General features: G+C 44.0%; 1 protein-coding gene across 2 annotated transcripts; it reads right to left on the bottom strand.

The window, feature by feature from the left end:
- Nucleotides 1-37,730: 37,730 nt before the first annotated feature.
- BNIP3L (BCL2 interacting protein 3 like) lies at nt 37,731-69,095 on the bottom strand. 2 transcript variants are annotated; one of them, XM_056119127.1, is made up of 7 exons: nt 68,908-69,095; nt 60,293-60,476; nt 53,015-53,087; nt 43,718-43,821; nt 43,438-43,587; nt 38,321-40,798; nt 37,731-38,137 (listed from the first exon to the last, which is right to left on the bottom strand). In XM_056119127.1, the coding sequence occupies exons 1-6, from the start codon at nt 69,005-69,007 to the stop codon at nt 40,750-40,752; spliced, it is 660 nt and encodes a 219-aa protein (XP_055975102.1). In that variant the 5' UTR covers nt 69,008-69,095; the 3' UTR covers nt 37,731-38,137; nt 38,321-40,749. The 2 variants fall into 2 exon arrangements, with proteins under 2 accessions (XP_055975102.1, XP_055975103.1); XM_056119128.1 differs by lacking the exon at nt 68,908-69,095 and adding an exon at nt 61,678-61,807.
- Between the last annotated feature and the right edge of the window lie 2,994 nt (nt 69,096-72,089).

Raw genomic sequence — 72,089 nt, 5'->3', positions numbered from 1 at the left:
TACTCCTGGATCTGTGCTCACTGGCAGGGTTTGGGGGACCATATGTGGTGTGAGAGATTGAACACAGGTCAACCACGTACAAGCTGGTGTACTATATCTCCCAAATTCTTGCACTTTAATAGTTGATCTCATGACCTATAGCAGTTCCTGACATAGGGTAAACAGTTTCTTTCTTTCTTTTTTTTTAAATTAATATTGGAGTTCTGCTATTTGTTCAGTCATTGATTAAGCTGATTGAATTGGGCATGAACTCCACATTACTTTTTTATTTTATTGTATCACCGTGAGATAGAGTTACAAAGCTTTCATGCTTGAGATTCAGACAATGATGAAACACCCATCCCTCCACCAGTGCACATTTTCCACCACCAATGTCCCAAGTATCACCCCCCTCACATACATACACATTACTGTCCTCACCCTGCCTCTAAGGCAGACAATTTCCCCAATACTCTCTCTCTCTCTCTAATTTTAGGCATTAATTTTTGCTCGAATTTTCCCACCACCATTCAAGCCTACCTGCCAGGGGCAGACACTAGATGATATATTTTCCATAGCTCGTTTAGAATATCATGAGAGCTCACACAGGCATGATTGTAAATGTAAATTTCTAGATTGTAAATGTTTGGGTTCCAGAGGCATCTCTGTATGGCACTAATCCATTTTGGGATTCGATTGGGAGCCTCTGGGCCAGGGCTGTTGGTGCACGAAGATGGTGTCCAAAGGCAAGTTGTGGGCATGACAGCCAGTCTTCTGCGCAGGTGGTGACCCAGGGTGGGATAACCCAGGTCCTCTGCCACCATGTGACCTGGAGATTTAGTCCATAACCCGCCTTGCTTTGAAAGCTCTTGGTCACCGGGATTCCATCTGGAGTAGGTGGGGAGACTGCACCTGCTCCATCTGGGATGCCCCAGTGATATTGACTTGGTATGGGGCCCAGAGAGATCTCTGGTGCTGTGGTGTCATCTGGGACTTGCTGCTGTGTCTCTGGGCCAAACAGTTTCATACAGATGTGAAATTAAGAGTCAAATGAAGGAGTTAATGAATGAAAAAGTGAATACAGCTTGGACACCATATCAACTAGAGTGATGCCAATTGACTTGGGTGTCAGTCTGTGTGTCCTGATGCCACAGTGCTGAGTCAATTAAGAACCGGCCCCGCCTGGTTTGGTACCCTGGCCTCTGATTGTTGCCCAGCTTCTCAGGTCTCTGTATGAGTCACAAGAGACTGAGTCAGCGGGAGGCATAGTTGCGGTTCCTAGGGGAAGGAATCCTTTCCTCAGAAACATCCGAGGAAGCCATCACTACATTCCAGGCCTTCCCACGAAACAACAATCACCTGAGTAGCCAACATGTTTGTGTGCGTCAGATGTGTCAGGAGCTCAGAAGCAGTATCTCACCTAATTGCTAGCTAACCCTGAATTAGGCAGGCTGACTCTTACCCAGGCCTCCAAACAAAAACAGACACCAAGAAGTTCCTCAACTTGACCTTGGTCACCTAGCCGATAATGGCAGAGCTGGGGTTTGAATCCAGGCACTCTGGGCTCCTGTTGGGCAGAGGATAAAGACACTAGTAACTGTTCAGCATGATAGTGGTTTTCAACTATTTATGTTGGTGTTAACATGAACCATTTTGCAATCAAGTTTCCTTATTTTGGTTTTCGGGCCACATCGAGGGGTGCTCAGGGGTTACTCCTGAGCTCTGTGCTCAGGAATCACTCATGGCAATGCTCGAGGGACCATATGGGTTGCCAGGGATTGATCCTGGGTCAGCAAGGCAAATGCCCTGCTTCCTGTACTATCACTCTTGCCCCTGTTTCATTTTTTAAATAATAAATATCTATTAAACACATTTGGAAAATATATTCCTTAAAAATTTAAGTCTTATAAAACCTATCAAAAAAGATAACCAGGGCTGGAGAGATAGCTGAGCTCATGCTTTATATGCAGAAGGTCTAGGTTCAATCCATAATCCAGCATTACTGGAAGTGACCCCTGAGCACAGTACTCAGAGCACAAAAAGACAACCCCTCTTTTGGGGGAAAGTCAAATTTGGGGGCACACCCAGCAGTGCTTAGGGTATACACAGTGCTCAGCACTCAGGGATCACTCCTGGCTGGGCTTGGAGGACTATGTGGAGTACTGGGATTCAAAGGGATTCAAAGTTGGGGGCGGAGGGGTATGGGTGCCACCAGCAGGTCAATCTATACCTGTGAGGCAAGTGCATCAGCAGCCTGATGGCTCCTTGAGACTTCCAGATACCCCAAAATTGCTGCTGTGCCTTTGGCCAGACCCCAAAAACTTGGGGCAAAGTTTACCAAGAAAGTAAACGACCAAAGGTTAGGTATGTGGGAGACACACACACAAACCACCTCAGGCTCAGCTATATAACTGTAGGCATAGCCTCTCTGGTTCCTGATCGAACTGCTTAACGGCCATGATCCCAGAGACTCAGAAACAAATCTCAAAACCCAATGGCTTTTGGCAGAACTGCGTCCAGTCCCTGCAGTAGGTTATCGGCGCCGGGCCACCCCAGGTGGGAATAGGTTTTGTGCTTTGGTCTGTTGCCCCTGGCAGCCTGGTGGCTGCCATCCTCTAGAGGCCACTGGACAGTCAAGTTTGGGCCCTCAGTGATGAGACACGCAGAGCCTCATGGGATGGGGATGGAGCCGGCCCTTTCCTCTCCATCCCAACGAGACCCTGAGTTGCCGCCCACGAAAGATCTCTCTGGCTCCTGATCAAGTTGCTTAATGGCCATGATTCCAGAGACTCAGGAACAAATCTCAGAACCCAGCAGGTTTTGGCAGAAATCCCTTCAAATTTAATTGTTAAAATTTTGGAATTTCAAAATTACTCAGCCACTATTGCAGCTGAGTGACATCATATGTTATTCATAACCAGCAATAGTAAACAAATTGTCTACTGTTGCCTTTTCAGCAGATCTGAGTGTTGGGGTAAAATTCCAAATAATAATGATGGATCTGGTGTCAAAATATTGAATGTAATCAAAGTAGAGACAGAGTAGTGTGAAAATCATCTGCCCCACAGGTAGGGGGAGGGTGTGGGATGGGAGGATACTAGGGTTTTTGGTGGTGGAGAATGGGCACTGGTGAAGGTACAGGTGTTTCATTGTATGACTGAGGCTTAAATCCGAAAGCTTTGTAACTGCTCTCACGATGATCCAACAAATAAAATTATAAAAAAATGAAAAAAATAAGGTGGAGTTCATGCCCAATTCAATCAGCCTAATCAGTGTCTGAATAAATAGTAGTACTCCTACATTAAAAAAAAAAAAGTGGGTAGAGCTGTGTGCATCGCAAGCTCATTATCCCTGGTACTAAAAGATACTCACTTTTATTAGAGTGCTTCTGACTTTTCCTCTATACATAAATGTGTGTGTGCATATATATACACATATGTATATATTTTTAATTTAATTTTATTTTTTGCGGGGTTGGGGGGCAAGTTCTGGACCACATCAGGCATTTCTTAGGGTTTACCCCTCACTGCACACTCAGGAATCACTCCTGGCAGGGCTTGTAAGACCACATGGGATGCCAGGGATCGAATACTGGTCAGCCTCGTGCAAGACCATTGGCCTACCCATTGTACTATCCCTCCGGCCCTTATGCTTTTAACTGAGTCAGTGAGTTCTCATTCTCTTCAGAAAGAGGCATCAGCCCTTCAGCCCTCGGCAGCTCTCAGCCACTCTTCCTTCCTTCCTCTTCCCTACACGTCTCTCACGTTTTCCTGCCAAATGATGCAACAGAAAAAACAGGCGTGTCAGTTCACAACAGGAATGAGGGCAGGTGGTACAGAGCACTCTGCCAGTGGCAGAAACCAAGCTGAGTCAGCACTTGACACACGCTCTCCTGCTGGACTCTCTGCAGCCGGTTAGCTGGGAGCCATTATTACACATTATTTTCTGGGAGACTCCCAAGCAGTGCTCTGTAAAGCTGGGGGCCCCTTATCGTGAAACTTGGCCAACTGGGCTAGGTGGTCCAGTGCCAAGCCAGAGGATGTGGCGCTCCTGGGCCCAAGTGGTGTTAGAGACCACCCTAGCTAACCCCCATGGGCCCAGGGCCACCAGGGTCAGGCATCTAACCAGCATGGGCCCCTGCCCCATGCTCTCTCATGGACACCAGTTGGGAACCATTATTCTGCTCATTTTTCTGAGCAGGAAGCGTTACCAGATTGAAATACACTGCATTTAGAACCCTTTCCTGAATACCCCAGTTCAAGAGCCTTTGACCCAGAAAGGAAAGTGTATACAAAGTGATAGACAGGGGTAGAGGCCGAGGAGTCCCCCTGGCCTCACACCCAGCAGGTGAGGAGGTGACTACCTGTCCCTGAGAGACAAGGGCCGTTTGCTTTGGAGCTATCAGACACTGAGCATAGCTGAGCAGGAGTGCCCTGGTGTGGGGTATCCAAGCCCAAGGAGAGGAGTAAGAGATAGAGAAGCAAAGGCTCATAAAGAAGCAAGAAGAAGCTAGGCCTAGGTTCCAGAATTCCTGGAATTGAGCACAGATACCTGGAATTGAGTCATGATTTTTCCAAAGTGAGATAGCCGTGGGGAGGTCGACTAAGGGTTACCAATCAGATGCAGATAGGGAAGCCCCCCCTATATAACCCTTATGTAACTCTTATGCAACCTTCATGTAACTCCAACTTACAACCAATCAGCAAAGTACAAGTAGTGGAAAGCCCCTCAGAAGTGAGATAGCCACGGTGAGGTCTACTAAGGGTTATCAATCAGATGCAGGTAGGGAAGCCCCTCCTTCCTCAATATAACCTATATATAACTCTTATGCAACCCTTATGTAACTCCAACTTATCATCAATCAACTAAGTACAAGTAGTGGAAAGCCCCTCCGACTTTGGCCAGAAGGGTGGTCCATGGAAAGTCCCTGTTACATACTGTTATGCTGTAAAAGCCCCTCACTTTTGAGACTTGGGGCCACTTGTTCCAAGAAGACTGCCACTGTGTCGATGAGCCAGACGAGGGCCCTAGCTCGAGCTAACCAATAAAGACACTTTGCTTATTGCATCGCAACTTGCCTTCGTGTGATTCCTCTGGGGAGATCTCAGCCTGGTTTAACAGGACAGTAGTCAGGTGGGAAACGAGCTAGTCCAAGGCAGCTGAGATGGCATCACCTGGGAGAGGGTACTGGGGGCAGTGAGGGGCAGGTGACATTAAAAAAGGAAGAAGCCAGCACTGCAGTATTACAGATAAGGAAGCCAGAGTTCTCCCTGTTGGAGATGTGATGAGGAAAATAGAGCCCTGCCCACATTCCAAACAGGCTAACAGCAGAGAATAGGAGCGACCCAGGAGCAGCTGAGTCTGGGTGGCAGGACATAACTAGGAAGAGCATTCAGGATGCCCCAAGATGGGCACAGTATCGCTTTGTAATCTCAGTTACCTGGGAATGCACTGAAAATGTGCCCACTGAAGTGATCTAGCCCCTGAAAAATAAATAACACACCCACAAATTTCTGCTTCTGTACTCTTCCACCAGCTGCCTGCAAAGGATCCTAGCTCCTGTCAGAAATTCTATCAGGCAGACCTCTTGTCTCTGCTTGGAGCATGAACCCAACCGAGTCAGCTAGCATAACAAATGGTGTTCTCCAGCTTCTCACGCTGTGCTGCTGGGTTTTCCTTTGGCTTTTGGTGGGAATTTCTACAATAAAAGAAGTTACAGATAATTTAAGGTAAATAAAATGTATTGATTGAGCTCAGAGCTCTCGCTGGGCAGCCTCCATACGGGCAGAAGACAGAGCTGACAACACAAGGTGGAAACGTGAGAATGTGCCTTCATGTATTTCCCAAGTTCTACCATGGAGAGGCCTGGGGTGGCAGCACCCCAACTGAGCACATCTACCTCCCTGATTTTGGTTTCTAAACCAAGAAGCCAGTGATCCTAGGTCAAATGGTGGGGATAGGATAAGCTGTTCCGAGAAAAGTCTCAGAAGGAGGAAGAATGTGGCCAAAGACGCATGGTGGCATTTCAACAGGACAGAGACACCAGCTGCCAGGGCTTCCACTGACCCAGTGGAAGGCAATTTGAATACCAAAATCACATGTTGTAATTACAGTTATTGAATAAAACAGGAATCTGTGATTCCACACTCATATAAGGAATGCAGAAATGAATTTAATTATGTGATTAAATAAATTAATAAAAAATTGATAAGGAACAAGTACTAAAAGAGTTTTAAAGAAACTCTTCACAAAATATGCAACAATTCCAAAGAAAAATGGATTTGACGCCTTAATCAAATCGTGAACCTCAACATTTTAGTAACAGGATGCACTGAAATCAGGTGTCGCCATGTTAGGCCAAAGCAAGAACAAAGGCGTCGCTTCTTTAATGTTTCTGTCAAAGTTTCATACTATGAACCCAACCATGAAGGAGCAGCAAATCCAAACTGAGAGACATTCTACACCACTGCTGCTGATCCGTGACTCTCAAGCATCAAGGTATATGCGAATCAAGGAAAGAGGGACGAACAGTTCCAGGTTGAAGAAGTGAGAACCAGATTCCAGAGGTGAGCCTGAATCGAAGCCTTTGCTGGGCAGAACTTTATTATGGGCCCAGAGAGATAGTTCAGCAGGTTTGCTCCACTCCTCCCTAGTCTCCCCAAGAAAAGTGGAAGCAAGCCCCAAGCCCTGAGTTGGGACTACCTCCTGACAAGCTCTGCCAAGTGGCCAAATTAAAAACAAAACCAAAAAATCTACCATTATCACAACCTGAAACTTATAAAATATTATATTGCAATGCTATTCAATACATTTTATCAGTTAAAGAAGAAAATAGCTAGCACTGGTGAGATAGTCCAGCAGATAGGGTGCTTGTCTTGCTGACCCGGATTTGATTCCTGATATCCCGTGCGGTTCCCTGAGCACCACAAAGGAAGGAAGAAAGGAAGTGAGGGAAGGAGGGAGGGAAGTAGGGAGGGAGGGAGGGAGGGAAGGAGGGAGGGAGGAAATTGCCTGGATTCTATCCCCAGCAATGCTGGAGGTGTTATCCCTGAGCAAGTTGGCATGAGAAGCCCCTGAGCATCACTGGGTCTGGCTCCCAAATCAAACGTAAGCACTCAAATGCTTCAGCACTGGGTATGATATAACATGAAGCCAACAACTTCCCCTCACAAGACTGGAGAGTGGGCAGAAGGCTTGTTTTACTTGCAACTTTGCTATCAGTTTTAAATGTATTTTCCCCCTAAAATTAGCTTAAATAATACCAGTGTTCAGCTAATTCATTAGACACTGGATTCAAATCCAGGTGTAGAAACCAAGCTCTCTCTCTCTCCATGCTCTGCATTGCTGACTCACTTTTTAGTTAGACAATTCCTGCTAGAACAGGGAGGCAAACGCAGAGTGAGGGCCTCTTAAAACTGCCTTCTCTGTCTTTGAAATGTCACCATCCATCTTTGAGCACTTTCTTTTTATTAGAAGAGATCATTCTAGACCCCCTTGTCTCTCCTAACCCCAACCACTTGCCCTGGGAGCACTGTGGCCTCTTCAGTCAATAGAGTACAATGGGAATGACACTGAGTGACTCCGAGGCCTGGACAATCAAAGGCCTCGCAGCAAGAGGCTTTGCCCTCTCTGAACCCAGCTGTCACACTCAGCATCACTCTGGGTGCTGCAGGAATACAAAAATATATCCGAAGGCATCTCTGCCACCAGGAAACCCACATTCAAGATGAGCTATTGGTCATGCATGTGACATAGAGGCTGGTCGTCATCCTCATTAAGCATGTGAAGTCATTGCAAAAGCTTTTTTAGCTCACAGCATAGGGTGGCCTGGCAGGGAAGGATTGGGACAGAAGTGGAGCCACTCTAGACCTGCAGTATGAGAAGGACTGACTCAAGTGGCAGGGAACATTCCAGGTGTGTGTATGGGGGAGGGGCGGGGACGACTAGCCTGATTACAGGTAGGCAGAGAGAAACTGAGCTTTCTCAGGAAGGCACAGGCAATGCTGAGAACTGGAGGACAGGAAAACAGCCTGGTCAGGATGAAGAGGGGGTTGACTCATTCACTGCTGCCTCTGGAGTTCCTCAGGACTCCGAAAGCCTGGTGTGCGTCCCATTGTGTAAAACTCTGCAAAAGGACCCGGTCCTCCAAAAATGAGCTGGTCACCAAAGCTGGGCCTCCCTGAAGAATGCCGGCTGGGGGCTTGCCCAGGGGGAGGAGGAGTGTTTGGCTGACCAGTTGGCAGGGGAGGAAAGAAGGAGCATGATGGTCACATTTTCAGGGTCAGTCCTGGCTGTTCCATCTTGGATGTTACTCCCTGCTCACAACCTAGTGTTGGGCACAAAGAGAAGCTTCATGTGTTGTGGCCACATCTGGGCTGCTCAGAGACACAGGGCCCTGGCGGAGTCCCGGTGTCCACACCTCTCTCTGTCAAGTCATCTCTCCAGCCTTCTTCCTTTTCAGTTAGATGATTCCTGCTGGCACAGGGAGGCAAACACAGAGTGAAGGCCTCTTAAAACTGCCTTCTCTGTCTGTGAAATGTCACCATCCATCTTTGAGCACTTTCTTTTTATTAGGAGAGATCATTCTACACCCCTTGTCCTAACCCCAACCACTTGCCCTGGGAGCACTGTGGTCTCTTGGCTGAGTAGGGGCCTTCCTGATCCCCTTAGGAAGCAGTTCCTGCAGCTCTGCGTTGCTGTGGAGGAGCTATTTAAGGCTGAACTCGTCCCCTCAGGAACTCCTGAGCCAGAATCCAGATTTCCCATCTTAGAGGTGGAGACTCTGAGTCATGGAAGTGACTTGGATGACCCAGGGAGGTAAAATCTACCAACGAACCCTCAATAGTTCACTCACTCTATCCTGCACAGTGTCACTTGGCGCCAACCCCGCCTGCTGCGGCAAAACTGCCTAGGCCTCTGCTGATCTCTTCTAGTCCTGTTATGTTTTCTCTCACCCATTAACACCACAATCCGGAGACTAACGTCATCCTACTGCGTTACCCATACTCCCTGAGCCAGGAACCATAGTCCCTGAACATTGCTGGGTGTGGCCCCCAAACACACACACACACACACACACACACACACACACACACACACACACACACACCTAGAACCTCACAAATACGAATCAAGCGATTGTGGAGTACAATAGTGTCCATGGTCCTATTTAGGAGATAACAAACATCCAGGGAGTGTCTCTGTGCCGTGTCTGCCCTTTCTAAAGGAGTCAGTAATCGTCCCGCTGTGAAATGCAAGAATCCCAGCTCACAAGGAGCCGGGCCCCGGGAGTAGGGGTGCGCTGGTCCGCAAGGATGAGCATCCGAGACAGGCGGCTAAAGCGGAGCCCGCAGCTGTCTCTTGGACACATAGCCGTCTTCTAGGTTGAATATTCGCTAAGTGTCTAATAACGCTGAAGCTCCTAGGTGAACATCCTTCTTCCAGGAATAAACAGAGTCTGCCTGGCAGAGCACCCCACTTCCCCGCACCGTGAATCCTCCCGGGTGAGACTGTCCCATCTCCGCGGGAGTCCCTCGGCGGCCCGACACGGGCTGGCAAGCGGAAGGCGCCTCCCTGGTGCCGGGAAGGATCCGCCGCGCTCCGGAACTGCCCGGGGACCCACCTCACCCTTCTTTGCAGCAGTCCTTGACCTTGTCAGCCGGCGGCCCTGCAATCTCCGCCAGTGGCACCCACTTTTCCACCCAAGCCCGCTCTCAGAAACCGGACAAGTCCCCCTCCTGATCCCTCGTATTCCAGTTCCACTACCCATCACCCGGGCACCGCACCTAGCAGCAGGTGGGCGCTGCTAGGGCTCTCGGCGCGCCCCATCCGCCTCTCCGCGGTGTCAGGACCCCGAGCCTGACAGGTCCAGCCTCGAGCGAGCTCTCGGCTCCAGCCACCCCCGGAAGGAAAGGGCGGCGCCCGGCAGAACCGCGGGCTGGACTCGAACGCCCCCAAACGTGCAAGGAGCGGAAACGTCCTGGGAGCGGCGACGGCGGCGCGCCAAGGTCGGGGTGGGCTGCGCGGGAGGGGGAGAGGGGCTGTCAACCCTCCGGGGCTCGCTTCCCCCGGAACCCCCACCTCCCCGCAGGACCCCCACCGAGGAGCAGCAAGGATTCGCCAGGGACTCAGTGGAAAGGCGCCCCCTCCCCTCTCTTTGCGCCCCACCCTCGTCCCAGCCCCCCTCCCGCGCACCTCCCCTCCTTCCCCTTTGTATCCTTTGGCGCCCTTCCCGCCCCTCCCCTGCCGCGGCCCCAGCACCCAGCGCTCCCGCAGCGTCACCGCTCGGTCCACCTCCCGGCCAGCCAATGGGCGCGCGGCCCCGCACCCCGCCTTTTCCTCCCGGGGGAGCGCGTGGCGGGAGATGCGGGGCCGGGCGGTGCCCGGAGGCCGGAGCAGCCAGGCCAACCCAGTGGCCCCGAGTGGCCAGCACTGGGTTACAGAAGGGTTTCCGTAAGGACGTCCCTCCGGACAACCCCGCGACAGCAGGTCTGGGTGCTCCTTGGAACGGAGGGGGGAACCTTGAAGCGCTGGCGACGCCAAGTCGTTCCCACGGTCCCGCGCCCAGGGGCGGAGCCCGGGTGCAGCTTGCGGACACCCCGGCTCGGCTCCACCGCGTGTTTCTCAAGGATCCCGGCCCTGGGGGAGGCTGGGCGGACGCTCCCAGGCGGGCGGAGATGCACCTGCTCGCACTGTGGTCGGGTGGGGCTGGAGGGGGCCGTGAAATAGGGCGAGGGCGGTGCCGTGCGCGCCACTTGGCCCGCGGGGTGTGGTCCTGGGAGGATGAGCTGTGCGGGGAGAGTGGGCTGGGGTGGAAGGTGGAGGAAAGGAAAAAGAGCAAAAGAGCGGGAAAGAGAGGTCGAGGTGTCCGGATGGCTCCCGGCCTCTCTGCCTGCAGAAGGCTGTTTGCGTTAACACTTTTCTTTCGAGAGCCCAGGTGCGAGGGGGAGAGATGGAGAAGAGAAGTCTAGGAGAAAGAAAAACCCTGGTCCGCCCGGCCCGAATTCCAGGCCCGTGAAGCTTTTTTTTTTTTTTTCCCAGCGAGCTCCCCCAAACCGCGCATCTGCAGTGCCCGCCCCAGTGACTGCGTCAGAAATGGTGCTGCAAGGACACACCCGAATCAAAGAACAAAATTGGAAAAAAAACCAAGTGAGCCCGAGTCCTCAGGAACGTTCGTCCTTCACCTGGCTGCCACTGCGCCAGCCGTTTCTTCCAGCGCTGTGCGCTCCCGCCTCCACTCAAACAGGGAGGGTCCCTTCAGTTTCCCCGAGCCTCTTCAGCCCTTCGCTGCTACTTTTTCTTAGCTGTTTTTTTGTTGTTGTTCAGTCTCCCTCTTCTTAGCCCTATCAGGATCTAAGAACTGTAGCACTGTCACTGTCCTCCCGTTGTTCATCGATTTGTTCCAGCGGGCCCAGTAACATCTCCAATTGTGAGACTTGTTACTGTGTTTTGCATATGGAATACCTCACGGGTAGCTTGCCAGGCTCTGCCAGGCGGGCAAGATACTCTCGGTACCTTGCCCGGCTCTTGGAGAGGGGCGGAAGAATTGAACCCGGCTTGGCGGGCCGGCCAGGATCTAAGCGGCAGGACAAAATCTAAGACCCCTGCAAATCATCTGGGCTTCTTGCTGTTGTACTGGGACACGCTCTATGTTGTCCCAGGGGGATTTCCAGGTTTCTGTTAAATCCCTACTGTCTTTCTTTCTGAAAATCTGTGGAAGAAAAGTTTAAATAGAAAAAAGATTTCAAATAGTTTCAATTGAGGCACTAGAGAGGTCATACAGTGCAGTGGGTAAGGCTCTTGCCTCTCACATGTATGACCCAGGTTTGATCCCTGGCACCGTGGAGCCTTGCCAGGAGTGATTCCTGAGCACAGAGCCAGGAGTAAACTCTGAGCAGCTCCAGGTGAGGCCCATAAACCAAAAGAAAGTAAAACTGTTGTAATATATCGACAGGAATATATGGGGTTCAGATACATCCTGCAATCCTCAGGGCATACTCCTAGCTCTGTGCTCTGTGCTCAGGAGACTGTATGTGGTGCCAGGGCTCAAACGAGGGTCTGCCACATGCAAGGTCAGTGCTTTAACTCCTGGGCTTTTTTTCCTCCAGCCCCTAGTGTTTATATTTACCTCGCTTCATTTGATTTCTCCATGCACTAGAATTTAAGTTCCAGGAGGGTCAAGATTTGGTCTCATGGGTTTCCTACTACATCCTCAGCACCTAACATATGTCTGGCACAAAAAAGTGAGGCCAGAATGATAGTATAGCAGGAAAGGCACTTGTCTTGCTTGTGGCCGACCTGGGTTCAATCTCCAGCATCCCATATGGTCCCCTGAGCATCAGGAATGATTCCATAGCACAGAGCCAGAAGTAACCCCTGAGCATGGCCGGATGTAGCCCCAGAACAAAATAAGCAAAAACAAAACAAAAAAAAAAAGGAAGGGCGCATGCTTTTTTAGTGAGTGAGCACACACAAAAAGCAAAAATAATAAATATACAAAGTACAATTCAAGGTGGAAACTGCAAATAAAAGATTTATGTTTTTTTCTGCAGGAAAGCAAAGAAAATACTAATCATGCTAACATCTTATTGAGGCATTCCTTTCTGGATCGCCCCATCCCTGCTCAGGCTGTTGAAAGTTCTCTTCATTATGGTTCTCCCTCTCTTTCTCTTTTTCTCCCTCTCTTTTCTTTCTCCCCCTCCCTCTCTCCCTTCCTCCTTATTTCCCACCCCCTCATATTTCAGTTCACTAACAAATACAATAATAAAATTAAAAGTCTTGGAGTCCAGAAGCTGACTCTGTAATTAAAGCATCTGCCTGAAAGCAAGCAGCCAAGAATTAATCCCTGGTCCCGTTGAACGGGATCTTTGCCACTCTGCATTCTGTGATGCCCCATGGCAAAAGCAGTTTCTGGTCACACTGCAGTCACGTGTGTGCAGTCAAGCATCAAAGAAAAAAAGTGTAAGCCCCAGCAAGCGCTGCACCCAGAAATAACGCTCAGGCCCCTTGGCCAGGAGCTCTGTCGGGAAGGGGTGGGGTGGGAACATAAGTAGGCACCACAGCTGAAGAGCAGGAGCCTGGCTAGCAACTAAAAGAGTGTGACTCCCTTGGGGGCTGAGGCTGAGGCACAGCCAAGGTGTGAGCCTGGTGAGCCAACAGGATCTGCAGGTGAATGTGAGGGTCCAACAATGCACTGCTGCTCAGACCCTGGGGCACCTACCCCAGTGACATTTCAGGATCTATACAGTGCCAGGGATCAAACTGGGATAGGATGTATGAGACATGAACCCTAATCTCTGTTTCTGTCTTCCCAATGCCAATTATCCCATCCTTTTTAGAAACTTGAACTCCCCCTTGCTTACAGTTCACAGAGAAAAGGTAAAGGTAAAGGTAAAGGCCCTCCCGTTGATCGTCGATTTGCTCGAGCGGGCCCAGTAACGTCTCCATTGGAGACTTTGTTGTTACTGTGTCTGGCATATCGAATACTCTCGGTAGCTTGCCGGGCTCTCCGAGAGGGGTGGAGGAATCGAACTCAGGTCGGCCATGTTGGCCGCGTGTAAGGCGAACGCCCTACCCGCTGTGCTATCGCTCCAGCCCACAGAGAAAAGTGATGTAGAAAACTTGTAGAGGGGTCGGGGTGATAGTACAGCAGGTAGGGTGTTTGCCTTGCACACGGCCAACCTGGGTTCGATTCCCAGCATCACATGTGGTCTCCTGAGCAATTCCAGAAGTAATTCCTGAGTGCAGAGCCAGGAGTAACCCCTGAGCACTGTCCAGTGTAACCAAAAAAGCAAGATAGCAAGAAAGCAAAAAAAAAAAAAAAGAAACTAAGAAAAAAAGAAAACCTATAGAAAAAGTGACTTGGATCCAAGAGATAGAACAGTGAGAAAGACATATGGAAAAGACACTTGCCTTTCAAGGAGAAAGAGGAGGAGGGGGAGGAGGAAGAGGAGGAAGAAGAGGAGGAGGAGGAGGAGGAAGAGGAAGAAGAAATTGACCATGTGTGTTACAAGCACCTTTACCTCTGAACACACACTCTATCTATCTATCTGTCTGTCTGCCTGTCTGTCTGTCTGTCTATCTATCTATCTATCTATCACTTTCGCTCTGTATTTACTTTTTCACTCTAGTAAATTATACATACCATAAACTCTGGTACACTGTTGGTGGAAATATAAATCAGCACAGCCTCTATAAAAAATAGCATGGAAGTTGGAGAGATAGTACAGTAGTAGGGCACTTGCCATGCATGCAACCAACCCGTATTCAATCCCTGGCATCCCATATGGTTCCTGAGCCCTGCCAGAAGTGATCCCTGAGCACAGAGGCAGGAGTAAACCCTGAGCATTGCCTGATGTTTGAAAAAAAAGAAAACAGTACGGAGATACAGTTAAGAATTAAATTCCATATGATTCCACAACACCATTCCTAAGCATTTCTGTGAAGGGCATGAAAACACTAATTCAAAACAATATTTATCATTCTTTATTTCTACCAGCATTATTCACTATAACCATATTCACAATAATCAAAGCATATCATTAATTTAAATGCCCATCAACATGACTACATAAAGAAGTTGTGGTATATATACTCAATGGAGCTCTACTCTACATCTAATTAAAATAGATGAACTCATGCCTTTGGAACTAAATTGATAGAACTTGAGATGATGACAATGTTAAGTGAAATAGTAAGAAAGTAAAAGGCAACTACAGGATGGGCTCCCAAAAATGTGTAATATGGGAGTAGGGGGGTGGGATATAAGATGAACTGGCAGAAAACAACAAAATTAACTCCTACACTCAGTGAAAACTCTGGTGGTTACCAGAAGGGAAGGAGAGAGAGGGTGGTGGGATAGATGAGTAGACGTTGTTTTGGTGGTGGTGTCATACTGAAAGTTTTGTGGTGGTGAGAGTGACAAGAATTCTACACTTATAAAGGCAGGAAATTCAGTCCCTGGAAATTCACAATGTTGTAAACCAGTGATAAATCGATGACAATTTTTTAAATTTTTTTAAAAGTGTGTTTGATCTGACGGTGGAGCCTAAATATCTGAGTAGGGAGGCTCCTTGTCTGCATCTCCCTGGGATCACAGTCAAATCCACAGAACACAGAAACTACCTGAACCCTGACAAACAAAGCTTTCGCAACAAGGAGAGTGCTCAGATAGAAGGATGAGGTGTCCCCAAGAAAACCCCAGTTACAGAGCAGCAAGCTACAATTTCAGGAGCTTTCTAAATTGTGGAACTCTGCCATGGAAACAGGAGACAGGAGGGTGGCGGGGAGTTGCACCAAACACTAGCACCTTAATCCTGTAATCCTATACTTACAACACTGGAATACGAGGCAAGGAACATCAGTGGCAAACAGGGGTCAGAGTCACCATCATTGTCTTAGTGACCTCAGGCAATCTGGCCGGCAGATGTATTTCTTGTTTGTTTGGGTTCTGTTTTGGAGCCACAGCAGGCTATGCTCAAGACTATTCCTGGCTCTGCATTCAGGGTTTGGGTTTGGGCAACCACATGAGGCTCTGGGGATGGAACCCTGGTCAGTAGCTTGCAAGGCAAGCGCCCTACCCACTCTGACCCCAGCTGGTGGAGATAACATTGGTTCTCAGTTGCTGCAGTCATCAGCACTAGCAGGCTCATTGTGAGTAACCTTTCACAGTACTAGTAGTGGGTGCCATTTTGGATCTCACTTCCATGGTAACTGATAGTCACTGGGAACATTCCTGAGGTGAGCTCCACCTACTCCACCTCTCTGAGATAATAGCTAAACTGAGAGCAGAAAGTCACTACCATGATTGTTTAAGTCTGGTGAACAGACTTAGCCTCTCCCACTCCATAGCTAAGTGCTAGCAACCCTACAGTCAGAATGAGCTCTGTGCATAGAATGATGCACTCATTTGTGAAACATAAAATAACATAATATGAGATTAAAACCCAAGGACAGTAGAGACGAGGGCCAGGAAGATTGCTCCAAGGTTGGAAGCCTGCTTCACAAGCTGGGGGAGAAAGCAGCTGGGATTGAGAAGGGATCACTAAGTCAGTGATGGTTGGTGGGATCGCTTGGGATGGGAAATGTGCGCTGAAAGTAGGTAAAGAACCAAACATAATGGCCTCTCAGTAACTGTAGTGCAAACCATAATGCCCAAAAGTAGAGAGAGAGTAAGAAGGAAATTATCTGCCATAGAGGCAGGGGGTGGGGTGGGGTGGGAGTGGTAGGAGGGATACTGGGGACAATGGTAGTGGAAAGTGTACACCGGTGGAGGGATAGGTGCTCTATAATGTACTCAATTCATGATTGAAACTCAATCATGAAAGCTTTGTAACTCTATCCCATGGTGATTTATTAAAAACATTAAAATAATCACTGTCACTGTCCTCCCGTTGTTCATCAATTTGCTTGAGTGGGCCCAGTAACATTGTGAGACTTGTTACTGTGTTTGGCATATCGAATACGTCATGGGCAGCTATAATAATAATAATAATAATAATAATAATAATAATAATAAACAAAGAATGAGCTCTATGGGCCTCCTAATGCATAGCTAGTGGCCAAGACAGTGCCCACTGCCTACTATGTTCTCAGCCAGTCCTGGACTGCATGCCCTGTGACCCAGGCCTTAATGTCCTTTAGATCCCACCCTCTATACCCATTCCCAACCATGCCTAAGTCTTTGTGACCAAGGCAGCCTGGTGACATCCAGGCCAGTGCCCTTGAATCCCTGGTTTTGATGACCCTTTCAATCATTGTGTACTGGTGCCTCCAGTCACTTGTGATTTTGAGCACTAGGTCACCAACCAGACCTATTTGAATTTGCCACAGAGCCACCAAAGCACCTGTGACTGCATACCTCTGGTTGCCATCTGGGTCTGCGCAAACTTGGTGCCACAGGAATTGCCAAACACTTACTACCTCACCTCACATGATATTGCTCACGTCTCCCCAATGTTGATTCTAAGTTTGCTGCCAGGTGCTCAAACAGCCATGCAGGTCTGTTTGGTACTACAGCTATCTATGGGCACTTGAACACTAACTAGCTCCTCATCTTTGACCTCCTTGAATTTGACCCTTTAGCTGCTGGACACATGTAACTGTGAACTGGAAATCATCATCCAGACCACTCATCCTCAGTACTGTAGCTGTATGGGGCATTCATCAACACAAACTCCCCCCAGTCCGCACAAACTCAAAGTCACAAGCATTACCTGTAACTATTTGTGACCAGGATCCTAGGTGACCTGATTACCACGCAGCCTGCTTGAACATAGATCCTCTCTCCTTGCCCCCAGGAAGCATCATGAATAATGAATAAAGGAATTTGGCTGAATTTATTGGTGAAGACAAAAGCCAAGAAAGACCCAAGTACAATAGAACTTCTGCTCAAACTCCCTGATGAAAACTAAAGCAACAATTTAATGATTCTTGCTGAAGTGAAGAAATCTGTGGGAAAAGATCTTTAATAAAGAAAAAAATAGAAGAGAAGTCCAAACAAATCACTGAGCTAGAGAATACAGTAGCTGAAGTAAAATATATAATAGAGGGACTCAATAACAGAATAACAGAAACAAGGGAAAAAATCAGTAAGTTCAAGGATAAAGTATAAGAAAGTATTGAAAAAAAGACAAAGAATTGTTTAATCAAGAGAACAAAAATGTACCAGATAACATCAAGAGAAACCATGGTCATGTCACAGAGGTTCCAGGAAAATAAGAAAGAGAGAAAGGGGAAGAATTTGTTTTTGGAGAAATGTGAGTGGAAAACTTACCCAGTCTAGAAAGGACATAGAAGCCCAGGGCCAGCGAGCTCAGAAGTTTCTGAACAAATAAACCCAAATAGGTATAAGCTAAAATACATTATAATTAAAATGGAAAGATAAAAAAGATAGAGCATCTAAAAGCATCAGGAGAAAAGCAAAACATCATACACAAGAGAATCCCCATGAGAATCACAGCAGATTTCTCAACTAAAATTCTACAGGAAGCTCCATAATGGTGTAAGGTATTAAAACTGTTGAATAGAAAAAACCTCCTGCCAAGAATATTCTATTAGATAAGGTATCACTTAGATTCCAAGGAGTGAGAAAATTTTTTGAACAAATAGCCAAAGGAATTGCTGATCACTATACCATCTCTACAAGAACTAAAAGGATTCTATAGAATGATAGAGAGCTGGAAGGAGTTCTGTGAAAGTAAAAAAAACTTAACCAGAAATAGTAATATACCTAATAATGATTAAAAAAAATGTGGAAAAGAAAGTAACATTGAGGTGTCTTAGAATGAACTAGAGATTTGGTTAAAATTTAATGAAATGTGGGGCTGGAGTGATAGCACAGCCGGGAGGGCGTTTGTCTTGCACGCAGCTGACCTGGGTTCAATTCCCAGCATCCCATATGGTGCCAGAGCACCGCCAGGAGTAATTCCTGAGTGCAGAGCCAGAAGTAACCCCTATGCATCGCCAGGTGTGACCCAAAAAGAAAAAAAATTAATAAAATCTAAGTTCAAACATTAGATGTAAATTTTGTGTTAACATCAAAACAAAAATATTTAAACAAGAAGAGGCAATGTGGGACAGAGCCATAGTACAGCGGGTTGGGCGTTTGCCTTAAATGTAGCCCACCAGGATTTGATTCCTAGCATCCCATATGGTCCCCTAAGCTCGCCATAAGTAATTTCTGAGTGCAGAGCCAGAAGTACCCTCTGAGCACCAACTAGTGTAATCTCCCCCAAAAGAGGCTATACAACCTGTTCACTACCAAAAGACAAAAGATATATGTGTGTGTGTGAGAGTGTGTGTGTGTGTGTGTGTGTGTGTGTGTGTGTGTGTGTACAAGGAAAGAACTGCCCTCCCGTTGTTCATCGATTTGCTCGAGCGGGCCAAGTAATGTCTCCATTGTGAGACTTCTTGTTACTGTGTTTGGCATATTGAATACTCTTGGTAGCTTGCCAGGCTCTCCAAGATGGGCGGAGGAATCGCAAGGCAAATGCCCTACCACTGTGCTAATGACAAATTGCAAAAACATCCAGAATCCATATATGAATATGGAAATAAGTTATTTCAGATCAATAAAATCCGACTTCAATGGCCTGAACTCACCAATCAAAAGGCACAGAATGACTGGGTCTCAGGAAACCAGTAACATCTCCATTGTGAGACTTGTTGTTACTGTTTTTGGTATATTGAATACACCATGGGGAGCTTCCCAGGCTCTGCCGTGCAGGCGGGATACTCTCGGTAGCTTGTCGGGCTCTCTGAAAAGGATGGAAGAATCAAACCCGGGTCGGCCACATGCAAGGCAAATGCCTTACCCACTGTGTTATCACTCCAGCCCCAGAAACGCTTAGATTTTGACCAAGAAAAGTGAGTGTGGATTGAATGGGTCCAGTGAAATTTAGTGGTATGATATCGGGACTTAGGTGGTGAGTGTGGTAACACTATACCTCTACAATATATAAATATTTAATGGTCTTGAAAACCAATATCACTCAATAACGTGTGGGGTATTTCCCCCACAGGATCAATAGCTTCAGATCTCACTTATTGTACTCTACATATAATATTTACTAATTTTGGTTGAACTTCCAAGTGGTACTCAGGAGAGCTCAGGAGACTCAGGTGCCTCTCCTGGAATACTGAGTCTTGTTGTGTGGGTCTGTGGGTTCAGTGCTGACATGGTTCTGCTCAAACTTGGGGTTCAGAGCATGCAAGGCATATATTTCTAATTTCTTGAGTTATCTTTCTGGTCTAATTATGTTTTTTAAATCATTGTAAGTCAAGTTTTCTATTTTTTTCAATCAAACACATTTCTAATCAATTCAGTGCTAAGTTGTTCAACTTTCTATATCTTCAGTAATATTGTTATCTCCTCTGAGAAGTAGCCCAAACTTTTAGGTAGACTGCTTCTTCCTTCTCGTAAGCATTCATGACCTTGGGCATTTATTTACCTTGGGGTTAAGTCAAATAGTCCTCCGTAGTTATCATGTAATAGTTAGTTGCTAAGATCCTGCAGTTGACTATGAGTCTGATCTTAATCTCTCACAGGTCTCTGCAAGGCTTGCTGAGATCCACAAAATAGAAGCTCCAAAAACACACATCAAATTGGGAATTTCATTCACAGCTCACATCACTGTAGTGTGAATTCCACCCTTTGAAATCTGGAAGACAACAGTTGGCTCAACTCACAAGCTATCTCTACTGGCAGGAAATACTCTGCAATTTCTATAGTCAACTCACCTAGCGGCAGGGTATCAAGAACAAGATGTTAAAAGACAGAGATCAATATTTGAGGACTCCTCTGAGCAAGTATTATCAAGATTTCCCTTTCTACTGCTTTCATGTTTGAGTTAGAGTCTCCCTAGGACCTGCACAGCTGCAGAAATTCTTCATTGGAGGGTTGAGTTTAGAAATGACCAAGGAAGGTCTGAGAAGTCATTCTGAACAATGGCCATGCTCGAAGACTGGATGACAATGAGAAAATCAAACATCAAACACTCTCAAAGTTTGTCACATACACCACAGTGGAGGAAGTAGATGCGGCCATGAGAGTACAGCCTCACAAGGTGAATGGAAGAGTTGTGGAACCAAAGAGGGCTGTCTCAAGAGAACATTCTCAAAGACCTGGTGCCCATTTAACTGTAAAAAGTTTCCCTTCACCCCTGCCACCCTTTTTTTTTTTTTTTGCTGGGTGGGACAACCCAGAGTTGCTCAGGGCTTACTACTGACTCTATGCTCAGGGATTACTCTTGCCAAGCTTGGGGGAACCATTTGGAATCCAGCCAGAAATTGAATCCAGGCCAGCCGCTACCCACTGTACTATTTCTCCACCCCCTGAATAAATGTCTCTTTTTTTTGTAAGGATGAGAAGAAAGGAAGGGCATGTTTGGTGCTATAAGGGAAAATTTTAATATGGAAACTAAGTTTCCCTTGTATATGTATTAAGTGAAAATATAGCCAAAGGGGTGGAAGTAACTCACATCAGTTCAGAACAAAAGCTATCCAATTTGGTGCCATGTCAGAATGTCCTGGGAATTTTGAAATAAGTCAAATATCCAAACTCTATTGTTGATGAGTAGCATTAAATGAGTCTATGCTACATCCACTCTCTCTCCATTCTAATTCTTTTTTTTAATACTTAAAAAAAATTATTAATTGAATCACTGGGAGAAACAGTTTGAGTTTCAGTCATACAATGATCAAACACTCATCCCTTTACCAGTGCACATTTTCCACCACCAAGGTCCCCAGTATCCTCCCTCCTCCCATCTCACTTATTCCCTGCCTCTATGGCAGACAATTTCCCCCATACTCCCTCTCTCTCTACTTTTGGGCATTGTGGTTTGCAATACAGATGCTGAGAGGCTATCACATTTGGTCCTTTATCTGCTTTCACACACATCTCCCATCCAGAACTATCTCCCCAAACATCATTGACTTAGTGATCTTTTCTCTATTCCAGCCGCATTCTCCCCCAGCTCATGAGGCAGGCTTCCAAGCATGGAGCAATATTCCTGACTCTGTCTCTACTGTCCATGGGTGTCAGTTTCATATTATATTATTTTATATTCCACAGGGCTGGAGCGATAGCACAGCGGGTAGGGCGTTCGCCTTACAAGCGGCCAACATGGCCGACCCGAGTTCGATTCCTCCGCCCCTCTCGGAGAGCCCGGCAAGCTACCGAGAGTATTCGATATGCCAGACACAGTAACAACAAAGTCTCCAATGGAGACGTTACTGGGCCCGCTCGAACAAATCGATGATCAACGGGAGGGCCTTTACTTACTTACTTATATTCCACAAATGTCCACTCTAATTCTTAAAATGTCCCTAAGTGATTCTGACATTCAACTAATGATGAAAAACACTTAGTGAGAGGAAAGGAGGGGAATAGGTAGGCTTCTAGGAGGAAGTGATTTACAGACATGAAATTTGAACTCACGGAATTGAGGTGCTAATGGCTGAGGGTAGCTGAGCTCAGTGGCAGGAAGTAAACCAATTGCCAATCAGTCAGACTAGCTGGAGATGAGTATGCCAGTTGGTAAATGCAGTTAGAAATAGAAATGGTTCTGTCTGGGAAGAGCCGTGAACGGCAAGCCAGGAAGCTTCGACCATCCTAAGGACAAAGATAAACCCCAGGTGATCTATATGTCAAGTAGCATGATCAAAGAGAAATTTAAGATTAGTTCACATGTCGGAGAAGTCTAGATCATAATATCTGAGTTATTAAATGATAATGCAGGCCTATTAAGAAAATTAGCCAGGAATTTAAGCATTCACTAGTAAGGCTCTCCCAGGCTAGCTGACCTTCCCGCCACCTCAGTCCACCCCATACCCATCAGACCTGAATGACATTCCTAACAGAATCCCACTTTTCTCTGGGATTCCTCCGTATTAGCCACCATGCTTCTCTCTTTCTTTGCTCTGTCATAGAACATCATCATGTCTGGGACCTTTTTAGTTTTCAGGAAAGAAAAGAAGGAAAACCAGAAGAGATCTGTGATAGAAAGTGTTGGGATCGGGAGTTCCCTGGCCCTGGGAGGCGCGGAGAGACCAGATAGTCACAATTCCTGCAGGAGTAAAAACGGGGTTTATTTAGACCAGCATGCTGGGGCTCCGCAGCATACCCCAAAAATGGGCAGTGGCTGAGAGCCCCGAACTTCTTCAAAGGGGATCTTATATAGGCCTTCACTGGCCGTTACAGCAAAGCCCGCGCATTTCATAGCCAATAGATTTGTAACAACATATACTTTCTTAACCAATCCATTTAAAAGTACCTCACTCCTTAGCCTATAGATTCAAAGATCAGCATTTACGTACATCGATTGTCAGCACAAGCAAGGTTATAGCTGGAATCATTAAGCCTTAGGTAATCTCCCTTGACCATCCTCGTTTTGTGTTACCCAAGTCTGCAGGGTGCTTTAGTGAGACAATACATTCCAGGAAAGGGCAATTTCCCCCAACCACCAGCATCCTGAGTTAGCCTTTACCCAAATCTGCAGGGTGCTTTACTGAGACAATACATTTCAGGGACAGTAAATACACCTGAATCTTGTAGAAAGAAGTTATGCCCTGTTCACTTTGCAAGTCCCCTCTCCCCCAGGTGCAAAGCAGCCAAGCAGTTTTACAGAAAGCAATGTTGCAAGTTAGCTAAAGTACACAAAAATTTGATGCCCTAATATGGATTCTTTCAAAAGGTCAACACAGGACTCAGGAAGGCTCAGGAGTACCGAGTGGAAGGGAATGGAAGAGAGCCAGTCCCAGGAAGGGAGGAAAGAGACGAGCAATGCAGTGCCGGTGAGCCAGGTGTGGGGAAAAGCAGTGCAGTGCACAGCATTTGCAACAACTCTGACCGGTAGGAACTGCATCAGATTACATGAGGAGGCAGCCCTTGGAAAGTTTCTGAGAGTGGGTGGGTATTCTAGCCGCTTGATTGAGCAGGATAGCAGAGGGTGGAGGTAGGAGTGGACCCAAAGGGAAGCTGGGGAGAATTTGACAGTCAGCTTCCAGAAGACCCATCAGGTTGGACAGAAACTGGCACCAGAACCCAGGGCGATGACAGAGTCACTACAGCAAGTGGCACCAGGACGGCTCTGAGGACGACACCTAGGCCCGGAGCCTGAACTTTAGGTTCTCTGGGCAGCTGGGGTCAGTTTGGACCCTGCTGACAGTGATGGGATGCAACCAAGGCTCTCTCCAGCACTTGAGTCTTCAAGAGCAGCAGGAAGCTTGGGGGGCAGGGAGGGAGGGGGGGAGATAGGTGCAGTCCACTTGCTTGGGCTCCAGCGGTCAGACCGGAGAGGTAGGTCCAGGCAGTGTTAGCTGAAGATGCCCAATGCCAAAATGAGAGAGAGAGAGAGAGAGAGAGAGAGAGAGAGAGAGACAGACAGACAGACAGACAGACAGACACAGACAGACAGACAGACAGAACAGTATTTGATTTATTTTCAGGTTTAGCATGGATTCCAAACTAATGAAAGAAAAAAAAATTTCTGGTTATATCTTCCCTGAGAAGCCACATGATCAGCCACATTTCCCTGTGCATCCTCACTCTCCCATGTTTTCTTCCTTCATCCCAAACTCAAGGAACCTGCTCCCTCCAGCGTTATCCAGCAAACCATGAGTTCGAGGAGGCGGCTCACATGATATCTTCTGAGCAGGCAGTGTCCCGCGGAAGAAACAGCCCCGATCCACAGTCAGAGCCAAGTTCCCATCCTGGCTTTATCCTGGACCCACTAATGCATGACCTGAGCAAGTGGGGCTCTCATCTTGGCCACCTCCTGGCCAGACGGCTTCCAAGTTCCCTTCCTGCTCCCCCACTCTGACTTGTTATAGCACTGTGCTAGAGATGGGGTCAGGAAGGTGGTGAGTGCAGAACACTTGGAATGGGTTTCCTGATGGTTCCCAGCTCTCCTGTGTGGCCCACGGCTTTGCGTTGTTGCTTCTACCCTGGCTAATGTGGTCCAGTGATCTGCGTGATGCGGAGGAAGAGGCAGGAGAGGTCAGACACTGGGTAGCATCCTGCTCATGGCGAAGTAGAAGACAAGGGGGCATCCTTAAAAGAACCATGCTGCCATAGAACTGTTGCTGCCTGCGGCCCCCACCTTGTCTGAGAAGTGGAAAAGGACCTGTCCCTGAGGGGATCCCCCCACAGCCACACACTGACTGGAGCAGAGCTCATCTCTTGCCCCTGGATGAGGCATTTCTGCACTGTTGTTTATGTTCCAGAATCTTCTCCCATAGATTAACCCAAACCTAAATGTGACTTGAAATTCTATCCTAACTCTAGTCCAGCCTTTGCCCACTGCTTCCCTCTCTTCATGGCAGATTTTCCTAGACAGCATCCTCCTTTTTTCTTTTTTCTTTTTGGGTCACACCCAGCGATGCATAGGTGTTACTCCTGGCTCTGCACTCAGGAATTACTCCTGGCGGTGCTTGGTGGACCATATGGGATGCTGGGAATCGAACCCAGGTTGGCTGCATGCAAGGCAAACGTTCTCCCCGATGTGTTATCACTCTAGCCTCTAGACAGCATCTTCTTAACAAACCACTTCACAATAAAATTTGTCTCAAGGGACCAGGGAAATAGCTCATGGGTTAGGATGATGCCTTGCATGAGCTTGACTTAGGTTTAATCCCCGGCACCAGATGATCCCCTGAACATCACGAGAGTTGCCCTTAGGACCTCCTAAAGCCAGAAGTGACCCTAGTGATGCCCAACACCCCAGGGTCTAAGTAGCACCACAGCCTCGGGCCCTGGCATTGAATACTCTATCTGATTTGCCAAAGATCTCCAGAAGCAGCCTTTGAGCCACCCGAGAATGACTTGGGAGACCCCCTCCTTCCCACGTCCCTGTCTCCCCAAATCTCTCTCAGATATTTTTTCTAAGGACTTGATCAGAAACAGTGCAACACTGTTACAACAACACTGTCCTCCCGTTGTTCATCGATTTGCTCTAGCGGGCCCAGTAACATCTCCATTGTGAGACTTCTTGTTACTGTGTTTGGCATATTGAATACTCTCGGTAGCTTGCCAGGCTCTCCAAGAGGGGCAGAGGAATCGAACCCAGCTCGGCTGGGCTGGCTGCGTGCAAGGAATTTATTTTTATTTTATTTATATAAACTTGTTCACATTGATATGCAATTATATGCAATATTCCAATACCAATCCCACCACCATTATTTCCTATTTTCCCAGCCACCATCCAGGCCTGCCCCAATAGCAGGCCCTAAATGATTTTTTTATATTGCTTGCTTTGATTAATTCACTAAAACTGATCAAAACAGAATTCCTTAAAGAAAGTGTGAAGATTGTTGTATCTCAACCTGGATCCATTAAGCTCTTGTATAAAAGATTACTAAAATATTGCTTATGGGTTAAGTCTTGTGGTTGCCTTCTAATCTACATCCCATTCAATGTGGTGCGCTATCCCTGGCATGTCAGTGACGCAGAGTATAAGATGTCGTCCCAGGAATTCTAAATTTGGATAGGGTATTACAACTGGGGTTAAATTATTAACTGGGTGGTGACTTTGGACTCTGGAAGCATCTCTGCAACTCGCTCATCTCTTTCAGGATTTATTTATGAGTTCATGGATTATGACCGGTTAATAAGCTTATTTGGTGCATGCCAGAGGCAGTTCAGGGGCAAGACTGCCAGGTTCCTGGGAGAACTGGGCAATGCAGGGAAGTCACTCATCACCGACTCCATGGAAACCTACATGGAGATTTTGGTCACCAAACCTGCATACCTGAGTTTTCAACAGATGCGTTCAGATGAGAGGCTCACCTGAGCCTGTGGGGGGATCCAGTTGTGAGCATGGTGGTGATTGGGTTTGGGGGGTTTAGGCTGCTAGGGCTCTGCTGGGGCAGGTGAGGGGACTCACTCGCCCCCCTCCAAGGTGCCCTGGACCTGAAATTCAGCCTGGTTTGAGGTCTGGAGGAATCTCTTCAAAATAGTGCATTTAAAAGAATAAATAAAACTAAAATGTCACTAACAAGTAAAATATGAATGAGATCAAAAGATGTATAAAAGTCAAGGAAGCAAAGCAGCTAAATGAACTAAAAAAAAAGAAAAGCGGTATCTTTCAAGATTTATTTATGAGTTTCTGGATCACAGGCATACAATAATCTGTTTGTATTGAAAGAAAGCAGAGAAAAACTAACTTCCTGTTTGTCCCTAGAGGGCAGTACAATAATTAGTTCCCTGAAACCCCATTTTGCCAGATTTATTTCTTATGTATCACAGTGACTTCAAAATAAGAATCTACTGCACTTCCTAGGTAGCACCCACCAGTGTCTTGCCCGACTACTTACCCTGTTAATGAAACTCCGACAGCAAATTTCCCTTGTAGAGACCCGATCCATCTGTTGAGTTCAATTCAGAAAGGCTCAGAGGTGAAACTCTCCCAGCTTTGAGAGGGGACTCAAAGCTGTGCCTAATAAGGGCTGGAGCAAGCTCAGTGGGCTGAGCACATGCTTTGCATGCAGACTAGGGTTTGGTCCCCATTACCACATGGTCCCTGAGAACTGCCAGCAGTGAACAACACTGCCAAGAGTAGCCCCATTGGATGTGGTCCAAAATCAAAAACCTGTGCCTAATGAAAAAGCTCTCTGGGGTGCTGGAGAGAAAGCACAGTGGGCAAGGGTGCTTGTGTTGTATGCGACTGACCTGGGTTCCATCCCCAGCACCCCATATGGTCCCCTGAGTCCTGCCAGGAGTGATCCCTGAGCACAGAGTCAGGAATAAGCCCTGGGCACCACTGGGTGTGGCCCAAAAAGGAAAAGAAAACAAAAAAGAGTTAAGAAAGGGAGAAGAAGAGGAAGGGGGAGGGGAGGGGTGGGGAGGGGAGGGGAAGGGAAGGGAGGGAAAGGGAGGGGAGGAGAAGGGAAGGAAGGGGAGGGGAGGGGACAAGAAGGGAGGAGGGGAAGGGAAGGGAGGAGATGACAGGGAAGGGAGGGGAGGGGAGAGGAGGGGAGGGGAGGAGGGGAGAAACTCTCAGGGCCACTGTTCTGGGGTACACCTGTCAGGCTTCCCAGCATGGCTGACAACATAGGCTTGGGCCACCGCGCTTGCTTTTGATCCCTGGTTCTGCTCCTTGGTGACTGTTTGACCTAGCCTCCGTGTCCTCATGTGTTATTAATACATTAATGCAAAGAATGAGCTAAGGCTGTTCTGGCACGTAGCGAGGTTCAGTATGTGCTTACTATCACAATGAGTAATTGCTCGTTTCTTTGCAGACATTTCGTCTCAGCTGCTAAGCAGCCATGCGAGTTTGAGCACTTCAAACTCTTAAACACAAGGCCGGCTCAGACACCCTCTGAACCCCTTTCTGTCTCTCAAACTGAGTGAGTTGGGCTGGGGCCACAGTACTGTGGACAGTACTTGCACGCAGCCAACCTGGATTCCATCCCCAGCATCCCATACGATCCCCTAGCCCGCCAGGAGTGATCCCTGAGTGCAGAGCCAGAGTTAACCCTGAGCACTGCCCGGTGTGACCCAAAACCAGGGGAAAAAAAAAGTTTTTAATTAAAAAAAAAAAATCAAATGAGTTGACAACCTACTAATTATTGACTTTGAACTCAGCAGGATTCCAGACCTTAAACTGTACTTGGAACCTGGACATTTTTTTCTCACGTACCCAATGAGACTTGTGACAGGTCATTGTATGTGTCAACTTAATGAGCTGGCAACGCCTACTTTTCAGGGATGGGGTGAGGCTTAAGTGAGAGAACGTGTATTCATGTCCCAGAGATGTGGTAACAAACCGATTTAGCAACTTAGAATAACACAGCTATGTTTTACAGTCCTTGGGCCCAGAAGCCTGAAGGTTGCTGACAGAGCCTCCTTCCTCCCAGAGCTTTTTCTTCCTGCTGGCCCCCACTTCCCTGGCTTGTGGCCTCACAACATGACACTCGGACTGTTCCTTCTCAGACTCCAACTCCTTCTTTTTCTTGTCAGGGCCCTGGTGATTACATTGTATCCAGAGAGAGAATCCAGAATCATTTCTCAAGGTCCTTAATTATACCTACCCAGTTCCTCTTGCCACATAATAATCCACTAACAGGTTCCAGAAATTAGGATGTGGACACCTCTGAGGGGCCGTGATTCTGTGTGCAGCAGCATGTTAAAGGACAGGGGCAATAATTCCAAACACTGAATATGTGTTTCATAAATGGCATTTATTTGGTAAGAAAAAAAAGAGAGAGAAAAGCGACAGGTTTACGACAACTAGTTAATGTGATGTGGCATTCCGTGATCAACTACCAATTGCCACTTACAGAAACAGGCTTCAGGGTGACTGCGCCACTGTCGAGGATGATGTAGACTCTAAGCAGAGCAAGTGATGGATCCCCGGGACCTGGCAGCCTTGAGGAGGGGTGCCACACTGACCCAGGCACCTTGAAGTTGGCACCAGCCTGCATTTGGGGTCACCACCCAATTGAAATGTGCGCCCTGATGGGACCCTGAGACCTAGCCTATCCTTGGTGAGTGATGAGTAAGGAGCTGAAGCACTTCTAAGAACTGTCAGCAATTGTTCTCTCAACAAAACTGACCTGTAACACTGTAACCAAGTATGCCTCATGAAACTGTTAAAATCGGGGCCAGAGAGAACAGTATGCAGAGGGTTTGACTAGCATGCGGTTGACCCAGGTTCAATCCTCAGCACCCCACATGGTTCTCCAAGCTGGCCTGGAGTGATCCCTGAGCACAGAGCTAGGAGGAAGCGCTGAGCATCACTGGGTGTGGCCCCAAAAGAAAGGGAGGGAGAAATTAATTCTTTTGATCCAGCATTCTTATATCTGGGTATATTCCAAAGAACTGAAACAAGGTCTTGAAGAGCTACTGGGGTACACCTATATTCACTGCAGTGTTATTTGCAATGGCCAAGCACCAGGTCATCAGACAGAGCCCAACACCTCTTAATCTTGCCCTCCTCCTCAGCACTGTAGAAGGGGGCCCAAGACGAGAAGGGGAAGCCCCTAACAGATCGTGTCCCCTCCCCTGTGCTGGGGACAGGGGAGTGTGGAAACTGGAAGTTGGGAGTGAGAGTGTTAGACTCACACAACCAAAAGCAACGGGAGATCTGGGAAGTGCCCCAGGGAGAGAAGAGGAAAGTGGAGATGTACTGTATAGTCCTCAGTGCAAGTGTTTAAATTAGGAAATAAAAGAAAATGGCATTTTTTTCAATATCAAAGAGACTAATAATTCTTGCTTCAGGAGGAGGGGGCCGCATTCTTCTGCAGCCACATTTGTCATGTGGGAAACATCGGAAGTAGTGACGTCCATCCTGTCCTGTGGTCTAAAGGACAGGAAACCCAGGAGAGAGCCCCTCTCCCACCCACGGCCTCTCCTCTCCCTGCCCCCTCAAGCTCCCTGTCATCGGGTCACAGTGAGTGGTGACAGCTCCTTCCTTGTGCATTCCCACCATCTGGTTTCCATCTCGGCTCCTCTCAGCTTCCACACGTCCTGGTGCAGGTCCCCACGGTGGCTCAGTTCATGGTCCCTCCCAGAGCCCACCACCCCGAGGGCTGATCTGACTTGGTATTTCTCTGACTCTGGCTCCTGTTTTCACTTCAGCCATACTCCTGAGATTTCTCTCTGCCAGAACCTTTCTACCATGGCATCCTAAGTAGGCCTCAGACAAGTCTCAGAAATGGTGGGAGGGAGCTAGAAATGATTCAGGAGGCCAGTGCCTAGTTTCAGTTAGAGCCGCAACTGGGAGTCCTCTGAGATCAGAAGCCATGAAATAGCAGGGGTGGGTGATGATGATGAGAGAGAGACAGAGAGAGACATAGATATAGAGACAGAGTTACATAGAGACAGACAGAGAGAGAGAGAGAGAGAAAGAGAAAGAGCACCACATAGTGGGTAGGTTACTTGTCCTGCGTGAGGCCAAACCAGGTTTGACTGCTTCCTGCCACCGCCAAGAGTGATCCCTGAGCACAGAGTCAGGAGTAAACTCTGAGCGCCGACGGGTATGGCCTAAACAGTCAACGAACCAACCAACTGAAGTGATTGCACAGCAGGGAGGGCGTTTGCCTTTCGCGCAGCCAACGTGGGTTCTATTCCACAGCATCCCATATGGTCTCCTGAGCACCGCCAGGAGTAATTCTTGAGTGACTGAGCCAGGAGTAACCCCTGTGCATCGCTGAGTGTGAACCAAAAACAAACAAACAAACAAAAGAATAAAGAAAAAAGATGGCAGAGCAAGAAAAGAGGGGTCGGGAAGGAAGCCTGAGGACTAGAACCCTCAGGAAGAACAGGAGAATGAAATTCTGAAAGCCCAGTGAAGAAGACATTGAGTATGATACTGAATATGAGCTATAAAATCAAAAACTGATCGGAAGCCAGGGCGATCACTCCAGTGGTAAATACACCATTCTTTGCCTGCCAGATGCCCAGGTTAACCCAGCCCCTGCATGGTTGCTGAGTGCCACCAAGCAGCAAAAGAGAAACAACCCCACCTAGCCAGTTAGCCCGGAGTGAGCCTGGAGCAGCCTGTGAGCACCTGTGGTTTCAAGCCCAAAAGAAAAACATTTTTCTAAACGTTGATTTGGAGGTTACAGAGAGAGGACGAGGCCTTCAAAGGAACTCTTGGCCTTGGCGCTGTGGAACAGGGAACTTGACAAAAGAAGTTTTGTTGTAGTAATGAGAAGCAGCATAACAGGAGTGAGTTCAATACTGAAACAGAGTGAGCAGAGGATTGTTGGACTTTTCAAAGAGATGGGAAAACCTCTGCCCTTTGAATAAGGGATATTTGAGCATTCAAAGAAAGTTATCTTATTCTTGACTCTGCACTGCGGTAAATGTTTAAACATCATCTTCCAATGAATTAATTCTCTTTCATTCTAGTTCATCATTAATCCTGCCTCCTTCCCCTCCTCCCCCCACCTGCCCTTTCTTTCAATTTTTGGGCCACACTGAGAGGTGCTCAGGAATTACTCCTGGCACTGCCTGCACCGAGGGATCACTTATGGCAGGGCTCGGGACAATATGAGGTGCTGGGGATTGAACCTAGGTCGGCCACAAGCAAAGGAATTACCCTATTCCCTTGTACTATCTCTGTCCCGCCATTTATCCTTTTATATTTCAGTGATTATACAATTCATTCCAAGAAAAAAAATGATGTAATAATGGTTTCTTTGGCTGGGAGTTGGGGGTGAGGGGGGCTCCAAGTGGTTAGGGGATCTGGTGGCCCCTCTCGTGATTCTTGGCCCATTAGACTGGCAGTTCAATACACCCTGCTGTGTCAGGGATTACCCAGGATAACCCAGCCAGCACTTGGGGGCCCCCAGGGCCACACTTGACAATGCTCAGGGTGGAAGGAGGGCTCCAGAATTTCATTATGCAATGCTGGGAGACCATCCATGTGGTGCCAGGAATGGAACCTGGGTCAGACGCATGCCAGGCATAATTTTTTTTCTTTTTGGATCATATCTGGCGATACTCAAGAGTTCCTCCTAGCTCTGCACTCAGAAATTACTCCTAATGGTCCTTGGGGGGTCCTATGAGATACCAGGGATTGAATTCGGGTCAGCCACATGCAAGGCAAACGCACTCCCCACTGTCCTATCGCTCCTGCCCCTAAGCCTTAAGGGCATACTACATCCTGGTCCTGGAACATTGAGATTTAACATTTTAGGTATCAGGTGTTCAGACGTGTATCAGTATCTGTTTACACTACATCAATCTCAAGAGCAAGAGTTTACTTGCCATTCACCAACATGGAACTGGTGTACAAATGTGTCAATATGCTTTTAATAACCACTTTTCTGTTTACTTTTGCATACTGCTTTATAAGATTTTGCTTTTGTGGACTCACCTGTTGGTGCTCAGAAATTACTCCTGACAAGGCTCAGGGGACCATATTCAGTGCTGGGAATTTGAAACAGGTCCGGCTCTGAGCTTTTTTTAAAAAAAATTTGGGTCACACCTGGCAATGCTCAGGGATTACTCCTAGCTCTGCACTCAGGAATTAACTCCTGGTGGTGCTCGGGAGACCATTTGGGATGCTGGGAATCAAACCTGGGTCAACCGCGTGCAAGGCAAACACCCTCCCCGCTGTACTATCACTCCAGCCCCTCTCAGCTTTTTTTAAAAATATTTTATTCCTTCATTTAGCTACTTAGGGATCCTTAAGCATATAGAAATAGATGCAATTCCTATAGAAATAAATACTGATATAACCTTTAAGTTTTAGGCACAATTATAAGCACTTTGTGTGTGTGTATCTCATTAAATTACAATAACCTTTTTTGGGGGGGGAGGAGAGCTCACCCAGTGGTGCTGCAGGCTTACTGTTGGCTCTGCACTTAGGAGTCACTCCTGGTGGGGCTCAGAGGTGCTGGGGATGGAACCCTGGTTCAATGTGAGGCAAGCACCCTAACCGCTGTACTATTTTTCCAGCACCCTACAATAACCTTCTAAGTTATTTTATTACCCAATTTTACTGGTGAGGGAACTAAGGTACAGGAAGAGAAGTTTAGTAAATGGACTAAAATCTTGCAACTAACATTTATCCAATCCACACAGTCCTTGCTTAATGTCTTCAACATTATATACTATGTTGCCCTCCATCATTTTCTTTCTTTTTGGGCCACACCAGGATGCTCAGGGGTTACTCCTGGTTCCACACTCAAGAATACTCCTGGCGAATTACTCTTGGCGGTGCTCAGGGGACCATATGGGATGCTGGGGATTGAACCCCGGGTCGGCTGTGTGCAAGGCAAACGCCCTCCCCGCTATTCTATAGCTCCACCCCCATTTTGTTTTTTTAAGACTGCCTTTACAGAGAGTTATCCACTCATGCTCAAGGGCTATAGTAGGAGTCCATCTCCATCAACTAACAACACACAAGTATTATTTGACCTTAAAAAGAGAGAATATTCTGACCTGAGATGCACCTGAAGGTAGTACACAACATGTATTAAGACAAGGGCAAGGGCTGTAGTTCCAGCACTTTCTCGCCTATATGAGGCCCTGGACTCCATTACCAAAATGAATAAATGAACTAGTAAGTATATTGAGACAGTTATCAAATTTCACAGAGTGAGAATGCAGGAGAGTAGCTGCCAGGTAGTGGGGAGGAAGGCCAGAATGGGGAGCGACTAAAGGACCGAGCTTGGGAAAGGTCTAAAAATGGATGATGGCTTTAGTACATAGATTCAGATCTGTTCAGTTCCTTAGGAGAAGACTCCACGCTCAAGCCTCTATTCTTCCCCCGCATCCCTCAATATCTTTATTTTCTTTTATTGCCATATTCCAGAAAGGGCTATTCTTGTTACTTCCTCCTTCCATTGTGCAAAATCCTCTAGTTTAGTTCTGTAAAAATATATAACACCATAGCTCTGTAAAAGCATTCTTCCCTTCCATGTCCTGTTTCTTCTCCTTACTCCAGCAGTTCCTTTTTTTATATTTTTTTTAGAAAAAAATTTTAGATTTTTTTCTGCCCAAATCTTTTGTTTTTTAAACTTTCTGGGTTACTCTTGGTGAAGCTCAAAGGTTACTTCTGGCTCTGCACCGAGGAATTACTTCTGGTGATGCCTGGAGCGCAATAAAGGGTGCCAGAGATCAAACCTGGGTTGGCTGCATGCAAGGCAAATGCCCTCCTTGCTGTCCTATTGCTCTGGTCCCACACCCACATTTTTCTATGTTAGGAGTTCCCTGGAGCTTTTCCTAAACATTTACTTCTCAATTTGTGTCAGGCGAACGTGATAACCACTACACTACGGAAACACCCAACTTCTCAATTTGTGAAATTACTTTTTCCTACCAGACAGAAAATGCTATGTAATTTTTATGGTTTTACCCACCAGTTGTTTTTCCTTTTAATGGTTGAGCACCTGAACTTCCTTGTATACTGGCAGCATCAATCTAGTGGAGGAATCTAGTGGAGGGATCAGGAAAGGGAAAGAGTATCTCTAACATCTCCGATGAACTCACATTCCCAAGCTCTCCTGGAAGTATGGACCATCCTCCCCTTCCATCAGGCTCACCCTTGGAAGATTCTGCCTCAAGAACCGGCAGCAGAAGCAAAAGGCTACAAACCCCTGTTTTTGGGTGAAAGTACTGGAGAGGGGCTTCAAGGGCTAGTTCCTGGGACAGAAGCAGCCTGGAGGCTGCAAGTGAGGTCCTGAGAGAACTGAAAACTGCAGAGTCGCGAGCCTGGCAGGTTCCGCCAGTGCTTGGAGTGGCTCTCTGGCTTCCTCAATAATTCAACTATGATCAATGTTTAGCCCCCATGTGCCTCAAGCTCTGACTATACCAGAACCTACTAGTAAGAGCAGACAACCACCATAAGATGATGGTAGTTGATGTTCCAAAGAGCCCTCAGAATATATATATATATATATATATATATATATATATATATATACACACACACACACATACATACAAACATGTATAACATTTTCTAGCTAAAACAATGCATGAAGCATGGGCTGAAGTGATGGTATAATGGGTAGGGTGTTTGCACATGGCTGATTTGGTAATTCCTGAGTGCAGAGCTAGGAGTAGCCCCTGAGCATCGCTAGGTGTGACTCAAATAAGAAAAAAGAATGCATGAAACAAGATTATATATGCACTGTGGACGAGGATCCCTTATTTTTAAACACTCGTTTTTAAGCATGTGACCCAAACCATAGTAAATAATTTTTTGAAAGTTCGCTGCCGACGCCAGTGGTGAGTTTGGAGCTGGAACAACGAACGCCTGAAACTCTTTATTAACAACTTTGTAAACTGAATAAAAAAAAAAAACATCAACTTACACATAAAAGGCGAAAATAAAAAATGCTAAACAAACGTTTGAAAACACTGCATCAGTTGACAATAAACTCCTGTTTACTGCTTTAATACAGGATTATTTTCCCATTGGCAAAAGAAAATTTTTACATCCACCAAAGAAAAAGGTTGGCCCAGGGGCTAGGAAGGAAGTTCAAAGTGGTAGAGCACATGCCTTGTGTGTTGCGTGAGCCCGACTGGATCCCTAGCACCCCTCGTACTACCCAACTCCTGCCCCCATGCACACAGCCCTGGAGTTGTCACTCTGGTGGGCCCCAGCACTGCCTGGGGTGGCCTGATTCCCACACGGTGTGACCCTCACAACAGCTAAATCTAAACTGGCGCAGCAGGCAGGGAATGTGGACAGTTCACTTAGAGGAATGAACACACACACACACACACACACACACACGTATGTATGTACATATTTTTAATTTTATTGAATCACCATCAAAGTTACAAGCTTTCATGTTTGGGTTACAATCAGACAATGCTCAAATAACCATCCCTCCACCAGTGCACATTCCCCATCACCAATCTCCCCAGTATACGCCCCCCTTTCCCACCCTCACCCTGCCTCCATGGCAGACAATACACCCAAGGACAGTAGATACAAGGGCCAAGAGAATTGCCCCATAGTTGGAAGCCTGCCTCATGAGCAGAGGGGAGAAGGCAGATGGAATGGAGAAGGAAGTGTCCTGATTTTAGTAAAGAATTTGAGAGTTCAAAATTCACTGTCCAGCCTATGCTAATTGCTCCTCCCTGTTTCCATATTTTCTTCCTTTCCTCAGTTTTTTTGCATCACGCCTGGTGATGCTCAGGGGTTTACTCCTGGCACTGCACTCAAGAACTACTCCTGCTGGTGCTTGAAGGGTCATAAAGGGTGCCCAGGGACCAAACCTGGGTCGGCTGCAGGCTATACTGTTTCTCTGGCCCTATGGCAGGGCTTCTTAGGGCAGGACTATCACCTGCTCCGTTTTGGGAAGATGCTCACTTTTTCCCACACTGAGTCCAGGTATGCCTGGAAAGCGCACTAACTCAGCTGCTGAGCCAGACTCTCAGCCTCTTTGGCAGGTTCTATCACTCACCTTCCAGGCATTGCTCAGGAATTACTTGTGGTGCTTTGGGGGCGATATGGGACGCCAGAGATTATACCTGTGTCGGCCACCCGCAAGGCAAGCATCCTGCCCCTTTGCTCTCCCGGGCCCCACTGAGCCTGTCTTTTAGTGTGGAAAAGTGGAACTTCACTGTGTTTTGGAAGGGTCCCCCATGAGGTGCCCAGGGAGCCACTCCCAGTGATAGCTCCATTATCCAGGCCGGCGGTTCAGGGCTAAGGCTGAAGATGCAGTGAAAGGGACTACCAGGGTTGCCCTGAAAGTGCCTGGGGGGGGTTCTCCTGGGTGACAGACAGTGATGTTTAGGGGCACTTGGGTGATCTTGTGGTGCTGGGAGTCAAAGCCAGTTCAGGTGCATGCATGTAAGGTATGTACTGAGACCCCTCTACTACCTCCCCTAGCACCAGTGCTACTTTGTTAACATCTTTCCCATGGTCAAAACTGTAATTATACACACTTCTAAGAGTGACCTGCTGCATTTCCACTCTAGAACTTTCTCCTGGGTACGAGCTCTATAACAAAAGTTATACACTGGTTATGTTCAATATATTTAAGGGTTGGCAGCTAGAATGGGTTCTTACTCTTCATGCTGAGAATCAACATGTCTATCTCCTAGCCTCTGCTATTCATTTTTGTCACTCTTTCATGCCATCCACAACTTTAGTCTTCCATCATTTTCCTCTAAATAAACTCTGCAAGGTATTCCATTGACTATCAAACCTCAGAAAAGCATAGAAATCTTCAACAGATGTAGGTTCAATAATAAAGTACATTTTCAGTTTCCTCTATTCATGTTTTGGCTACACTGGACTTCCTATTTCTGAAACACATTTTCACTTGTTAGTTCCTTCCATCCCTGCCCCCACCCCACCCCATCTTTTTTTGGGGGGGGAGCACAACTACCAGTGCTCAGGGCTTACTCTTGACTTTGTGCTTAGATATCACTCCTGGTGGGCTTGAGGAACCGTTATCGGGTGACAGGATGGAACCTGGGTCAGCTGTGTGCAAGGCAAGAGCCCTCCCCACTGGAGTATTGTTCTGCCCCTTCCTTTTTCATTTGGTGAACTCTCAATCATCTTTCATGTATCATCCGTTCAGTGAGCAATTATTCAGATGGCATTGTTATTTTGATGAAATGCTTTGACTCTACTGGCCCCTTTTATATGTCATACAGACTTCTCTAATAAACAGTTGCCTGGTGTAGTGTTCTCCCTGGCAGCAGGAAACTCCTGAGCACAGGAACTCTAATATTTGAGAATTTCAAACATTAAGAATTTTGTGTAGACAGATGAGGCCTCATCTCCTCTAAACTCTGAGGAAACACACAACATACAATGATGAACTGACAGGAAAAGTTTTGTGAGAGCTTTAATGGCACAAAATGTTTATAGCTACAAGTTATACATGTATTGTAAACTGTATATAATGATACAAAGTGCTAACTAAATAAATGAAGAATGCATAATCACTTTGGCTCAGTTAATTTCAACAACTGATTCACCTAAAAAGTTCATCCAACTGGCTGAGTCTTCAATTTTAATTTTTTAGACTAGTACATTTTTTTAACTGCAAAATAATTTGCTGCACTTTTCAATGTGCAAGCTTATGCAGTTTTGGTATTGGTCCTACTTGCAAATATTTTAAGCCAGTTTTCATTAAGCGTAAGAAAAATTAAGCCTGCCTTTTCATCCCCAAATTGTAAACAGGTATAAAGCTTTTTAAACATAAATCATAAAATGTCAACTGTTAATTTTTTTTTCTTTTTGGGTCACACCTGGCGATGCTCAGGGGTTATTCCTGGCTCTGCACTCAGGAATTACTCCTGGCAGTGCTCAGGGGACCATATGGGATGCTGGGAATCGAACCCGGGTTAGTCGCATGCAAGGCAAACGCCCTACCCTCTGTGCTATCGCTCCAGCCCCACAACTGTTAATTTTTGAACTCTCCATCCCAATCACAAAATTTGTTGCCATTCAACACCAATCTGAATAGGAACATTAACATTTATTTTATATGTTAGGGCTATCAATAATAAATACTGTGTGATTTCATCCTGTAAGTTCTATTGTGATCATGTATTCATGTTTTAAAGTAATGGTCCAAAATTTCACAGCTATTTTAAGAAAAAAGGCAAAACTAAATTTTCAATATTGTGAAAAAAAATAACATACCCAAGCTCAGTTACACTAAAGTGAGAATTACTACTGAATCAAGAGGCCAATGTGTCCCCGTGAAAAGTTTCTCTTAATTTAAGACTAATTTTACTTTCACTGCCAAAATACCAATTGCAGTACAAACTATACACTGGAGCAGTTTAATTCTTTAGTGCCCTTAAACTTTACCAGTCTTTCCAATTTTATTTATGTCTTTTGAAATAAGTGGGTCATCAGATTTTTCTTCCCAGAGAAATTCAAAGAACACTTGAAATAAATACAAAAGGAAAATCAAGTGTTTACTTGATTTGTTTAAGAAAACAGAAACAAGAAATAGGATGCTCAAAAGTATTTATACCGATGTTAGAACAAAAAAACCAAGGTACAATAACTGAGAACAGTTTTGAATATAACATCTTTTTTCAAGATAGCCAGTTAAAATTTTGAAAGAAATCGGAAATTAATGTTTTTGTTTAATCTGTGTTATTATTTACTATAACACTTGATTTTATAAAACCTGATAAAAGAAAGGAGTTAGTTTCTACAATATGGCAAAACTGGTTGTCATAGTGTTTTCAATCAAGTAAACCTGATGCACTATTTAATGAATAGTGGTAGTTTTAAAATTAACAAGGGTTTTTCTAAATATTCTATAGTAATGTTTATATCATAAACAGTAATTATATATATTAAAACATACAACAGTATCCTTCAACAACATGCTATGTTTTCTGAAACCCAATAAAATCATTACTTGGAACAAACGATAATCCTGATGCATTCTAATGATTTGGTCCTAAAGCTTCACGTTTCAGAAACAAAAAAGGTTTATTATTAAAGAAAATTGAATCCTGGAACGTTGAAAGTTTTACATAACTGAAAATGGCTACATGAGAAAACAGTGACAAGTGCCTGCAAAATCACAGGACCACCCTCAGTAAAACAATAAACATCCGAAAGTGAGCGGTCAGAAGAAAACAAATGGCATCTCTTCAGAATTTTGTCTACTCTTCCCATAACCCCAAGCATGTTTTTTAAAGTTGCCCATGTGCATGGAATAACTACGAAAAAATTATCTCCAGGGTTTAAAGGCTTTAAAGTACAGTGATGCTTCCTAAAACCAGAAGCATATGTTGATTACTGAATCATTCCAAAGCCTCTTCTTAGAAAAAAAAAAAGAAAAAAACTTAGAAGAAAAATTCACATGCAGCTAATAAACATAAAAATACCAAACGTACACATACAAAATTCCCAAAAGCAATTACATGTATTTCCAGGCCTGAGACATTCCTTATCAGAAATAAAGATTCCACACCATAGAGAAGACAGCATTACAACATACTATTATTAAAATATGCTGATGGTTTTTAGTTTTGTTTTTTTTTACTTTTGTTTGGGCCATACTTGGTGGTGCTCAGAGAGTTTACTCCTGGCTCTGTGCTCACGGATCACTCCTGGAGAGCTCCGAGGACCAAGTGGAGTGCCAGAGATGGAACTCAGGTCGGCTATGTGAAAGGTAAATGCCCTACCTGCTGTACTATGGTTCCGGCCCTGATTTTAAGTCCTTACTCTATGTTATACCTATCATGTACATAGCCTGCCTCTTATAGGCTGAAAGGCGCCAACAGGAGGCGAGACAGAAAGAAGTTCCAAAGCTGGTTGAAAATTACTTTTTTTTATTGCCCATGATATATGTTTTCTTGTGTCATTCCCCCCCTTTTGTTTTCCTTTGTGATCACTATAAATTCAAGCTTAGAAAAGCATGTCTTTTTTCTTCATAACAAAAAAAAGCTTTTCTGTTATTTGCTAACCTGATCTCATTTAAGAGAAAAATGGTAGATATTTAGCAAGAGTTAAATTTATACCATGAATGATACAGATCTAAATCTGGGGGCACTAAAAGAAGAAAACAGCGTTGTTGACAAAATTATAATCTGCTGGTGGCATTTGCGGAAAAGAAGCCCTTGCAAATTTCTAAACAACAGTAAACTCTGTTAGGAAAAGTCTAAAGTGTCTTACAGGCCAAAAGGGAGTTAGGTTAGTAAAACGTCTCAACAGAGTTTGAGTAAAATACTGGATTTGAGAGTTACTGAAACTTGGATATGTAAAAATAGGGTGATAGTTGGGTCATGCTTACAATGGTCTCAAGTTCAAATAAACTACTGTGACAATACACCACTTCACAGGTCACACGCCTTTCCAGGGGCTTTTCTTTCCCTCAGTAGGTGCTGGCAGAGGGTGAGCTCAGTCGTTTTCCAATGTAGATGCTGAAAGGAAACAAAGCATGTCACGGTTGATCTGATCCAACACTTCTTTCCCACCCCGCTGAATTCTACTTAAAAACTAAAATGATTAGCCCTTGTAATAGGCTTTCAAGGTAAATGTGCAGTTTCCTAACACCCTGAAATCATCACTGACTTAAAAGTAGTTATCAGCCAGTCAAACAGGTTTTCTCCAATTGTTTACTCATTAAGCAGGACTGGACAGCACAGCAGCAATGATTAGACAAAGTCAAGGCAGAGATTCCTCCAGAGAGTAAAGTAAAGCTAACTTCCTTCCAGCTGTTTCTCTGTGGTAGGAAAAAAGGTATCTACTGGTGTCTTAGATACAAAATAATAAACAACAAACATAAAGCAGTTACTGCTGTAAAAGAGGTTCTCATAAATGATTTAACTTCTCCTTTTTTTTGAGGGAGGGGGTGCCCACTGCTGGCTCGGAACTCGGGAATCACATCTGGTGGTGCTCAGGGAACCATAGGGGATGCAGGGGATTGAACCTGGGTCAGTCACGTGTAAGGCGGATGCCCTACTATGGCTCCAGGCTTTAATGATTTAACTCTTAAGGACTAAGGGCCCAATAATACTTTTCCAAGTCAAGCAAGTATTCACATCAATAAACCAACTTAAACTTAAGATATATTAAAAGAAACAAAAGAAAACATAGTCCCCCAAAACCACTGCAAGCAGCCCCTGAGCAGTATAGGAACTTACACTTCTATCCCTCTCCTCACACCAATTCCCTACAATAGTCATACACTCCGTTCCTCCACAAACACCTTCCACTGTGCTCCTCTTGATCACTGTCCTCATTTATCATGGAAGCATCCAGAAAGGCCAAAGAGACAAATGGGAAACTTTGCAGATGTACTTCCATCATTATGATGATCTCTTCCATAGCACTGAGTTCTTTACAGGGAGTAACGTATCTTTTGCAAAATACATATGCAGAAAATAACATACTGGACATGCCTACCATGTTGACACCAATGCTGCAATTAGTGATAATGATAATTAAACAACAATCAAGTCTAATGCTACTGGTGTTATGGGCCTATAATTGATCAAAACAAGAACATAAATACTCTTAAATATATACCCCCCAAAAAGTTAATGAAGTATATTACAGTAAACATGGTATCGATTTTAGAAAAATAAATGAGAACACTACAAAAAGGAGAGTAAAAAATGAAAAAATGTTGATTTTTTTTCTTGATTTCTTTATTTGAGAAGAAGTTGCTCTCATTAATATTAGTAGCCCCCAGATGAATTTGGTTTTTGTTTTTTTTTTGGTATTTGGATCATATTCAGCAGTGTTTAGGGCTTTATCCTGGCTCTGTGCTCCTCCTTCACTCATAGAGGTGCTTGGGAGAGCATACTGAACCCAGGTTGGTGGCAACCGTTGTTCGTCGATTTGCTCGAGCGGGCCCAGTAACGTCTCCACTGGAGACTTTGTTGTTACTGTGTTTGGCATATTGTATATGTCACGGGGAGCTTGCCAGGCTCTGCCGTGCGGGCGAGATACTCTCGGTAGCTTGCTGGGCTCTCCGAGAGGGGTGGAGGAATCGAACTCAGGTCGGCCATGTTGGCTGCGTGCAAGGCAAACGCCCTACTGCTGTGCTATCGCTCCAGCCCTACAAAAAGGAGAGTAAAAGTACCTTAAAAATAACCTACCTGTTTTACTTAAAGAGCATTCACCATGTTAATTATTTTCCCATTTGCAAGGGGAAAAAATAAGATATCAATCTTAAATTTATGAAATATTCGTAACTTTAAAATTTATCTAATTTTGAGTAATTTATAGGCAACAGAACTAAAAGAAAGAAATCAAACACAATGACCCACTTAAAAGTATTCGCTCAGGATGGGGGCTGGAACGATAGCACAGCAGGTAGGGCATTTGCCTTGCATGCGGCCGATCCGGGTTCAACTCCTAGCATCCCATATGGTCCCCTGAGCACTGCCAGGAGTAATTCCTGAGTGCATGAGCCAGGAGTAACCCCTGTGAATTGCTGGCTGTTATCCAAAAAGAAAAAAAAAAAAAGCATTCCTCAGGGAGCTGGAGAGATAATACAGTGCTTGCCTTGAGCACAGTTAACTCCGGTTTGATCCTTAGCACTGCAAATGGTCCCCTTAAGCACGGCCAGGAATGAGTCCTGAGAACAGAGTAAGGTGTAAGCCCCTGGCACTGCCAGGTGTAGCCCCTACCCTCCAAAAATATACATCACTGGTGGAGGCAAAGGAAGACAGTCCAGCAGTTAAGGTACTTGCCAACAACCTGGGTTCAATATGCTCTCCCAAGCACCTCTATGAGCGAAGGAGGAGCACAGAGCCAGGATAAAGCCCGAAACACTGCTGAGTATGATCCAAATACCAAAAAAAAAAAAAAAAAAAAACCAAATTCATCTGGGGGCTACTAATATTAATGAGAGCAACTTCTCAAATAAAGAAATCAAGAAAAAAAAATCAACATTTTTTTCATTATCACAGTAATGTAACAACCTGAACAATTAAGCTCACGTTATTTGCACCAAAACATTAAAAATAAATAAAACATACAAACTTTTTCATATACATTTCTCATGTAAATAAAGCAAGTGAAATAACTTAGGGAGTTCACCAGTACTTACCCTAGACCCAAAGCCAAAACATGGGAAAGGAAGAGAGATGGAATGAACACCTTAAGGAATTCGGCCGAGAAAATACCCCCTTTCTTCATGGCTCCACTTTTCCTCATGCTTAGTGAAACAGAACGCTTAGGGTGCCTAAAGTGGAACTCCCTGGAGAAGAAGTTCAGAAGTTGGTGTCAGAAATGCATGGAAATATTTTGGGAATCACCAGATACACTACACATAATAAAGAGTGTGAACGGGATCAACTGTGTCTGCCAAAAGAGAAACACAAACTTACTTGGGTGGGATGTTCTCAGGTCTACTGGACCAGTCCGACACCCAGTCTGCACTTTTCTTCAAAGCCTCAACTTCTTTCTCTCCTTCTACAGCTTCCTCTTCTGACTATAAAAAAAGAATTAAACATTTTTTAAAAAAGATCAATTTCTCCTGTACAAAGACAGATCTGACAAAAAAAATATGAGATTTGGTAATTTTAACACAAAAGTCATGCCATTGCTTTTTAAAAAGGTAAAGGTAAAGGCCCTCTCACTGATCATCGATTTGCTCGAGCAGGCCCAGTAACGTCTCCATTGGAGACTTTGTTGTTACTGTGTCTGGCATATCGAATACTCTTGGTAGCTTGCCGGGCTCTCCGAGAGGGGCGGAGGAATCGAACTCGGGTCGGCCATGTTGGCTGCGTGCAAGGCAAATGCCCTACCGCTGTGCTATCGCACATAAGACCATAATATTTAGTAGCCAAAAAGTTCATTTGACAAAAGATCATACTAGTATTTAAAAAAAAAATCCTTGAGTTTCATTGCTGTATATCTAAATTTAAAATATATGTCTAAAACAAAGTCTTCTTCAGGATACAAGGCTAATTAAATATGAAAATTCCTAAGCAATTTCCCAGTACTGAGCACCAAAGCACCATCCAGTATGTCCCCTAAATCAATCAGCCAATCAACCTTTAATATATTTTTTATCCAATTAGATACTACCCGCACGGCAGAGCCTAGCAAGGCTACCGTGACGTATTCGATATGCCAAACACAGTAACAACAAGTCTCATGATGGAGACGTTACTGGGCCTGCTCGAGCAAGTCGATGAACAACGGGAGGACCGTGACCGTGACCGTGAAATTTACACTGACTGTGATTGCTGAATAAAAACTATTCAAAATTATTTAAAATTATAGTTTATTAGTAAAACTGCACCTCAATTTCCGTATCAGGAATTCAACAGTATCTTAAATACAGATACTGTAAGTAAAATAAGTCTTAAGATACTTCACTTGGGAGAATATAGGCCATTATAATTTGTAAAATTTTGGCGATTTATTGGAAAAGAAATTACTGGGAATAAGGATTAAAACACAGCGGCCAGAATCATAGTATAGCAAGTGTAACATTTGTCTAGTATGCAGTTGACCTGGGTTCAATCCCCGGCATCCCACAGAGTTCCCCAAGTACCACCAGAGGTGATTCTTGAGGGCAGATCCAGGAGTAACCCCTGAGCACCACCAGGAGTGGCCCCAAAACAAAAACAAACCAAATAAAGGACTAACACACTGGACATCAAGCAAAGAAACTCTCACTTGAGAAACTCTTTTGTGGCTAATGATCCTTAGATGGGGTTGAGATCTGGTTAGGCCAGAAAGAAGCAAGCTAAAGGAAAAAAATTCCTTTGCTGTAATCTGCAAAGGTACAAAATACACTCCCACTGTTAAATAACACAAAGTCTCCAACGGCTGAAGTTTTAGGTACCAAAGTATATCAAGCGTGAATAACTACTTAGGAGAATCCCTCAGTATGGATCCACCCACAGAGGACTGACCCTGAAACCTAAGGCCGTCTGCTCTGCTGGAGCTGAACACTGCAGGTCTCTCTGCTACCTTTAGGGTTAACAAAATGTGTGTAGCCACAACCCCATCCTCCCGAGGGCATACTTTCTAAGAGTAATTCGCCTCATTTGGAGCATTTCTGCAATGAGAATTAGGTAAAGACCTGGCAAATAACTGAATCCTGCTTACAGCCTGCTTAACTCTTCACTCAATTTTTTTCTTTTCTCTTCAGGTTTTTGGGCCACTCCTGGCAATGCTCAGGGCTTACTCCTGGCTCTGTGCTCAAGGTCCTGGTTGGGCTCAGGGAATCAAATGTGTTGCCTGGGCTTGAACCTAGTTCGGCCAAGTGCAAGGAAGTACCCTACCTGCTGTACTATCTCTTCGGCCCTCAGCTTTTTCTTTATGCCCACATTTTTTCTATAAACTGCAGTATTAAACCAGACTGCACTTGGCTTGAAAGCCTGAACTCATCACACATAAATTCTGTTTTCCACACAGCTTTATGACAATTCAATTACACTTTCACCCACTGTATAAAAAGAATCTCCAGTCCTCAAAGATGAACTCTTAAACTAAAGGAACAGAATTCAGAGCCCTAAGATAAAGCCTCAGTTTATGAACAGTTAATCTATGATAAAGGAGTTGCGTACATGAAGTTGAGTCAGGGATGTCTTTTCAACAAATATGCTGGAAAAACTAAATAACCACATGCAGAAAATGAAGCTGGATCAGTATTTCACACCATTCACAAAAGTTAAATCAAAGCACATTAAATACCTTGAGATTTAGACCAGAATCCACAAAACACACTGAGGAAAACATAGCAAAACTCTTCAGGATACAGACCTCAGAGGAGTCTTCAATGATTTGACTCCAGAAGCAAAGATAACAAAAACAAAAATTAACAAATGAAACTAGTCAAATGAGAAAATGCATGACAAAAGAAACTTGGACTAAAAGGTAAATACGCCCTACTTATTGGCAGAAAAATATGCATAAAATGTATATAGGAAAAAGGCCTAACATCCAAGATATACTTAAAAACACTCACAAAGCTCAACAACTAAAACACAACAAATCCATCACTTCACTGGAAAAGACATGCAAAAGGCCTGAAGGCATGTAGAATAGTGTTCATTATCACTTATCACCATGGAAACAAAAAAAAAGTGGATATAACTTCGTATCAGTGAGAATGGCATGCATCAGAAAATAACAACCAGTGTTGGCAGGGATGTGGTGAAAAGACCACATCCCCCTTTCACTGTTAGTGGCAATGTTGTCTGATCAGCCTCTAGGGAAACAGTCTGGACAGGATCATTGAAGCTGGGTGATGCAAAGATGGAGGCCCATCACGGCAGATTCTATTTACTTCTGCACAGATTTAAAGGTTTTCACAACGAAAAATAAAATTTCACATACCAAAAAGTAGATGGTAACAAAGCAATGAGAAAACAACTGGGAGATAGGATGAATAACAATATTTATTGAGCATGTATAAAAATAAACATCCTTCTAACCAATTTATAGGCATTAACTTTTTTCTTGCCACAATGCTATGAAAAAGAAACTTCACTTTCCACTTATAGGAGTTTTTAGATTCTTTTTTTTTGGTTTGTTTCATTCCACTTTTGCAATGCCAGGGATGGAACACAGTGTATTACACAAACAAGACAAACTCTCTACTACTGAGCAATATTCCTGGTTCTTTAACTTTCCATTTTCCAGATGAGGAAACTGACATATAAATAAGTAACAGGCTATGGTTTCGTAAGTAGTAATAGCAGGGCTAGTATTCAAACCCTGAAAAACTGTCTCTAGAGGCTCCATTCTTAAGAATAATTACATATGTGCCACACCTAACAGTGCTGGAGTGGGGACTAATACCTGGTGGAGGGGGAGGGGTGGGGGGAGGGGTAGCGTCACTCCCTGAAGTGCTCAGAGGACCATACTGATACACTGACCAATATCAAAAGGAAAGTGAAATGCCCTTGAATGTTTTGCTACCCTGGGCACTGTCATATGCATCTGTATTGAATTTGACAAACCCCACTGAAAGACACTATGTGCAACCCTTTGGGGTTCAGTGCTTTCCTTTGAGCACTGGAATTGTTCAGAATGGTGAACTGATTCTCCAAAATACTAAAACATTAAAAAAAAAACCTTCCAAGTTATAGATCAGTGTGTGTACATACAACATAGTATCTGTCAGTAGTCAACATACTGCAAACCACTTTTTATAGCTTTCAACTTAGATCACATGTCTCTCAAACTGCTCAAAGATTTAGGTTTAAATATGTGAACAAATAATATCTCCCATGAGAAAAGAAAATGCATTAAGATTTTTGCACACAAATTTTCTTAATATACTATTTGCATGGAGCAAAGTTAACTCTTAACTATTATTATTTAGTCTCCACACACCAGCAGAGCTACAGCTGGCAGGGCTGGGGAGGCCCTGAGGTATTGGGGATCAAACCCAGGCATACGCTCCAGGCCTTTGTACTTTGAACTTTTCCATTTAAGCCCCCAGACCAGTTGAGGGAGTGTACCAGAGGAAACAGATTTATAGGTGCCAGGGAGAAATACCACAGGAGTCAGAGGCACACACAACGCATATGCAAAATCCACATCTCTCCCCTTTCCCAAACACCACTATAGCCCTGGGGATCCTAAATCACCACCAGTACCCTAGGGCCTGCAGAGCACCACATCCTCTGGCACTGAGAGTAGCACTGAACCATCCTAGCCAGTTGGAAGAATAAAGCCAGGAAGTGGCTCCTGAGAACTGACTGGGCATCTCCACCTCACCCACACTCCAACCTCACCCTGGCGGGGCGGGGGTGGGGGGGTGGAGAGGAGGAGCAGGGTGAGGGATTGTTAATTCTTCTCAAGAAAAAATTTTTTGAAGATTTTAAATTCTCTTTATTTGCCACTATTCTATGCTTCCTTTTATTCATCTAAAATTTGCCATTTTCAGGCTTGAAATTGCTTTCTGATAGTTGGGAAATTTCAAAATATGGTAACAATACTTTGTCTTATTAAATATTATTCATGTCTTGAGCTAAATCAATAACCCCCTCATTATTCAAATAGAAGACTTTGATGTTCTTAGGTTATTCTCATGTGGCTCGTTCTCTCCCTCTCTCCCCCCTCCGCCCCCCTCTCTCTCATCTGTACTCTGGGCTTATTCTTGGCTCTGCACTCAAGGATCACTCCTGGAGGGTTTGGGGGATTATATGGGTGCCAGTAATCAGAGTGGGGTTGGCCAAATACAAGGCCAATGGTACTACCTGCTAAACTATCTCTCCGGACTCTACATTTTCTTATCTTGCTTACATCAAGTTCTCTCAGTAAATACAGGTCTTAAACTGCATATTAGGGTCTATGTATAGATAAACTACAGCTCAGCAAGATGAAAAGAACATTTTCAGTTTCTATCATCTTCAAATAATACTGTGTGCTGATCCCACAATTACAGTACAAAAATGTCATAGAGGCAGCCTTTAGTCGCCCATTTCTGTTATGAAACTGGGACTTTGAGAGGAAAATCACCCTAAAAGCATTGTTTTCATGGTCGGTTTCCTAAAAGCATCACTTTGTTTCCCTCATACCTTAAATTTTTGTCAAGTTTAAATTCATTCTCACAATCTTGTGAGTTCTCCTCACACTCACGCATTTATTTTAGTAAAAGGAACGAGGGCCACAGGCTCTGACAAACCTGGTCAATCCTGACTCTACCTAGGCCTGAGCAACAGAACAGAAAGTCGGGTGTTTGCCTTCATGCCGCTACCTGGGTTCTATCCCTGGCATCCCATATGGAGTGATTTCTGAGTGCAGAGCCAAGAGTAACCCCTGAGCATTGCCGGATGTGGCCCAAAACAACAAAACAAAAATCCACAATCCTGACTCTATCAATTGTTTGGGGGACTTCATAAGTAACTGGCCTGGCCAGTCTGGCCCTCCCGTTGATCATCGATTTGCTCGAGCGGGCCCAGTAACGTCTCCATTGGAGACTTTGTTGTTACTGTGTCTGGCATATCGAATACTCTCGGTAGCTTGCCAGGCTCTCCGAGAACAATTAGTACAAAACCTTAATTTCCCCATTAGATCATGGAGATAATAATAACTTTCACTGAGTCAGAAAAAAATAGGAAAAACTTTCAAATTAATTGAACACCTCAAATATATCCAGGAAATATTAGTGCCTTTCCTTCTTCCTCCTAGAAAGGCCTGAAAATGATAGCTACTCCTAACACAGATGTATGTGAATATATTCAACCAGAACAAGTACATTTGCTTCCCATTTGTAGATAAAATCCATCTTCCCAGATTCTGTGGTAATCTTTAAATTGCTTCTTCAACGAAATAAGCGACAAAAGGGCCTGGGGAAAGAAGAGTGTAGCCCGTTGGTGTGCAGGCCGGGCATGTAGAGGGCTTGCTCCCTGGCACCTGAGTCCCAGGGTCTCTCTGGGGAAACCCCTCAACAACATGCCAGGAGTCGCCCCAGGTCCCGGGGTCCCATTGACTATGGCCCCCAAACCAAAAGAAGCAATATACAAAGTTCTTTTTAAGTTAAAGTAAATTATACCAACTGTTTCTCCCTCATTAAAAGTCCCAGTACAAGTAATATAAAGCATTTCTTAGGGAATTAGAGCACTTTCTCCAAAGTGCAACCTTGTGGCAGGAAAATTCAAAATAATGGTGGTGGGAAGGTGTACTGGTAGTGGAACTGGTGTCAAAATATTAAATGTAATCCTTTGCTGTGAACAAGTTTATGAAAATAAATTCAAAAACAAAAAGAAAAAAAAGTGCAACCTTGTTTAAATGGACTGATGTGATTCCTAATACTGCTTATCCAATGCTGGGTGATAACCAATGGTCTTTAACCAACGTATTATTTCTGAATAGGGGTAACGTTAGTAATCCTACTATTATCTGACACAGAGATCTTACATTTTCTCTCCTGCATGTCACAAGTTTAAGCTCTACAGTTTCGCTTAAATTTCAGTTAAGCCTAATTGTATCTCTGCCATTTCACAAATCAAGACCATGTTTATCAAAGGGTTCCATCGGGTTATTAGGTATATTATTAGAGGGATAAAAACCAGTGTGCGGAGGAGGAAGGAGGCCTAAGGTCAAATTGACCGAGGAAATATTGGGTCTAAATCTTCCTAGGCTGCATGACTGTCGGTCTGTGAAACACTAGCGTGTACTGAGGCTTCCTGACAGGAAGGGGAGGAAGCCAAGGAACTGCACTATTTCCCACTGCAGAGCTGGATTTCGGAGCCTCCCACTGAGCAAGCATTCCTCAGACCCTATTTTGAAAAATGTACCTAACAGGAGAAAATGACAATGGTTCCTAACCTTAACAATCTGTGCGCTGATACTTTTAGGTGACCCTACAATACATCAAAGCTAAGGGATGGACAAAACCTCAGGATGTCACTGTTAAAGGCTGATTTGTTTGCATGGCTCATAATAAATATGGGAGAATTGTTTAATAAAGTTGAATTGCTTTTTTTTTTTCATTTTATTGAATCACCGTGAGATAGTTATAAGCTTTCATGTTTGGTTTACAATCACACAATGATCAAACACCCACCTCTCCACCAGTGCACATTCCCCACCACCAATATTCCCGGCATACACCCCCTTTCCCACCCTCCCTCTGCCTCCATGCAGACATGATTCCCCATAATCTCTCTCTACTTTTGGGCATTATGGTTTGCAATACAGACCCTGAGAGGTTATCATGTTTGGTCCTTTATCTACTTTCTGCACACATCTCTTATACCGACGGATTCCTCCAGCCATCTTTTTGTTAGTGATCCCTTCTCTACTTCAGCTGCCTTCTTCCCTCTGCTCATGAGTCAGGTTTCCAGCTCTGGAGCAATCTATCGGTCCCGTGTATCTACTGTCCTTAGATGTCAGCCTCATGTTATGTTGTTTTATACTCCACAAATGAGTGCAGTCCTTCTATGTCTGTCCCTCTCTTTCTGACTCATTTCACTCAACTCTCCATGTCTACCCATTTATAAGAAAAGTTCATGACTTCATCTCTCCTGATAGCTGCATAGTATTCCATTGTGTAGATGTACCAAAGTTTCTTTAACCAGTAGATGAATTACTTTAAAAAAAAAAAAGCTAAGGCTTGGATAGGAGCTTTCTGACAACTTTAACTTTCATTAAAACGATTAAACAACGGTTAAAAAATTGGGGCCAGTTAAAAATTGAGTGATATAGTACAGTGAGGTAGGGCATTTTCCTTGCACGCAGCTGGCTCGGGTTTGATACTAGGCATCCCATATGGTGGCTCCGTGCACCGCCACAAGCAATTCCTGAGCGCAGAGCCGGAGTAACCCCCGAGCATTGCCAGGTGACCCCAAAAAAGTTAAAAACAAAACAAAAACTCTTGTAGGATAAATACATTCAAACTCTTAACTTTATATGCAACTCCATTTTCAAAAATGTCAACTCTTAATTATATTTACTGATTTAAAGACTCTGAAAGGGCCAGAGAGATAGTCCAGTGTGTAAGTCACTTGCCTTGCATGCAGCAGACCTGAGTTCAATCCCCAGCACTATGTACAGTTCCCCGACCCCCGTTAGAAGAGATCTTTGAGTGATCACAGAACCAGGAGTAAACCCTGAACACTGCAAGGTATGGTCCCGAAACAAAAACAAAAAGAATCTTGCATAATTTAAATGAATTTTCTCCCTGCCTAAATTCATCAAAAGTCAATGCTGTTATTCCAGAATCCAAATTTCAGAAAAAGCTCTCTCACCTTATTCTAACACTATACCTTCATTTTCATCCATGTTGTGACCTTGAATAAGACAATCTCCATTTTTCTATTTATAGAATAAATAAGCCTAGAAATACTGGAATGATCATAACAGAAGAGCATTTTCCAATTTTTAGGATGAAAGGGTCTCAAGTCTGAGATGTACAAGGTACAACCAGGACGGCATCATCTTAAGAGAACTTTCATACCAGAATCTAAATAGGAGACTGTGAAAAAGCTTTGAGACCAAGTAGCTGCTGTGCAAGCATAAGGCTGTGAGTTCAATCCTAGGCACTATCCCAAAAGCATAGAGCACAAGCTTGGGGGCACAATAAAGAATATTTGAATTCGGGAAGGGATCACTATGACAATGAGAGTTGGAAATGATCACCTTGGACAAGAACTGAGTGCTGAAAGTAAGTAAAGGATATATGATAACCTTTTAGTACCTGTACTGCAAACCACAATGCCCAAAAGGGGTGGGGGAGAAGAAAAGTGACTGCAATAGAAGCAGGGTGGAGGGGCTTGGGGGGAGGAAAACTGAGGACATTGGTGGTGGGAAATGAAGGGACGGGTGTTAGAACACTATATGACTGAAGCCCACTCATGAACAACTCTACTGTGTATCTCATGGGGAAATCAATTAAAAAAAATTACAGAAAAGAATGTTTCAACTCTGGTACACCACAACCAGGTATGTGAGAGCACAATTAAAGAGCGAGCCCCCTAGGGAACACTGCAAATAACCAGATGTGTGAGTGTCCTGACCCAGCACATATTACCCCAATCATTGCAACAACAAAGAAAATGGGAGTAAGTAAAAATAAAATAATACGGTTAAAGATAAACTGAACAACTTCAAATAGCTTCAATCTGTAGGAGTCTTATTCTTTAATATGTTTAGCAAAACAGATTTACATTTTTCCTATTTACTGTAACTTAGAAATATTAGCACACACTCACTTGAGAGCTATGGTCCCTGCTGGTATGCATTTCCACATCAAACATAATCTGCCCATCGTCTTGTGGGGAAGGGCTGGAAAAGAAAGAATTTAGTCATTAGTGTTCTTGTTTTTTTATTGCATATGCCTTTAAAGTAGAAAATTAAGTTACACCAGCATGGTTCTGCCCAAGGAGCAAATCAGAAGCAAAACCATAGTCCCACATAAGGAAAAATGAAAATGAGCACTCCTACTCCAATATGTTACGGCATTTTTCAGTGGCAATGAAGTCTTTGCAAGACAAATCTGAAAGGCAAGTATTAGCTAAAGACACATGTCTGTTACCTTTTCTTATTTTTCTCTTTTTTTCTAACAAAGATGAAAGAAGGTTCAAATTCAGAAACTTGATTTAGTGTTCTTAAAAGTTTTTCATTATAAAGAAGCTCTTCAACAGTAGATCTAAAAATGTAAAAGCAGTTTTCCAAGAGTATTTCTAAAGATCTTCATGGTTAGAATTGTTTTCATAATACCGTTAGGATTCACTTGCTTCTTTCATTCTCATTTTCCCATGAACATAAAGTGAACATCCTTTAAGGCTGTATGCTGTCTTAGGTTTTTGTCTTCAAAGGTCACACCTTGCAGTCCTCAGGGAACCCATACAAGAGCGGACTGAACCAGGGCTTCTACACACAAAGTATGCACTTTAGTTCATTGAGCTAGCTTGCCAAAGTCAACGTGATATGTGCCACAAAATGGATCAAAAGACAAAAGAAAATGAGAATCCAGTTGTTTCTATTAAGCCAAATATTACAGATTTCAAAAATGTAAAACAATGCCACTGAGTAATTCTGATTATAGGAAAATAGTCATTTTATTTTCTTAAAGTTACTCATACTAATATGCAATTAGTTTTATTGTTTTGATAATATTTAATAGGCATACAAAATTTTTTGCTTAAACTTGCAATACTGCAAATATCAAAATATGCAATCAGAAGATCTTTGGGGACATACTACTCTGAATACACCTGCTTTCATCTGATCTCAAACCTAAGGAAAATTGGGCCTGATTAGTACTCGGATGAGTACTAACTCTGGACGGGAGACCGCCTAGGAATACTGGGTTCTGTAGGCTTTGGCCTGGAGTGATAGCAGGTAAGGTGCTTGCCTTGCATGTGGCTGACTGGGAGGTTGGTCCCTGGCATCTCATATAACCCACCAAGCCTACTGGGAGTAAGCCCTGAGCACTACTGGGTGTGGTCCACAAACCAGAACAACAACAAGAACATCTTCAGAATTCCTAATAATTTTAAAGGTATAAATACTGAGAACAAAATATTTGAGAATCACTATACTACTTATGTTTAAAAAAGTATTTCTTTGAGATATTAAAGAGTAAATTATTTATGTAACTTTTAATAAAAAGTAAAAAAAGAAAAATCGCAGAGCTACAAGAACACAGTCTGTGTGTGGGGGGGGCAGGGGAGATAATAAAAAGCATAATCATGAACTGCACTTGACTACATGGCTACTAGTACATGCCTCCAACAGAGCTGTGCTTCCCATCAGCAAATATACAGTCACTAGATTCTTCACCACACTCCACCCTCTAGCCCAACTCTAAAGTCAAGCAGGAATGAAAAATGCTACAGGTTTAACCTGGTCAAGAAACAGATGCTAAGGAGCAGAGCTACGAATCTCATGTGTCTAATGTTAATGTGTAGTGACGTTGGCGAGACTGAAAAAATCATCACCAGAAATTTATCAGACTGATTAGTTCTAAGGCTCTTATTCTACTGAAGAGATTGTTAAAAGAGATTCTTAAAAGTGGAAGGAAAAAAGAGAAATTGATTCTCTATCAAATACTCTACATGAAACAGTTCATTCTATATGCCCAAAACTCTGCCATAGAGTCGCGGGCTAGGCTTATATAGGCAGCACTGTAGCACTGTCCTCCCATTGTTCATCGATTTGCTCGAGCGGGCACCAGTAACGTCTCCATTGTGAGACTTGTTACTGTTTTTGGTATATCAAATACAACACGGGGAGCTTGCCAGGCTTTGCCGTGCAGGTGTGATACTCGCGGTAGCTTGCCAGGCTCTCCAAGAGAAACAGAAGAATCAAACCCGGGCAGGCTTATATAGGTAAGGCAAAGAATTCTGTGGGCAGGAGAGATAGTCCAAACGGTAAGGCACTGGCCTAGTATGGCTGTGGCCCAGCCATGATACTAGTTCAAATCCTTCAGGTACAGCTCATGACTAAGCAGAGCCAGGAGAGGCAACTGAACCAAGTGTATTCCTTATTATCTGCATCAAAAACAGAGCAGTATTTCTCAAACTGGGGCCCCACTACAGGTGAAAATCTCCTAAATGAGAATGGACACTGGTGGAGGGATGGGTACTCGACCACTGTGTGACTGAAACATAAGCACGAAAGTTTGTAAGTCTGTAACTGTACCTCACAGTGATTCATTTAAAAATAAAAAATTAAATATTAAAAAAGTGAATTGGAAAATATTGTATGACACATGAATTACTACTATTATTATATTATTATTATATAGCCAGCACAAATGTTACAATACTTAATAATAAATGATAATATAATATTGACAGAGGGAAGATATAAAATCTATGAATAAGATTTCATAATATCTATCTATACAGGTTTTTAAAAAGAGTGGAATGAAGACATAAAATTGTTAATACTGGTTCAATTGTCCATTGAGATTACACTTGATGTTTATGCCTTTTACTGTATTCGAAATTGTTACAATTTTTAAGTGTAAATTTATCCTGCTTTTCAGGGAAAAATACAATTAAGTCTCACTTCAGAAGAAAACATTATTTTACACAGACAACTACCAACTAACAAATATAGAAGAAACTTCCTAAATTAGAAAAATCACTATTTTTGCAATTCCTAATAAAATGTTTCAGAAAAAAAAAAAAAAGAAAAGAAACAAAGAAAAGAAAATCTCCTAAATGAGGGGATCAGGGCACAGGACCAGGAGGCCAACAAGTAGGGTGGTCACCAGAAGAAAACAAGGTCAGAAGGTGGCCACGGGGTCAGGGAGAGAGATGAAGGAAAAACTGCTATGGAGTACCGCACGACTTCAGGACTCCTGTTTACCACTGACAACGTTCTCACTTAGACAAAGGTCAAACATTTCACTGGTGAGCTGCTCCCTACTCTGGAAAACTTGGCGTGCTCTGGCGCTTCAATTCACCAATGGCACAAATTATGACCAGTTAGGCAACTTTCAGATTATCTGCATATCTCTACCCAGCCTGAAAACAGAATGAGAATCCTTAGGTATAGGGTCTGGCCATGAGATCTGCACCCTAGAATCTTTAAAAGCTCCCTCCTGATTCCTGTGATTCTAATTTGTAACCTAAAAATTCCTACAATAGGATAAAATACATAGAGGCTATTTCTAACAAGCATGATAGTGACCCCAAAGAAGTGTCTGTGGAATGATTTTTAAATAGAAAATATACCTTGATTAATTTGGAATTAATATCCAACAATCCTATAAACTTTAAAAACCTCTAAACAATTTCAAATATAAAAATGCTTTGCAATTCAACTGACATGAATTACGAACACATTTTTACATTTTTAGTCAGAAATCCCAGTAGAATTAAAAATCAACAACAAAAAGAACAAAAATACTAACAAAAAAAAACAAAAATATTCTCAAAAAATGAACTTCTCTGAAGCAGACAGTCAATAGATACATGAAAAACTGTGCATCCTCACTTATTTTCAGGAAAATTCGAAATAAAATGACTATGAGAAATGGCACATATCAAAGAAATGGGGAACAATCTGGCAGGGATGTGGAGAAAAAGGAACTCTCATCCACTGCTCGTAATAATATTGTCTGACATAGATTGCATTCTTCTGGGGAACATAAAGTAACAAAATAGGAGACTAATACCCAAGAATGGCCGAGATTAGTACCAGGAATTTTGCTCCATGGCTTGGAGGCCAGCCACACATGCTAGGGGAAAAGGCAGCTCAGCTAGAGAAGGGAGCACCAAATAAAGGGTGTTGGGAGGATCCTCACAGGATGCGAGAAGCATGCTGAAAGTAGACTATAGACCAAACATGATTGCCACTCAATGCCTCTTTTGCAAACCACAACACCCAAAAGGAGAGAGAGAACAGAGGGGAATACCCTGTCACGGAGACAGGGTGGGATGGGGGAGTGGGGGATGGGAGGGATACTGGGATCCGCAGTAGTGGGAAATGGGCACTGGTGGAGGGATGGGTATTTGATCATTGTATAATTGAAACCCAAGCACAAAATTTGTAAGTCTACAAACTGTACCTCATGGTGTCTCACTAATAAAAATTTTTAAAAAAACTGTCTGAATCGAAAGAGAGGGATAGACATAGAAAGATTGCATTCATCTGGGGGATATAAAGTAACAAAGTATGAGATTAATACCCAAGAATAGCTGAGATCAGCACCAGGAGGATTACTCCATAACTTAGAGGCCAGCCGGGTATCCTAGAGGAAAGGGCAGTTCAGATAGAGAAGGGAGCACCAAATAAAGGATGTTTGGAGGATCCTCCCAGGAGGGGAGATGCATGTCGAAAGTAGACTATGGACTGAACATGTTTGCCACCCACTCAATGCCACTTTTGCAGACCACAACACCCAAAAGGAGAGAGAGAACACAAGGGATTGCCCTGCCACAGAGACAGGGGGGATGGGGGGATGGGGGTGGGAGGGATATTATCCATGGTGGTGGAAAATGGGCATTGGTGGAGGGATGGGTATCTGATCATTGTATAATTGAAACCAAAGCACAAAAAATTGTAAATCTACAACTGTAAAAAAAAATAAAATAAAATAAAGGGAAAAAAAAAAACTGTCTGAATCAACTCCTGTGAAAACAGTATGGGGATTTCTCAGAAAAGTGACAATAGAGTTACAATATAATCCAGCAATTCCACTTCTTGGTATCTAACTCTAGGACACAAAAACATTAATCCAAAGAGACATATGCACCTCATTATTTATTGCAGCACTGAGCAAAACAGCGAGGATATGGAATCAACCTAGAGGGTCCAACAAAAGATGAGTGGGTAGTGGAGTTGAGATATATACACAATGGAATACTATGCAACTGCAAGGAAAGATGAAATCATACAATTCACTGCAAAATGATGGAACTGGAGGATATCGGGTTAAGTAAGTCAGCAACAGAAAATAAATATTGTGTGTTCTCACTTATCTATGAGTAAAAAATAACAGGATAAGAGACTGTAAGGTGGGGAGGATATCTAGGTTTACTCTAGCCCCTAGGAAATTGAACTGAGAAGGATGGGGAAGGAAGGAAAGAAACCACGGTGGGTAGAAAGGGAAATATGAGGCAGACGGGAAGTAACAGGGGCAGGTGGCTGGGCCTTTCCATGTTGGTGGTGTAGAAATGAGGTATATTTATATATCTGAACCACAGAACCAACAAAACCAAAGCCAGGTGATCCCAACTACAACAACCAAACTTAAAAATGCATTGTCAAGGAGGCAGGCTGGAGGGCTGACTGGCAACCGGAGATGTTAGTGCAGGTAAGTTGACGCTGGTTTGGAGATTGGTATTGGAAAATCGTGTGCCTGAAACTCAACTTTGAATAGCTTTTTGAATCACGGTAACTCAATTGAAAAAAGAAAAAAGAAATAAAAAGAAATCCTGGTAGGATGCTGCTGAACTTTAAGATGGACAGGAACCAGGAGTCACACCAGGAGTACATGATCAAGGTCATGTACTTGAATACATAAGAAGTCATCAATGGGTGGATAAAGCAGCAGAAACTTCAGCTCCATCAATGAGTCCCCTATTATAACTGCAATATTTGTCTTCACTCTGAAAGACATTCTAATACTGGACTCAAGAGCAAGCAGCTGGGAAAAGAACCATCTGTTCTGCTTCTGCTCATGATAAGAGCCATCCCAGGCTCCAGGAGGCAGAAACAAGTCAGAGATGAGACAGCAATGTGGAGGTGTGTAACTTGCCACAGAGCCAGCCAACCGGTCCCCCAGGGTCTTGGTAACACAGAGGAGCAGAGGCATGCAGGAACTTCTAACATGATTCAACCCTTATGTCACCTTTTACATATTCTGTGAAAGCAAAAATATATGCTACATACACAATTTTTTTTCGAAAAATTTTTTTTTCCTTTTTGGGTCACACCCAAAAAGGTGTGATGCTCAGGGGTTATTCCTGGCTCTGCACTCAGGAATTACTCCTGGTGATGCCAGAGATCGAACCTGGGTTAGCCACGTGCAAGGCAAACACCCTACCCATTGTACTATTGCTTCGGCCCCTCACAATTTTTTTAATACAAAAATAGTCAGAAGAAAAATATCCAAAGATTTCAACCCTACCCACAATCACTGTTTATATATTTTTAATGTTTCCTTAATCTCCATTTATTTTTATTTTCCACAAAATGAGTATTTGGTTAACTCTTAGTTAACCAGAAAATCATCCAATACTTCATAAAACTAACAGGACTGCTATAGCTGGTCTAAGAACTGTTAGGTATATCACTGTGTCATAAAACTGGGATTCCTCTGAGGAAAAAAAAAGAGAGAAAAACTTGATTTTACTAATACATATCTCAGTGTTCTTTTGATCTAAGAAGCCCCTATTCTATGGATTAATTTTCCCAAATCAAATTCAGGTGAAAAAAAAGTGAGGTTTTACTTGTCTAAAAATCTTTAACTCTTTGCAGACCTGGCTGGTGCTTCCACTGCAAAAATACTGCTATAACTTGAATTAACCTTCATTTCTTTGATGAAAACATGTATTAAGTCTTTACTATGTGCCCAAACCATTGTTGCAAGGGGCACAAAGGAGATAAAACATACCCACGTCTTTTGGAGTTTCATGGTCTTGAATTAAGGAAAAACATATGAAAATAAACTGAAGGTAACTAATACATATACATACACATCTTCAAGGCAAAACATGATATTTGAAACACAAAGAAAAAAGTGAGGATTAATTCTACATGTAAAGATTTATGCCACTGACTTCTTAACCAATAAGGACCTAAAAATGATAGAATATGAATAGGCAACTGATCCAATCTGGCCAAGAATGGTCAGTACTTGAGTACTTGTCAATTAGCTGTCTGATGTAAAATGCTGCAGTAAAGTAAGAGTCACATTTTGTTAAATCAAAAGTAAATTTTTGTCCAATGGAAATTTACCTTTTTGTCCAATGGAAATTTACCTTTAACCCTTGTTTCCTGAATCCTCCCGAAAGAAGAAACCCACTTACCTGTCACAGTGAGAACTGCCTCTGGAACTGCTCTGTCCTGATTCATGTTGCGCATCCAAAAGAATCTTCTCCATATCCCCATTGTGGATTGAGGATGAGGAAGGTACATGTTCTAGTCCCCCATTTTTCCCATTGCCATTATCATTTCCATTGCTGCTGTTCATGGGGAGCTCCACCCAGGAACCTGTTGGGCAAGTCAGATAACTGAAGTCAACCACAGCAGAACTGAAATCTGTCATGTGCACACAGATGTGAATACGGGGAACTCAGATAAGAGTTCTAACATGTCTCAGACCGAATGCAAAAGTCTGCTGGAGAAAATAAACAAGCAGTGAAAGGCTCAAAATCTATAGCACTCTAAATCGATTACATGGGATTCCGATTGAGAAGTTAAAACTCTAAAATAAGCGTGTCTTCGAAATTGTATCCTCAGTCAATAATTTTTCTGGTTAAAGATTAGCTTATGCACACACAAAAGAACTGTACTGAGAACTCTGCGGTCGCTTTTCAAAAAATACCTGTAGGGAGGCTATTTACTTTAATATTTTAATTATAAATATTATAGTAAATTTATTTTCCCAATACTGCCAGTATTGATTCCTGAGCATAGAGCCAGGGTATCCTCCCCACAAATAAACATGGAAATTTTATAAAGATTATCTAATAAATGAACTATTTCCTTATTAATCAATTGAAGAGCTCCTAACAAGGTAATTTAAGAGATAGTACAGAGGGTCGGTTGCTTGTCTAGCATGTGGAGAACCAGGTTTGATCCCCAGCACCTCATATGTTCCCCCTGTCCCTCCAGGAGTGATCCTTGAGCTGAATGCAGAGCCAGGAGTAAGCCCTGAGTACCACTGAGTGTAGCCCCAAAATTAAGCAAATCATTTAAATCAGAATATAAAAGCCTGAATTTGGGCCAGGGATGAAGCTCAGTAGTAGAGCACTTGCCTTGTTTCAGTCCCTACATTTAATCCCTGGCACCATTTGGTTTAAAAAAAAAAAAAGTACAAATCTGGAGTAGAGCATTCGTTAACACGGTTCTTAGAGAAAATCAGGTGATAATGTTAAAAACTGTAAACTTAGGGCCTACAAGGATAGTACAGTGGGTAAAGTACTGCCGTGCACCTGAATGACCCGGGTTCGATCCCTGGCACTGATATGGTACCCAAAGCACTGCCAGTATTGATCCCTGAGCACAGAGCCAGGAATAAACCCTGAACACTGTTGAGTGTGGCCCAAAAACAAAACTGAAACGTGATGATCATGCTAAAAGTTCTGAAAAACTGCCTTAGCTCTACCCTAGCTTTAAAGGTAAAAATTAAATTCCACCTTTCCTCATACCTTCTATTCTTTCTCCTTTTTTTTTTATACACTAGACATACCTTGTAAACTGGTCTTTTCTATCTTCTCTCCCACAAGTTCCTATTTTTGAGAGTTTTCATTAAGCCTTGCTTGTCTGGTGCAGAGACAACTGCACATCTTCTACAGGCCAGACTGAAGATTTCTCAGGCAAATACTCACAGGGGGGTGGAGCCAAAGGAAAGGGGCCGGACTGGCCCGGGGAGTTTGGGTAGACCTTGAAAATACTCATTGGCTGAAGGAGTTTGCTGAGAACACTGAGGTGCTTTAATTTTAAGAAGAATTTTAATAAGAATTGTTAACAGTAACCAATAAATGAACTTTACACCAAAAATACTGGGTTTCCCCCCCCCCTCCATAATTTCCATTCCTGACATTAACTTTTGTTTTGGAAATGTGACCAGGCAGGTGATTGGCTGAAATCACAAAGCAGAAGCATTGTAAGTTCTCTGGTTAAACAGTGTTTGTTTTTTGTTTTCCCACACAACAGGGATTTCCCCCACTTACTATCTTTCTAAGCATCAAGTCCCTTATTGATAAAGCAGTGCCAATAGTGAAGTGCCTACCTCCCAGGGCTGATGTGAAGACTATAGGTAGTAAGAGTTACAGTGTCTAATAAACAGGAGATCGTTAGTAATATACTAGGTAAAGGAGCTTATATTTATAACGATTTTAAAAAAATAAATAAAAGCAAGCTACTCTTTCCTTCCTCCCTTCTAAAACTGTCCCAGTAGAGTTATAGTTCCTACTAATTCTTTGGGACTGTCCTTCAAAACAACAATTTTATGACACTTCCGTAGTTGCATTCCATACACACACACAAAATGGAAAGAAACAGTCTTTAAAATGGATTAATAGGGGCTGGAGAGATAGCATAGCAGGTAGGGCGTTTGCCTTGTATGTGGCTAACCTGGGTTCGATTCCCAGCATTCCATATGGTCCCCTGAGCACCGCCAGGAGTAACTCCTGAGTGCAGAGCCAGAAGTAACCCCTGTGCATCGCCGGGTGTGACCCAAAAAAGCAAAATAAATAAATAAATAAATAAAAATAAATAAAATGGATTAATATACTCCACTAACAAAGGTAAGATAGATCTAAGATAGAAGGTAATTTAAATATTTGGGAGTATCTCTGGCGTGTTTAAGGAAGATGCCAAAGCATCCCTAAATTTAGAGCTCTGTAAAATTTTTTAACTGGACAGAAAAAGAGAAAAAGACGGATAAACTGGGTTTTTTTTTTTTCTGCTTTGGCTCTAGGATTTTCAAATTTATTTTAAAACCAACAGAACCAGTTCTTGTACTTGCCCGATGTATAAAATAAACAAAAAACAAAACGAAGACTGAAACTTTGGTGGCAGAAGCAGAACTAAGGAACCGGAATTCCAGATGGGTCTCTCGGGAAGCCAGTCTTCCTTAAAATACAATTAAAGTTCACTTCGAGCTGCTAATCAAAGGTAAAAAAAAAAAATTAAAGACTGTTTAATAATATCGAGCGTTCTGGGCTTTATTTTCTTTTCAAGGACTTCTGTAGCAGTACCTACATTCTAGTTGCTGCATTAAAAAGATGCAATCGGAGCCACATTTGATATAAAACCTGAGCAAAGTGATTTCTAGAACGGCAGGCAGCCTGCTGCACTGTCACAGCTGTTGCTGACCCAAGGGAGAGACTGAACCTCTCAGTTTTCTCTTCTGTGAAACAGGGACAGAACTGTCTACACTTCACGGGCTGATTAGAAGAACGAAACGAAGGGAAGAAGGGCTTCACACATGCAACAGCTGTCAATTAGTCATTATATTCATACTGTTTATCTTTTACCAAACATTTAAGCCAGGAGAGTATAGCAGTGAGGTACTTGCATACAGCTGCCCATCTTACATGAGCACTATATGAGCAGTATTTGAGCACTTGCATGAGCATGGGACAGGGCTGGAGCGATAGCACAGCGGGTAGGGCGTTCGCCTTACATGCGGCCAACATGGCCGACCTGAGTTCGATTCCTCCGCCCCTCTCGGAGAGCCCGGCAAGCTACCGAGAGTATTCGAGTATTCGATATGCCAGACACAGTAACAACAAAGTCTCCAATGGAGACGTTGCTGGGCCTGCTCGAGCAAATCGACGATCAACGGGAGGGCCTTTACCTTTTACCTTTACCTTTATGAGCATGGGAGGAGGGGTGGGAGAGGGGGAAGGGTAACTTCCGTCCCCTCCACCCCCTGCAAAAATTAAAACAATTTCTTATTGCAAAAAAGAGTTTTTGGGACCCGAGAAATAGTTCTGCTGGTAAGGCTCTTGCCGTGCTCATGCCCAACCTGGGTTCGATCCCCAACACCAAGCAGGGTCTCTAGGGCTACACCATGAGTGATCCCTGAGAGCAGTCAGGACTAAGCCTCAAATACGTGTTTGGGTGTAGCCCCTCCAAAAATCAAATAACCAAAGAGTTTCTTGAAAATGTGAACATAGTCGCACATGTATGTGATATAAAAATACCCCTCTCCCAACTTCCCATTACTATCCCAAAGGAAAATACTTTACACTCCTATGTAGGATGAATGTAGTTCAGCCACAGAGCCCTGGGTCAGAACCCCAGTACCCAGTACCCGTGGCTTCCCCCATCCCTACCCCCAACCAGAGTTTCCTGTGTAAATTATCAGATTTTCCCAATGAAATATAAATTTTGCTATTTTATAGAACTATACTATACATATATCTTTATAAATAGCATTTCTAGCCTCACTTGTATAGGACATTCAGTGTCAATATAGATTGCCTAACTTCATTCCTTTGAACTGCATTACTTCCCATCATAAATATATAACCTAAGGGACCAGAGCGGCAGTAGGGCAGAAAACATGCTTGCCGAGCACGCAGCCAACCCATGTTCAATCCCTGGCACCACACATAGTCCCCTGAGCACACAGCCTGAATTAAGCTTTGAGCACTGCTGGCTGTGGCCCAACCTACCCCCCAACACCAAGCCCCCCACATCTCCCCCAGAAAAAAAAAACAAAACCTTAGAGGGACAGACAGATAGCTCAAAGGCCTGAGCATCTGCTTTGCAAACAGGAAACTGGGTCTTATGTCTGGCTCCACATGTCCCCTGAGCACCACCAGGAGTGACTTTGGAACACTAAGTCAAGAGTAACATCTTAGCAACAGTGCATGTGCCCCCCCCCCCCATATTTTTTTTAAAAAAAGAATATAACATACTTTAAGCCACTATCCAAATGGCAATGGTTAACCATTATCAAAATTATTGTTTTAAATGCTTTGTTTTTATAATAGGACTCAATAAACATAGGGAGGGGAAGGGATTGGGCAATATTAAAAAGTAGATTTCCTTTAACTCAGTAATACACTATACACTACCCTAAATCTCTTGATGTTCTAAGTCTACCAATCCTCATAGCTCTAGAAAGTAAGGCAAGACGTGAGGGCTGTACTGTCCAAGCAAAAACTAAGTAGAAATAAATCTTAAGTGAATTCTACTAATAATCAACTTTCAAAATTAAGAATTGGTGGCAGTATATTTAGATCACTTAAGTGGTCCAGAGAAATAATACAGAGGTCAAGATACTTGCCTTGCCAAGTAGGGCATGCAGCTGACCTGGGTTTAATCCTCAGCACGATATAAGATCCCCTGTGCATCTCCAGGAATGATCCCTGAGCTCAAAGGAGCAGGAGTAAGTCCTGAGCACAGCCAGGTATGGTCCCAAAACAAAAAGACTAAAGTTATAAACTGCCCTCTTATGCCAGACTGTGAACATATGATTATATGACATATATGAACAATATATATAAACAATACATGAGATATATTCTCAAACAATATTAATATTCTTTGAGAATTGCTAAGGGTTTCGGAGAAACAGGATTCTACCATGATCCAATATAAGTATGTCTCAAAGGCTGGTCTGATCATCCTGATTATATTCATAAATGTAAACTATATAAATTATAGGGGTTTTTTTTAGCCCACCATTTAAAAATTGATTGGAGGTTGGGGGCATCCACACAGTGCTTAAGCGGCCTGGAGGGCACTCTCTGTGATTCTCTATCCTGGTCCAGTGGTACTATTTGGGGGTCGGCAGTATACAGGAATACACCTTAACCCCTGCATTCTCTCCTGGGTGCTATTCCCTAGAGTTTGGAAATCATCTTGCAAGGAGGGGATTAACAGAAGAGGGCTTGGGGAGATAAAAGAGAAGAGTAATTCTCATGTCTCCACCTAAACTTCCCAAGGTCCACTGTTTAACTCTTATCCTAACTAAGACGGATACATCTCATCATGTCTTCACTGTCCTCAAAAACCTCTTCTTTTATCTCAAGTATCTGCTGCTGGCATAGAAACCAAGAATAATCAGACTTTCTACTGTAGGGAGGGGAGAGGAGGGAGGAGGAGTCAGTCTTTGCACATTTGTAGGAATTCATACATCAGTTGCTTAAGTAATCAAACTAGTATTTATGAAGCAATTAAGTTTCATATTTTAATTAAAAACCTCTGCCAATCTTGAGAAGCCATAAAATGGCTGAAGAAATATTAGTAAAAAGAAGAAAAGGTTGTAATTCCAACATTAAACTATCAAGAATTATACATTACTTTGATTTTCCTTAAAATATCTACTGAAGTTTATGAGCTTCCTATTCTAATATTCTTAAGTCACTTGATTTTTAAAAATTTTTTTCTTAAAAACAAGACAGTTGTGGGTGGAGGCTCATTTGGTCATGTTCAGAGGTTCCTCCTGGCTCTGGGAATTACTCCTAGCAGGCTCAGGGAATCATATGGGATACCAGGGATAATCATATGCAAACCAAGGGGGGCTGCATGCAAGGCAAATGCCCTACCTGCTGTACTATCTCTCTTGTCCCAGAACAAGATAATTTGAAACTAGAAAATATCTTACAAAATTTTGGATATTCTCCAAATATCGTTCTCGTAGTTGTCCACTAATTTGTGATAAAAGTGAACAGTCTCCCTATAATGCTTAAAAAAAATCATAGAAAGCTTCACTATTACACATATTTCAGGAAGTTGCTATTAAAACTCTGCTTTGACCCCTGAACTAAAGATAAAATCCCAAGCCAGAGATAATCTGTACAATGAGTTCATCTCCTGTTTTTCAGTTGTGCAACTTTACCCAACAAAGAAATTCAACTTATTATCAGCAATTTGGATAGTATTAGATGCCTGAATAAGTTGTTTTGACCAGTGCCCCACCCCACCAAAACACTTGAATAAAATAAAGCTTGTAGTTCACTATTGTATAGTGAGCTAAAGAGTAAAGAGTAAGAGACGAGAGATCAAACATGGCATTCTCGAAAAGCTTTTCTGTAACTTTTAGAAACTGACCTATCCAAATAAAATACTTCTATCCAGCAGATTTCCCTGTGCTACCACACACAGGCTGTTCTTCACTTCAGTAAGAGCAAACAGAAACGTAGCAGCAGCTGATTGGCTGAGGACATAAATAACTCTGAGCTTGTGTGATGCAAAGACCAACACTGACAGAGAGCTCAACTCCCCCTCCCTTTTTTTTTTTTTTTTTGGCTATATGGACAAATGGGGCCGGGTAGTCGGGGTGTAATTTGATTTCTGTGAATTCCTGTGCACATACGAACAACATAGCTAACTTCTATCACGTGAAAACAGAGTAAAATTAAGAAACAATATACTGAAGAGAGACAGACAAGGGAGGCTAGATTCTGTATTGAAGGTAGAGTAACATACCAAGAAAATAAACACAAAATTAGGGAATTCTAGGTCACTGAAGTCTCCTGTAAGGAGCACTGAATTGGGTGAATTTAAAACATACACTTTACTTGTGACTGTTTCTTCACTACTAGTAACAGGAGTCACTTATCTAAAGTCTGTCCATTCTAAGAGCAGAGAGTAAGAAGGTCAAAATTTTTTAATGTTTACTGGTGAAAAACTGGAAAGATAAAAGCTAATCCCAGCTTACTAAGGGAAACAACACATCTTATGTTCTAGAACATGAGACTTAAGAGTTGTTAAAAAGACGACCCCTAAGAATTTCATCCAGCCAGAGATAAAGTCCCAAGAGTAAGCTCTGAAGATGTCTCAAAATACTGAACTTCTGCCTCCATTTTGGACAACAAGAACCGTCCTCTCAAAAAATAAATCTGGAACACCACCCCGCTTATGAAAGATCTTGCAACGCTTTGAAGTGACCTTTAAGCACGCAAAAAAAAAAAAAAAAGATTTTAAAACTATTTCATCAGGCCATATGCTAACTGCCCCAACTACCTCTTTCACATGAAGCTAACTGAACTGACAAGATTAGGCAAGAACCTTTTCAAGACGGCTCTAAACTCCACAGACCACTGGGAATAATCCTGGCCGGGACGCTGGAGCACCAGCACGTTAGGAAAAGCAACTGCAAACGGTCTTAACTCCCCACTGCCCAGGAACTTTCAATGGTTTGTTTCCAAGCCCGTTTCTGAGAAAGCATTGCCCCAGACACCGAGATTTGTGCAATCCCCTATGATTCAAGAGGCTGCTCATAAACAGGTTTACCGAGCACACAAACCCTGTCGCGGACGAGAAAAAAAAAATCTCAATAATAACTCGAGGGGAAAAAAAAAAAAAGATACAAGATACAAGTAAGTAACCACTAAATGACCAAGTTCATTTTTCCAGACTCGCCAGTGGTAACAAAGGAACAACAAGAAGCGGGCTCAAGGCTGCTAAGCCCGGGCAAGGGAAGGCTGACCCGGAGAAGTGGGGTCAGCAGAGCCAGGCCATCAATCCCCGCAGCAACCCGGACCTCCCGGCCGCCCCCTCCCCTCGGACCGCCGCCCGCGTCCATCCCCAGGCGTCCCCGCCGCACGTCCCCATCCCGGCCCACGTCCCCTCCGCCGCCCCGCTCCGCCCACCCACACTCCCCGCGCCCCAAGGCCCGCCCCTCCACGCCCAACCGGCCCCGCACCCGGGCCCACCACAGGTGGGAGCACCTCTGCCCCCTTCCCTTCCCACCCAGCTGCCCTGCCCCCACGAGACGCGGCCAGGAGCCCCCAGCCACCGGAGAGCCCGGGGAGGAGAGGAAAGCGGCCGAGAGGCAGGCAGGAGCATCTCCTCCTGACAGGTGACGAGAGCTGCCAATCACGCGCACATCGCAGGCATTGGCCAATGAGCTGCCTTCTCCTCCCGCCTCCCGCGCGGAGCTGGCTGGCGGCGGCGGCCCGAGCAGCTCCTCCTCCCCCATCCCCTTCACCGAGCCCGCCGGCCCAGCACTCACTGTTGAGGCCGGCTGGCGGGGGCAAAGGCTGTTCACCTTCCTCGCAATTGTTGTTGTTGTTGTGTAGGGGTGGCGGCTGCTCTACTAAATGAGACGACATCGTCGGGCGGCAAGAAACTGCGGCCGCAGCACAGACGGGCTCGGGGTTCTGGGGCAGCAACACAACAAGCCGAGTCCCCCGCCCCCTTTTCTGCGCCTGCGCAATCCCGCCCCTGACCCTGACGTCAGGGCCCGCCCCGGCCACGTGATGACAACACAACCAGCGAGGGGGCGGGGCGAGGGCGTTCCCGGGCCGGGCCGGGCCGTGGAGCCGCGGGAGGCACGCTGACGCGCACACCTGGAATGAATTCTTGCATCGCGTTTGTACGTGGCCAGGTGGAGTGAGCTAGACGGCTGGAACTGGGCTAGGGGCTAGGGAGAAGTGTGTAATGAGGAAGTTTGGGAGCCGCTGTGTTTGCGCCATGTCTCCCACACCTACACAAGCAACAATATTTTTTCCAATCCTGAGTGTTTTTTTTTTCTTTTCAAACATCTGTAAGGACTCGGGTCCTAAGTGCCATGGTAACACAAAGGAAGCGAAAACCCCAGTGCCTACCGCCAATAAACTAATGCTGGTGGAGTCGTAACTTTGCAAACGGGATGATTTACCAGAGTGGTTCTTCATGATAGAAAGGCCAGACTGGATAGCTGCTAAAGTATTTTAAACGTTTTTAATTAAAAACATAACACGCGGGTCCGGGGAGATAGTAGAGCGGGGAGGGCACTTGCCTTGAACCGGGTTAGTCCCTGGAGCTCCATATGGTCCCAGGAGGTTCGCCAGGGGAGATCCCTGAGTGCAAAGCTAGGAGTAAACTCTTGAGCACCACCGAATGTGGTCCCCCAAAACAAAAACCTAACTAATTTGATTATTGCAAAATTTAGTTGGAAAATTTTAGGACACCAGAGAGATAATTCCTTTATTTTGTCCCTTGATTTAATTCTAAGTGGAAAAGACATAGGCAGCCACGTTTTTCTTCTGTGGGTGGTACTGAAATACTTTGTTCCTGAGAACTTTACCTACCTCATACCTCCAATTTATGTGTGGCATGTATTTCTGAGTGTATCATACATCTTTTAACTTTTGAAACTGTAGAACTTCAAACATTTCACGTCATTAAATCTATTGTTATTTATGTGGGTTAGGAATAGCAACACGGAGATTATGAATCTATTTTTATAACATTTTTCTAATTCTCTTAGCACTGTAGCGCTGTCCTCCTGTTGTTCATCGATTTGCTCAAGAGGACACCAGTAACGTCTCCATTGTGAGACTTGTTGTTAACTGTTTTTGGCATATCGAACATGCCACTGTGAGCTTGCCAAGCTTTGCCATGTAGGCGGAATACTCTCGATAAGCTTGCTGGGCTCTCCTCTCCAGGAAGGGTGGAGGAATCGAACCCAGGTCAGCCGCGTGCAAGGCAAATGTCCTACCCACTGTGCTATTGCTTCAGCCCAATTCTCTTATAGGTATAATTTTATATTAAGTGATTAACTTATCTGAAAATTTTGATATGGCATAAATTATTTAGCTTCACCTCTAATTGTATAGTCAGTTTCCCCAACAATATTTAATTTTTAAACTATCCTTTGTACACTAATATGAAATTACACCCTTATTTCTAAATTTTCCCCAAATCTGACTCCTTTTAAGTTTGATAATGATAAAAAAAGAGAAAATATTTCTTAATTTGTCTTTAGTCTAAATTAAATTTTTTACTTATTCCAAGATTGACTGTGTGTTAGTAGTTATTGATGCTAGGTGATGGATCAACCGAGTTATTCACCCTACTTATGAAAACGTCCTTACCAAAAAGTTTAAGGATCAATAAGCCAAATCTTACCACAATTGGGCCAGTGAGCTAGTACAGTCCAATAGGGCACTTGCCTTGCATGTTGCCAAACCTGGTTGTATTCCCAGCACCCCATGTGTCCCCTCCAGCATCATGAGAAATAAGCCCCTAAGCATAGTCTTGTGTAACCTGCCAAACCAACACATGCACAAACACATACACAATCTTACCATGATACTTAAATATATATATATATATATATCAAGTAGAAATGGACTGGAGCGATAGCACAGCGGTAGGGCGTTTGCCTTGCACGCAGCCAACATGGCTGACCCGAGTTCGATTCCTCCGCCCCTCTCGGAGAGCCCGGCAAGCTACTGAGAGTACCTCACCCGCACGGCAGAGCCTGATAAGCTCCCCGTGATGTATTCGATATGCCAAACACAGTAACAACAAAGTCTCCAATGGAGACGTTACTGGGCCTGCTCGAGCAAATCGACGAACACGGGAGGGCCTTTACTTTACTTACTTTACAAGTAGGAATGAGGCAAGCTAACGTCCCTAATTCTTACTTTTCCCCACATAGAGACGACTTTTGTTATTCATGTTAATATTATTAAAGATTACACAGGGACTGGGGATTTAGTACCAGTTAGGGTACATGGTACGTCTAATCTGGGTTCAGTCAGCATGCCACATACCCTCCTGATCAGGCTGACTGTAGCCCTGGAGGTCCCCCAAGTGCCATCAGGGTGACTCCACTAGCCCTTGAACACCACAGAGCCAGACCAGCACCATATACTTGGACCTCAGCATTGAACCATACACTTGGGTCTCATCAGTGAAACTGAAGTGGCCCCTGGGTCTCCTGAGCACTGGCTGGAAGACTCCAACCCCCCTCCCCAAGTTTATATATGATAATATATTGTCACATAGCTATAGTCACTGTTATACTGCATAATAAACCCCTCAAGTTTATTGATCTAAACAAGGAATGTTAATATTTTAAATATTTGCCTAGTTGAAAACTGGTTCAGCTCAGCTCCCCTCTTACTTATCTTCCTTAGGCAATGGGTTGTCCAGGATATTTCCTCTTAACCAGGATGAAAGAAATGCAGGAAGAGCAGATGCAGGTCTAAACTATCTTTTCCATGTACCTTCCCTTAGACAAGGTAAATTTACCTTCCACAGATGTCATGTTCCCAAGAAAACAGATTCAGGGGTGGGGAAGGAAGGTGTTAAAAATTGGGAATAATAACATAATTTGAAACGGTAGCAAAATTCCCATAGTTTCCAATCTCCTCTCTGTATATTCTGATCATGTTGGCTAGGAGAAACAGTGTGGAAAAACTA

The sequence above is a fragment of the Sorex fumeus genome, unplaced genomic scaffold (assembly GCF_029834395.1).
Source record: "Sorex fumeus unplaced genomic scaffold, SorFum_2.1 ptg000039l, whole genome shotgun sequence".
In the NCBI taxonomy this organism is placed as follows: domain Eukaryota; kingdom Metazoa; phylum Chordata; class Mammalia; order Eulipotyphla; family Soricidae; genus Sorex; species Sorex fumeus.
This window is presented reverse-complemented; position numbering and strand designations above follow the sequence as displayed.

What these genes read in the sequence shown, in the direction of transcription:
- BNIP3L (XM_056119127.1), bottom strand. Translation starts at nt 69,007, where the DNA reads ATGTCGTCTCATTTAGTAGAGCAGCCGCCACCCCTACACAACAACAAC. An exon ending in CCTGAGAACATCCCACCCAA is followed by an intron (nt 43,588 to 43,717) that starts GTAAGTTTGTGT and finishes CTTCTTCTCCAG; the next exon opens with GGAGTTCCACTTTAGGCACC. An exon ending in GTTTTGGCTTTGGGTCTAGG is followed by an intron (nt 40,799 to 43,437) that starts GTAAGTACTGGT and finishes GTTTCCTTTCAG; the next exon opens with CATCTACATTGGAAAACGAC.